General features: G+C 40.6%; 6 protein-coding genes and 1 long non-coding RNA gene across 9 annotated transcripts; 4 read left to right on the top strand and 3 right to left on the bottom strand.

Moving 5' to 3' along the window:
• Positions 1–1,330: 1,330 nt before the first annotated feature.
• Positions 1,331–12,772, bottom strand: lnpa (limb and neural patterns a). Of its 2 annotated transcripts, XM_040149251.1 has the most exons (13): positions 12,574–12,772; positions 11,456–11,556; positions 10,937–10,978; positions 7,979–8,166; positions 7,839–7,897; positions 7,696–7,736; positions 5,834–5,917; positions 5,671–5,722; positions 5,358–5,579; positions 4,184–4,289; positions 4,001–4,071; positions 3,531–3,686; positions 1,335–3,282 (listed from the first exon to the last, which is right to left on the bottom strand). In XM_040149251.1, exons 2-13 carry the CDS (start codon positions 11,480–11,482, stop codon positions 3,110–3,112), a joined length of 1,221 nt encoding a protein of 406 aa, XP_040005185.1. In that variant the 5' UTR covers positions 11,483–11,556; positions 12,574–12,772; the 3' UTR covers positions 1,335–3,109. The 2 variants fall into 2 exon arrangements, with proteins under 2 accessions (XP_040005186.1, XP_040005185.1); XM_040149252.1 differs by lacking the exon at positions 12,574–12,772 and having other exon boundaries at positions 1,331–3,282; positions 11,456–11,485.
• A 3,175-nt stretch (positions 12,773–15,947) lies between these two features.
• LOC120801534 lies at positions 15,948–17,101 on the bottom strand. The gene is made up of 2 exons (XR_005709111.1): positions 17,010–17,101; positions 15,948–16,864 (listed from the first exon to the last, which is right to left on the bottom strand). It is a non-coding gene; the product is annotated as an uncharacterized LOC120801534 (long non-coding RNA).
• A 259-nt stretch (positions 17,102–17,360) lies between these two features.
• Positions 17,361–45,863, top strand: hoxd12a (homeobox D12a). Of its 2 annotated transcripts, none has more exons than XM_040149450.1 (4): positions 17,361–17,490; positions 18,575–18,810; positions 43,471–44,077; positions 44,647–45,863. In XM_040149450.1, the coding sequence occupies exons 2-4, from the start codon at positions 18,781–18,783 to the stop codon at positions 44,883–44,885; spliced, it is 876 nt and encodes a 291-aa protein (XP_040005384.1). In that variant the 5' UTR covers positions 17,361–17,490; positions 18,575–18,780; the 3' UTR covers positions 44,886–45,863. The 2 variants fall into 2 exon arrangements, with proteins under 2 accessions (XP_040005384.1, XP_040005386.1); XM_040149452.1 differs by lacking the exon at positions 17,361–17,490 and adding an exon at positions 17,749–17,832.
• On the bottom strand, positions 29,868–32,051 carry evx2 (even-skipped homeobox 2). Its single transcript, XM_040149449.1, has 3 exons — positions 31,658–32,051; positions 31,045–31,286; positions 29,868–30,482 (listed from the first exon to the last, which is right to left on the bottom strand). The coding sequence occupies exons 1-3, from the start codon at positions 32,049–32,051 to the stop codon at positions 29,868–29,870; spliced, it is 1,251 nt and encodes a 416-aa protein (XP_040005383.1).
• A 5,016-nt stretch (positions 45,864–50,879) lies between the features above and the next one.
• hoxd11a (homeobox D11a) lies at positions 50,880–52,732 on the top strand. The gene is made up of 2 exons (XM_040149453.1): positions 50,880–51,483; positions 52,168–52,732. Exons 1-2 carry the CDS (start codon positions 50,880–50,882, stop codon positions 52,401–52,403), a joined length of 840 nt encoding a protein of 279 aa, XP_040005387.1. The 3' UTR covers positions 52,404–52,732.
• A 3,648-nt stretch (positions 52,733–56,380) lies between these two features.
• On the top strand, positions 56,381–58,347 carry hoxd10a (homeobox D10a). Its single transcript, XM_040148963.1, has 2 exons — positions 56,381–57,230; positions 58,073–58,347. Exons 1-2 carry the CDS (start codon positions 56,459–56,461, stop codon positions 58,345–58,347), a joined length of 1,047 nt encoding a protein of 348 aa, XP_040004897.1. The 5' UTR covers positions 56,381–56,458.
• A 2,462-nt stretch (positions 58,348–60,809) lies between these two features.
• On the top strand, positions 60,810–62,215 carry hoxd9a (homeobox D9a). Its single transcript, XM_040148834.1, has 2 exons — positions 60,810–61,380; positions 61,893–62,215. Exons 1-2 carry the CDS (start codon positions 60,825–60,827, stop codon positions 62,135–62,137), a joined length of 801 nt encoding a protein of 266 aa, XP_040004768.1. The 5' UTR covers positions 60,810–60,824; the 3' UTR covers positions 62,138–62,215.
• The last annotated feature ends 8,272 nt before the right edge of the window (positions 62,216–70,487 follow it).

A 70,487-nucleotide genomic window follows, 5' to 3' on the forward strand; every position in this document is an offset into this window, starting at 1 on the left:
GTAGGTTTCAAATGACTTGAATTTTAAAAACTAATCTCTCGGAAGCTGATGACCTTTTGTGCAAAGCTGCTCAACTTTGTCAAGTGGCAATTCAAGTCCAAACAGCTGAAGAGTTTTACAGTAATAGCCAGAGATCCACTGCTCGGGAACCATCACCCCTCGCAGCTTATCAAGCCAAGCTCTTGCATAATCTAATTTGATTTTAATGCTTCTCCGAAGGAGATTGTGCTCTTATTACTGTGTAATGATGCTGTTGTCAAGAGCCAATGGTGATGTCTAATATCACAACCATGTTAACTGCTTCTGTGACACTCTTCTCAGCATTTTCCACATTGTCTCCAATGCACGGTGGCTTATGCTGTATGCTTTATGACTTTGTTGTTCTTCCTGTTGCATTGTACTTCATGATTGACAGAAACATGGTGAATCTTTAAAACCCCCTTCTTTATTACCCATGTCTGATATGGTACTTTTTTCGTATTCAGTACAGTAGATAGAGCATAACGATGAAGGTCTTCGCTGAGATGAGGAGAATTTTGAAGTGCTCACACTCGGGGGCAGCAAATGGAAAAGTGACAAGCCTGGTGCACTTGTCTATTTTACTTATTCTGTGCCTCTGTTTCATATTCTGCCTCGCACCGTGGGGTTATTTTCCTCCAGGGTTCAGGAGGGCACGCTCTTTCATTTCTTCAGAAAATTGTTTCGCAGGATTTCAATCTTTGGCTGCTAGATATGACAAAACACAATATCAAGAACACTTATGTTTCTTATCTGCCATTTTTTCTGGGTATAAATAAAAGATCAGTATAAATTTAAGTCAAGGGCCTCCAATGCACATGTGAGAGATGAGTATGAAAAGAACTATGAACCTTGGGACAGCCCCACTGTACATTTTCATCACTTGCTCAAAATTACCTTGGCACCGGGGCTTTGTATGTCATTTGTCATCCTTGAAAATCAATTAGTGTTTCCATGATAGCAATCCAAATGTAATCCTTTGAGTGTTTGGACAATGGAACACAAAAACCTGTGAGTGAGTGTATCGTTTTCACATTATGTAAACAGTACTTCTTTGGATTGTTCATGTAGTAGCAAGAGGTTGACATGATGGTCAATTAGGTGCAGACTATGATGACTACAGTATGAACATCCTGATCGGAGCTGCAGGGCCGTCTGAAATATTGTCTAAATAAGCCTTCTATTTCCAGCCAGATAAACAAAATCTCACTACACAAACGCCAGTTGTAGAGTAACTGTAATATTTTCAAAAAGAAGGCTGTTTAACTATAGCCAAGAACACAATTTTACATTTGCAAGTTTTTTCCCCCAAAATCTCCATGTCTCTGTGATCTTTCCATCTGTCTGCAATTCATCAAGCATTGTATAGAGGAAAAAAAAAGCAAACAAAAAAACAAAGTTGTTACAAAGTTGAAAATCTTGCACACAAATAATAATTCTACTGACTATAAAATACAAACTGTCAAGAAATGATTCAGTGCTGTGGAATCAAAAATATTACTCAAACATACATTTTCAAACCACATAGCAGAGATCTTTTGTGATATATTACTTATGATACACGTATGTGCAGCCTATATAGACCGAACAACCTCCCAGTGGTGTGAAAACATCCAAACACTGTCCTATTGATGTCCCATTTTTTTCCCTGTTTGGCTCTTGTCAGAGGTCAACCTCAAACAGCATGCGGTGGAATCAGGCGTTACTGTCGATGTCACATTGATGCATTACAGGGCCCGGGAGGTCATGTCTCTGTAAACATACATTATCAAGACCCATAGAAGATGGGAGGTGTTGACCTCACCAATAGTTACGGTGTATCTTCAGGGGAGAAGGGTTATGTGATGGCAGAGAGCAACGCTGTGGCCACAATGACTTTCTTGTTGCAAATGAAGAGGGTCAAGCAATCAAGACTGGTCGGGCTCTGCGTCAGTACCATTATCTTGCCCTGTCTGAAATGATCAATGAGCCAAAATAAAATGATCACAAGCTGAGACTGTCCTGCTAATGAAAATGGACTGTTTAAGCATGCTCCTTGGTGAGAAACTGGCCAGAGAAGGGGCTACAATTTAAAACACACAACAATACAGGTAACAGGAATACATGGCAGCTGTTGTTGGCGTGGCTATTTACGTCAGTCTATTCATGTTTTGATGTTAATGCAAAATGACTTAAAATCAAGCAATAATCGTGTGTTCGTATATATAACTAATATGCATCCATCTGGATGAATGTGTTGTGATCCTGAGCACACATGTAGACAGATGTTCTCAAATGTTTATTTAGTATTATTTAGAAAAAACACGACTTCAGACATTCAGCAGATACTGCCACTTAAGACTGAAAACAGATAAATGGCTTTATTGTCTGTATGTAAATAGGTTGTATCGACAACACTCTGAAGCAGACTTAACATATAAAAGGCACTTAAAGCAGGTGCACAGTATCGACATAAATCTCCTCCCTTGTAATAATAAATACATATTGTAAGTGAATTCCTATTATGATACCATGGTTGTGTAAACAGTTTGTTAGCACCACTGTGCTACAGAGTACCCCAATGAACATGGCCGCGAAAGGCACTGCATTATAGAAAAATATTAATAAATAAATTTACCATAAATAAAAATTTATTTTCCCACAAAATATTTGTTGATTTGTTTCTGCAGTTTCCTGTTAACCCAGATAGCAAAATGTTAGAATTCAGTCAAAGACAAATAAAACATGGAAGATGGAAAAAGACTTTTCCTGCACAACATCAAAAACAGCTTAATTTAGTATCAGTATTGCTCTCAATAACATGTTATGAAAATGGGCTGGACACGCAATAATTGCGAGAAAGGTGGGTTGTTTGGCAGCTGCTACCAAATGCTAGTGCTATGTGATATAATATTTAATTCATTACTATTGCTAGAACTATAAAAACAATTCTCAAAAGAAAGGGCATTGTGTACTGTAAGTTGAAAATCATATCAGCTGCTGGCTTGTTACTGTTATTCCAACTTACGGCATTTACTTAAAGTTATCACGTTTCTTCAAAGAAAAACTACAGTTCGAGCCTGACTTGTGTTGAAATCACTACTGCATTGTTTTACTCCACTTCCATGGCAGACAAATCTTGCTCTCCATCAGATTTCTCAGGGGGCAGGTCTTGTGAATCTGGGGTGCTTTGGCCGCTTGACACACAATTGGACTCTGCGGTTGTTGGTGTGCCTGGCTCTTGGGCGTCTGTTTCAGCAGATACATCAACAAGCTTGGATTTTCCTGGAAAAATTGGAGATAATATTTCAGTTTAGATTTGCGAGCATTTCAAACAAGTATAAACGACTCACAAAAGAAAGCGAGAAAAGAAGAAAACTGATACTACTGTATGTGTGTACAATAAAATTCAGAATTTTAAAATTGTATTTCTAAAAGTACTACTATTGGTTCCATTTGATTACATGCATGACCATTACATTTTAGTGGTATATGCCTTGTATGGACAAAAGCTGCTTGAGTGTCATTATTACCTAAAACAGACTGCTCGTCATCTACATTAGCAGCAGAAGAAGGTAAGGGTTCCTCAGATGACATCTTCAGTTCGCCAGTAACCTCAGGGAGTCTGGGTGCCTGAGGCCTGGTCTTTCTTGCAGGGTTCAAAAAATAACAATACGCACATCGAAAGGCTGAAAAAACACAAATAAAAACACCATACATATAGTTTATGCCACCTCACTAATATATTCTCAAACAGACATAGATTAATATACATGAATATGAACCAATGACAAAAAATGCCTGAGATGCATAAACACTTCAGATTGATGTGTAGCACTAGTTTGCATATTCAATCTTCAGCTGTTTTTGCTTACAGGGATCGGTAGTGGCAGAGGCATTTAAGAGCCATATGATATACTACACTGCCAAATGCTAGAGGGCAAATGAAGGCACAGTGTTTGATGGGGACTGACAAAGAGTGTTGTGTTTCTCAAAGTCTTACCAATGTATTCAAATTCCTCTTTTAATGCCATGCCGTTATGAGACAGACACTGCTGACATATGAGAGCATATCTATAGAGGAGGAAAGACAATCCAGTGAAAACAGCACACATAACAAAAACTGGTATTACATCACATAAAAGATACATTTCAAAAGCAGATTTTAAAAGCAGAGGATGTGTACCTGTTCTGAGGTCCATCTCCAACAAGATACTCAATGACTCTGTCCATAGCGCCTCTTTCCCTTGGGAGCACAGGTCTGGCCAGGGGCGGACCTGGGGGATGCATCCCTGTTAAAGCATAACGTCAATGCCTGTTAGACACAGTGCAGTCTTGAATACAAACTGCAATAAAATGGGTCCTGCTTAAAGAGTAAAAGCTCTTTGAAATAGTGAGCCTCAGATTCACAGTTTACTGCACAAACCATGATGAATTTTACAAAAAAACCTGCCCCTTTTTCTTAATGACTTAACACTGGATCTCACATGCAAAGCACGTCCAGAATCCCTGCTGTGTTGGTGCGTAGTAATTAATATAATCTAACATCAAGAGCAATCATAGGAAGATGACTGGTCATTTCTGTGAGACTTGGCAGAGTCTCAGTATCCTGCTGGTTATTAATTTACCAACATATGGAAACTCTGTGGTGACTCTTTGTATCAAATTGCTTTTCACTTTCAATTTTCAACAGAAGCAGGTGATAACATCAAGTCATGTAGACCATTTGTGAGGTGTTCCCAATGCCAAAGGCAATTTCGACAAGCATTAAAAGACATTTAGTGAGATTCCAACACCATTGCCCAGAGAACAAACGCAGGTCTGGCTAATTAATCACAGTTAATGTAATCCTGCTTTGTGCATACCTCACAGTTGGCATTCCACATGGCAATTACAGCATGCAGCTTCCTCCAGGAGCACATTTCCTTTACTGTTTGCACTTATTTGCATCTTCTATTGAGTGTTCATAGTCCAGAAATAATTTGTACTGAATATGCAGTACCTCTACACTCCACAGATGTCTTCTATACACAACAACTGATGTAGGGAAAGTTTTTTGTCATGTTAGCTGGCTGGCTTTCGAAATCTTTAGAAGCTACCAAAAGATGTAACGCATTATTGCCTATTTCTAATCTTAGTTTAAAATTGTACACTTTGAGAAAGGTTGAACCTTTTAGTAAGATTTTTGAAAACTACATTCATAAAGTTACCCATTACAACCACTGTATACCGTATACCACCCTTGCTGACAACACACAGCGCAGAGCCTTGAGCAACTGGGGACCCAGAGCCAGAGAAGAGTAAATCACACCTTAATCGACCACATTATGATGTAGTCCCCCTGTGTGCAGGTAACTCACCAACTCCTGGAACAGGTGTTCCAGGGGTCACAGGCTTCCTCATCAAGCTCTGCTGAGCAGCTATAGCCGACAGGCTCCTCTCTGGGGGGCCACCTGGAGCAGAGTGGGAAGATCGTCCAGGATAGGTGGGCGCAGAGGCAGAAGGAGGGCGAGCAGCAGCACTGCTTGCAGGATTTACCACCACTGGGGGGGTCTTTGGGATGACACTGCGCTGGCGGAGCTCTATCACAGGAAACATTGCAGGTTGCTTAACAGTGGTCTGAAATGCTGGAGGAGGCAAATTAGTGCTTTCGTCTTCAGAATGCATTGTTACCTTGTCCTGGTTTTGGGGTCATCTGAGGTCCAACTGGAGTAGATTCCAGCTCCTTCACACAGAAACAAGAGGGTGCAAGAGCATGTTTAAAAACAGATGGCATAAATCCCACACAATTAGACAAACTGATTTACATTACAGAAGTAAATACAAAATGACTCACAATTTTTTTCTTTGAATCAGGATCGAATCTCTCTAGAATCATTTTAGCATTTTTGTATGTCTCTGTTTCCATAACTTCTTCAAGCTGGGAAAAAAAACAAACAAAAACACACACACACAAGATATTAAAAGTAATACAGGATAGATTCTGAAATTATTTTTCCAATACATTCCCCAAAGAACATACTCCTATAATAACAGCTCTATTGCCAAGTAATTAGTTGGTGATCATCTGATGTCATTAATATGCCTTTTAGATAACACACTTTACACATAACATCACAACTAAATGTGACTGAGAAAGGGCACCAGAAACTTCACTAAAAATTGTACATCTTCATTTAACGAAAGTACCAAAAATTTCTAAATGTTTACATATAATATGAAGAATAATTACATTCACTACTTCGATAATGGAGAGTGTGAAAATCCATCAGCCCTAATTATTGAAAGTTATTAGACTTGACAGAGGATGACAAGCAATTTCTCTGATTTATTTCTTTCCTGCACTAAATGCTATTAATTAAAGTGACATTAGCAGAGTTTACTGGGTTAAATCACTGTACCAGTCAAATGCTGTCCGGATTAGCAAAATTAGATTAGAGTGTATCTTTCTGCAAAATGCTGAGAAGATCAGAAAGGGCAATACTACAAGGCTACCTACATAACTTCATAGTCTTCACTTCACTGGAGATCACTAGACATCTAATTTTAATGTGTTCTACAAAGATTATAAATTATATAACATGTTATCACTTATTTCACCACGGTGCAACGCACATATGGATGGCAACTGCTTTTTTGAAATGTTACTTTTCAGTTCTCTCAAGCTCAAGAACATTTGTGAGAATTTTTTTTTTACGGTGCTTGTGGAGCTGAAAATTAAAAGTTAAATGATACAATTGAAATATTTGTGATGGTTTTTTTTTTTTTTTTTTTTTTTTTTTAAATCACAACTACAGCTACATAGTGACATGGTGTATCTTAACAAAAAAACATAAAAAAGTGAATATGACACACTTCTTACTAACTTTGACAAGCACCCATTGTCTTCAACTGTTTTGGTGATGCATCATCTTTTCTAAAAAAAACATCCAGCAGCAGCTACAGCTGACCAACTGTTTCATATCTGCTAAATGAGGACTACTTTCACACCAAAGATAAACATGTTGTTCAAGAAAATATATTCTTTGTTTTTCTTTAAATGACAGTCACATTCAAAATTATCTATTCTTTGTTCTATGGATGGGCTCGATAAGCCTCATATTCAAGCTTTTTATTTTCCATTTTTGTTAAATGATTTGTGGCTGAGGTGGTGCAAGTTTAACACCAGTTGATTGCTCAGGTGTGGTAACAGATGGCAAAAAACCAAAAAAAAAACAAAAAAACAAAATGGGAGAAAAACCTAGTAATGAGAATATTTTTAAAAAAAAACATTAAATGTGGCACTGAAATTTAAATGAGCTGTTCTCCTTTTCTAGTGCGCCCCCTGAAACATGAAAAACGACTTGTCAAATTCGCTTTTAAAGCATTTCAGCTTTGTAGCATGGGAATTATTTTTTGAAACTGAAAAATTATATATGCTTGATCCTTACTTTTATATCACGATACATGAATATTATCATAATATAAAAGTGGTAAAAAAATGATGAAAAGTTATTTCAGTACCTTTGTCATTTTGGTGCAACTCTGTCAACATTAAAAATCTTTTGTTTTGTTAGCAACAAGATGCTAGGCTGATTTAACCTGACGTGTCACAGGTATCAGTGTTCTTTAAGAAAGCAAAGGAAAGCTACAAATCAAAACTGAGGAGTAAACCAACGATATATGTGAAACTGGGCAAACATAAGAAACATCACTTACTATTTTCCTTTTTTGTGTTTTAAGATCCTCTAATTTTTCATCTGGAAAAAAAAAAAAAAGTTTTAGAAAATTCAAAAATCAGTGGGAACATAAAAACTACCATAATGTAGTAATTTATGTATCACTAGCCAAAAGGATCTTACTATTTTTTTCAGTTCTTCGTGAAAAAATAATTATAAGGAGTTTTCGAAGAAACCACACTCTAAGAGAAAAAAGAAAATAATGGTTATTTGGTTATTTTTTCAGCATACTGAAAATGTGATTGGCTATTTGGTATACTTACAATAAGGGAAATATTATGAAGGGAAGAGCCAATATGAGCCGTCCCATTACCTGTTCAGGCAGGTACCAGAAATACACAACTATACATGTCATCAAGTAGAGAAGAGACGAGTACAGAAGTAGTCGCCCGACCCATATCTTCAACTGCCTTTGATACTTCTCACTATATTCTTCAAGAGTCTGTATATCCTGTGGAAAGAATTAAATGGGTGTTAAATTAGTACAATAATAATTGTACAGTAATTGTTCATCTGGGGCAGATGAACAATTACCGTTTTCACTAAATTAATTAAAATTTCCCTGCCACACTGACTACTGAGCACAATATAGCCTTTTTCCAATAACATATCAACAGTGATCATTACTATTACTGACACTGGACTAGTTTCCACCAAAATCACCAAGCAGGACTTCTTCTAGGATTGGGTGTTAATTCAATATTCATCTATTGACTTTAAGTAAAATCATATTGTGATGTTAACATTGTATAATTTAAATGATTTATTCCAATCAAGCAGTAATTAAATACAAAACAAGTACTTCACTTTGTTTTACACACATTAAAAGTTGTAAAAGTAGTCTGCATAACAGTGATACGCAGTTTATTGCTTTGAAAGTTAGTTCATTATTTTACATGTGACTTTGCATACATTTGTCACATCATGATATATGTAGTTTTAAAAATGTACTAATACTGTGATATTGGGGAAAGATAAATGCTGCGATGACAATTTTCCATAGGCCAACAAGTGAGACTATGGAAATTATTAGCAAAATTCCATCTGCCACTGACAATATGACTAACTGAATGTTTTCTGTATTTTATATTTTTTAATGATTACATTATGGAAAGAGATACAACAGCTCCACACCACAGCCAGGTAAGTCAAAATGACTCTTAATGGCGATGTGTTCTTGTTCCTGCTCTCAGGTCTGGATCAATAATATGAAAGTTAAGTCCCACAGCAGGCTTCTCCAATAAGGCTGGGCGATCATCCTATATTATTTTTTTTACTTAAATATATGTTAATAGAACGTAATTTAAATGAAGTACAACTTTTTGGCCAATAATAACTTATTGTTACGGCCGTAGGATATTGTAAAGTATTACAAGTTTGAAACTGATCCAAGATTATTTCAACAGTTTTATTTTTCTGACGTGCAAACCTGCAGCTCAATATTTTATACTGCAAATTCAGTGTTTTCCCCACTGCCTTAATGCCGAGTGTCTCAATAGTATGGATGGGCACCTTTACATAGATGCAAATTCTATTAGAATAAACTGTTGAACTTTTCACAATGAACACCAACTTCCTTAGCAGGAAGTGAAGGTGAGCATGCAGCATTTTAGACAAGTATAATCAAACGTAGGCTTTAACTAGTGGGAGGATACAAAGCAGTTGTTTTGGTCAAATCGTGATCAGATTCTTCTTTTGGCAGAAAAAGCAATTCATTTGTGTAATTCATTATCATTTTGCAATTAACAAATGACTCACTCATCTTCAGGTTTCTTTTTTCAAATGGATGTTACATCACCGCTTTTAAAGTGCCAAGTACCCCATCCAAAAATAGCTGGTGGACAGGATAGGCCCCACTCTTGGTCACTATGGTTCTACTGTAACATGTGTGTCTGTCACTCTAAGCCCTGGTTAAACTGATCTCCCATTAAGCGTTGCAGTGTATCATGCATGTGTTTGCGAATGTGTGGCGTAACCATGCACATGAAAAATTCGAACTGTCAAAAACAGTCTGTCATTAGAGATGACAGGATTTTTCTAGAAGAAACTAACAGGCCCAGTACCCATCCCTTCACAACTTCAATGCCATCTGACCTCTTCAGTGTATGTGTAGTATCTCTTGCTTCAAGGACAGGTGCTGAAAATAGCCTAACACTCGCTTAACCATAGAAGAGCACTAAAGCCCTATCAGCATATGAGGAGCTAGTTTGGCATTCACTGACATCTATTTGCTTATGGTCAAAAAGATGCATGCTTACTCAACAAGTCTTCCACAGCATTTTTTCAGAAACAGGCTTAAGTGGTCACTGAGCACCAATGATCTGACTGTATGATAATGGCTACCTAAACACCCATACCTTTTTCTGTATTTTGGCATGTTGTAAAAACAACATACATACTGTACCATACACAGTATTTGTTATGTCAACATGTATAATTAAAAAAGAAAGAAAGACTGCGTGAGTGGGTGTTTCTGGATCGAGTGGGCATCATTGGATATCATTACACTTACAGATGCTTTTGGTCAGTTTTACTGATAATGCTTCATTTGGTTGCACTCATTGACTGACTCTAGGTGTCTCCAGCAACTCCAAGGGATTTATTATAAAGTAAACCATTTGTTTATATCTAAACATGGCATGAAAAGAATAAAAAGGAGAAATTATTGTTGAATTTCTTGCCTGAGGCATTTTCACACCTCACAATGGTGATAAGCTGTATTGTGTTATCTGTACACTTAAAAAAAAAAAAAAAAAAAAAAAAAAAAAATCCACATATAGTGTTCTGTTTGACATGACAAAATGAATGTATATAACTAAAAAACTATATAAAGCTTGTTAAAAAAAAAAATTATATTATATTATATATAAAAAACATGTTCTCTCTATATACACCAATTGTTGTTTTTAGTAATGTTTGTGAAAATGTTTCTTGTTCATGAGGGCTTTGACTATCCATCCCTCTAATGACACACTTGCTTTATTGTACTCGTCCCACTATGCAGGTTAGGCAGTAAATGCCACAATATTTAGATCATGTTTTCTTGAGCCTTAGACATTTTATAGCATGTTATCTTACACCCCATGCAAATATAAAAAAAGGAAAAAATTCTTAAATTAAACTATACTGTTAAAATAAAATGGGTTTTAAAGAATTCTAAACAGCACTTTTGGCAATCTGACACGTCTATGTGAAAACTTTTTTTTTTAAGTTAAGCATACCTTATCGATTCCTTCCAAAATCTCTACAGTGGATGGTTTAGCCTGCAAGACAAACGTTTTGAAATCCACGTCAGAGACAATAAAACATGACATTTGCCATAGCAAGTCCTCTTTGTGCAACCAAGATCTTGAAAGGATCTGGAAACTTCCTGTTTCATCCTCCCATTTTTGCACATTTTGTTTATGTGTCATGTGTGTTATTCCGCTGCCGGTGAACTAATTTAGTTAGTCTGTGCATGCCACTATGGCAAAAAATGGTGATGCCAGGAGGAGTATTAACATGAACCTCTGAATTGTGCTCTATCTATAGCATGGTGTGGTAGAATTTTCTTCTGAAAGTCCTACATATGTTTCCAAACTGAAGGCTTATCAAATATAAACAAAAGATTTTAATTAAACTTATTCATTATTATTTCTTTGCACATTAGCTGGCAAAACTTTTGCCAACTAGTGTGCAATAACGTAACTTATAAAAGCATAAAGTACAAAAACATCATTAGTAAAGGTTTGAATACAAACCCTCCACCGTGAGACAACAGCCCCCATGTTGATGATGAGGGAGTTTAGGATATTCTTTTACTGGGACCTTCTTCTGATCTTCCCACGGTTGACCTCTCCACCTATTGACAACAGTGATCGGCTTGAATATACACTCAAATTTGTTAGGTGCATGGAGCTAAATGATACACTGAGATACAACATTCCTGCATTGGTTTACATTATAATGTTCACTTTATGATAAAACTTTTTATAGAGGTGTTGATTCAACTTTCATCCTTTTAATACATCCTAGCCTTCATAATGTGTAATCTACCCTTATTGGTATAATGATAAACGGGGTGGACTAAATAGTTTAAGCATCTTTCAGTGTAACTTACTACAATGCAACAGCACCACAAATAACACTCTCCAAAATGACCGTAATATGTAACCCTCAAACATTGTTTCAACAAAAACTAAACGGGTTTATTGCAAGGCTGTTGTATTACATTGCATTATTTGTAGCTATGTGTTTGAGTTTAGTTACATTCAAACAGCAATGTACATTAGGCAAGACTGCCATTATCTACCCAACGTTAACGACATCAACACAACTCTTTTGACAACTACACATAGTATTTCGATTAAATGAGGTTAACGCAGTCTTCATTTGTCATCTGTGAAATTTAGTTCAGACACTGGCTTTAAAACGTTAACAGTGAAGGCTGAAGTAACCACTCTTGCTAACTTCAGTTAGCAAACTTCACACAACTTCAGTCTTCTGAGGCAACTGACATTTCATAACGACTTTAGCTATAATCAGCGGTGACTTAACGGTACGGGTTGCCTCACAGGGAAGCTCTAGCATGTGGCTATTTGCAACTAACCTTTCCTAAATAACTTCTTAACCCACTTAATACATCCAGGCGGTAGACCGATAGCGCTGGCACTGCCATAATACTAGCTAACCTTGCGTAGCTAATCGCTAGCTAGCAACGCTAACACTGATGGCAGCCCACAGATCATCACAAACAGCAGTCATTGCTAACTTAGTTAACGTTCGTCTCGGCTCTCTATAAGCAAGCGAAGTCGAATAACCAGGCTGAGAAAGTGAATGAATAACACTTAAGTGTTTTGAAATTGAAGGGTGCCTTTACCTTTGCAGTTGAGTTGTCTGGTTTCCACAGCCTCTAGCAGTAGTCCTCCTCCTCCTGTCTTTAAACGGAGGCTGTGCGAGCCAAGATGGGGGAGTGTCCACTAAAACAACAGCGGGAAATAAGAGCGCTGCGGGGCCATCACGAGAATCTGGTCTGCGTGTGATGTGGCCCACAACATGTGAACGTTATCACGTTTGAACTAAACGATAAGTGTCCTGATGCACACCTAGCAGACAGGTGCATGGGAACCGAAAACCATGCAAAAGAAAAAGTCGAATTCCCCCTCTGTGTCGGCATGGCAGCTTTTTCTTTTTAATGTTATGTCCCACACGTGTCAGAACATCATTATGAATCACTGCCTCGTTGGTAATAATAATAGTTGCTTGTGGGGCTGCAGTTTTATTAGCACTACTACTGCTACTAGTAGTAGAAGTTGTGTGAGGAGTGGTTTAAAAAAAATGATGACGACTTATAGTTAGAGCTGGGCAATATGTCAAAATGCATACTTTCGTGTATGTCATCTTAAAGTGGAATTTTGAAAGAAGTCAGATTTCTCCCACAATGATTTCTTAAAAACTTCAGAGTGACTGCTGAAAGGTCCAGTTGGATATGACTGACATCATGCAGTCCAATGAGATGAACTAGCCAACCTGACATGAAAGGCAGCTTGACATGCGTGACCCGCAACAGGAGATGTTGCTATACAGTACATTAGTGATAATGAATGGAGGTCTTCCTTTATCGTGAAACTATGTTGTTTTTCACATCAGCCAGCCCTACTCGTAGTATTGGGTTGGCTTTAGCACAGATGGTTGACCGCTAATTGATCTTCAATTGCCAGGATTTCTTTTCAATCCAAAATGCAACCTCTGTCCCAATTTTGAAGGGGTGGTGTGCAAGAAGAAGTAGCCTTCATTGGATATGTATGTGAACAATGTAAGTCACTTTGGACAAAAGCATCTACCAAATGAATGTAATGTAGCAGTAGCCGACACATTTTTGAAGATTTTAGAATAAGTTCAAAGATTGGACAACACTGTCTTTGGTCTGTTACAAATACAAAGCGAGCATCGGCTTCCTGTACGCATCAGAATTAAGTTTAAGATCTTCCTGTTCACAAAGCCCTCCATGGCATGGCACAGTCCTATATTTCTTAACTTATAACACAGTACTCTGCACTAAGATTACTCAGGTCATCTGACCAGCTGCTCTTAAATGTGCCACAGTCCAGGCTCAAAACAAAGGGGGACCAAGCTTTTGCCATATTAGCCCCAACATTATGGAATGGCCTCCCCCTCACTGTCAAGTCAGCTAAGTCTATATCACTTTAAAAAAAAAACTTTCAAAACCCCACTTGTATAGGCTTGCTTTTTTATAAGTTTCTTTGCTTTGCAATTCCTATCGGTTTTTCTGTCTTTCAATCTCGTTTTTTTTTACAATATTGTTTTTATTGAGTACCTGTTTGTTTTTAAAAAATATTTTTTCCTTGCTGATTTCATGCTGTTTACTTTTATGCATTTTTATTAACTGTGAAGCACTTTGTAACTGCAGTTTTGAAAAGTGCTATATAAAGTTTATTAATATTTGATTTATGTTTGCACAAAATGCATCACATGTTCTCCAATCAAATCTCATATCTAATCAAATCTTTGGTAAAACTGAAATTACAGTAGCTAGAATTTCCTGTGTTAATGTTTTGATTTGTAGGTGTTACACAAAATTAAAAATATAACTTCATAATATAACAGTGGGAATCATTAGTTAGTATGTGAATACAGCACTGGCCTGAGGGTGCTCTTAAAAGCTAGAGCAGATCACAAAAAGCTCATTATTTCTTATAACATAGGAATAAAATTAACTAAATGGGAAAGAAAAATGTGTTCCAATCACTTCACTGAGTACAAAATAATTTGCTTAATGATGGTTAAACTCTTTTTAGGCTTTTGCTATTTAAAAAAAAAAAAAAAAACTAGAAAACTATCCAGAGGATCACACCACATCTAAAGGCAAAAATTTTTTTGATTTTCATTATTTCACTCTTGGTTTCTCTGTACAGTGGTTGTGGAAGAACATGAAAAACTGCCCTCAAAAGACAACCAATGTGGTTCAACAGGAGAGGTTTAAGACTGGTGGAGTGCAATCAAAACAAGTTTGCTTTAAAGCAAACTTGCTTTTAAGAACTGCAGTGAAACCAGCCCCTTTGAAAGATACTGTATACCAAATGATGACCACTGTCTCACGTGCAAAGGGACCTTCTTCCCTCATTTTGTAAGTAAGTATTCCAAACAGGTTCCATTTCAAAAGAGGAGAAACAAAAATGCTCCATGTGTCAGAATCTGCTCTGGTGTACAATGCCTCTAAAACATCAGTATTTCTGCATTTTCTTGGTATGTGTTGAAAATGCGACCTTTTTTCCTCCTTTTTAAACAAGTTTCTCCTGCCAATAAAACCTGAATGTCTAGTTGATACACACTGGTCCTCATTAAAATAGTCCAAATAATCCATGTGGTTCAATTGACAGACAACAGTAATTTGATGTCAAAAGGATAGGTTCACATTTGCTGTCTTAAAAATATATTTCATTAGAACTCATTCTCTGGGCATAATGGATATCTGTATAAAATTTCATAGCATTTCCTTCTGTAGTTGTTGAGCTATTTTTAATAGACAAAGATATCAACCTCAATGATGGCGTTAGAGGAACCATGAAGGAATCAAAGTAAGTAGGCTTTATCCTTTGGGAACCATAAATATCCAACAAAATTTCATGGCAGTCTCTTAAATAGGATTGGAGATATTTCACTCCGGATCAAAGTGGTGGACCGGCTGCTTGACATACTGACATACCAACACTAAAGCCAAGCCGCTAGCGTAACTAAAATGTTGCAACTGACGCTATACAGTTTAACTTTGCTCTGGTGTTGGCAGCTCGATAGATTTTTTTGGTTGTGGAAGAAGAAAAGGAAAAGAAAAGCTAGAGGCAAAAATAAGAAGCTTGGCTAAACAGAGATATCTCACTCTTACTGGCTGGGTCTACCAATGCATCAACATGCCGAGTCTTCATAGAGCTGAATAGTGCTAACAGACACATAAAAACAGTGACCAATGGCTGACCACAGAAACTTGCTGGCCAAATTGTGACCAACGGTTGACCATCAGCTGGGTGTTGTAGGGATCGTGGTTTCTTTTCTGCTGAAGCCTCATTATTTGGCAGGGCTTTCTGTAGATGTCCTGTCCTTTTCACCATTTAGATCTCTGGTCAAGAAAAAAAGGAAAAAAAACCCACCCCAAAAAAACCACATGTGCTTTGATGAATATCATGATATTGGGGGGTGCATGCGACAAAGATCTCACATCAAAGCAGAGACATTGCAGTTATGTTATTAAGCTACAAGGAAGATACCCTTTAATTATGTAATCTCATTGAGATCAAGATTTCTCACAAGAGACATGAGTAAGCAAGGGACATTGTTAGAGAACTCAAACAACATAAGTCACAAACCACAAAAAGATATTAAAGGCTTCCTTAAATGAAAACTCCAGTGTTCAATGTGATACTTTAGACATAGTAGCTTACTGCCACTTCCTGTTACATGATTCAACTCCAGAACCCCCTAAAAAATAGCAAGGGGTGGGTTGTCAGGTTACCCCTGGTCTAAGAGGAAGATTACAGTGAAAACTGATTACTAGGTCAGATCAGAAATTCTTAAAAAAAAAACTTTTGAAGTTCACTAATTACAGTTCTTGTTGAAGCCACATGGTATAGCCGTTCCCCCGATGTGTCGTTTGAGTCAAGTCAGGTCTGGCAGTGCCTTGACTGAGCTACAGTATATAAGCATGCACATGGTCTCAGCAACACCCTGGCATGAAAATACAAGTCCAGCTTGTGGCAACTTGATGACCCAAAAAAATAAAAATAAAAAATAAAGATGTTGTATACAATGCATGGCTAACAGGTAAAAACACAGTGAAGCACTGAAGGCCAGTGACAGTCAGGTGGCATAAACTTGGGGTGCATCCTTGGGCAGGCATGGTGGGGATTTAGTTCTATGTAAGATGTTTTCTTCTGGTAAGTCTTGAATTGTGGAGCAAACCCCAAATGCTAACATGAATGATGGCTAGCAAAATGGAGCTCACTCTTCACTTCCTGTGAAGCTATTAAATGCTGGCCTCCAGTTGTGATGGAAATTCTCCTCCATATCATGCTGTTTTTTTAATCTCGTCTTTTCATCTTTGTGCTTGTAAAATATAAGATTCACGTTGTAGTTCTTGGCAGCCATGTAAGTCATTCCTACAAAAAGTATAAAAAAGCATGAGCAGTTGGACTAGTAACCACAATAAGGCATGCAGGGTGCTTATTATTTGATGGTAAGATGAGCACTATTAAGGTAATTGCAAATATCAAAGTCAAAACAACAAAAGCCCAGTTGTCTTACCTTGTTACCTACTTGTTCTCTAGGCCTCAGGCAAAAGGGTGTGTAATGGCTCTGATGTGTATTTATACCTCCTGGTTGTACCAAGATTGAGGAGCGGGGGGAGAGTGTGTCTGTTTTTGACAAAAAGGGTTTTCATTAAGCTAGCGATTATATAGATTTTTGTCTCCTCTGTAATTGCTTTGCAATTTGTAAACACAGTTGTGTAAACTGTAAATCTACGTGGCTAAATCTTCTGTTTTTATGTATATACATATAGTGAGTTTCCCCCCTGGTGGTATGGTCCCAATTAGTTACTGGGAGGGTATATAAGGAGTGGTTGCGGGGCTATTTGAGTTTGCTGTTCCTCTGTTCTGCTCCACTACAATAATACAATAAATTTATAGACAAAAGAGAAATTGTTCCTTGAATGTGATGCTTATCCTCAAGTATATGCCAACATGCCATCACTGTGCTGTGATGTCACACTGGCCGAATGCTTTAGGTGAGCAAAAACAAGCAAAACAAGCTACAAATGTAATTTAATGTCAACTTAACATGTCAAGTTAAAGCTTTTGAACAATACTCTGTGGATACATTGTATTCTTTAAAAAGAAACATTCAAACATTTTTGTTTTCTCAATCTTTCTAATGTTTTATTGACATTGTTGCAGTAGGGCCAAGCTCTAACAGTAGCTACAACCACATGCTGTGACCTCTGTGTGCAGTCTCACTCTTCAGTGTGGTTGGCTGGGCCTGGCTGTGGGTTGACCACTGTCTAGCTGACTTCATAACATTTGGCATATATTAGTTTAAGAGTTCAGCTGTAATGTCAACCTTACCAATGGTAAACATATTTCGCATTTATTCTGTGTACAGATAAAGTGCCTTAGCATTTATTTGATTTGCTGATCTGTGTGCCACTTATACATTTAGCTTGATGCTCATGCGCTGTCATGCTATAGGTATTGGTCATCTTGCAATATATTGTTTTTCTGATGTGGTGACTGAAAACATAACATGGTCATGGTAGGTAACTCAAACAAGTGCATCATTGCAGCTAATCCTAACCTAACTAATGTAGATTGTGTGTTGTATTGTCACTATAATTGACTGTTACAGTTGTTGCCATGCCTGTGTTACTATGACCATTGCTGTATATTTGGGTGTTACTGTGATTATGGCTATAGCTACTGCTCTAGCTTTGTCTATGGCTGTAGCTGTAACGTTTGACTTACCATAGCTGTGTCCGGCTGTGGCTGTTGTGATTACCAAAGCTGTGACAGATACGTGTAATGGATGTAACATTAAGTATATGCAGGAGATGTGTACTTAATTTTAATGGTTTGGTTGTCTGATTATTTCTTGCCAGTGTTACTATCTTAGCTAATGTATGGAGTGACCAGCCAGCCAGCCAGGCAGTCAGTCATATTCTATATCCATAGCAGTAGCCAAAGCCACAGCTAGAAGCAAAACTACAAGTGAAGCCATAGCAAGAAATGCTGTTTCTGTGCCTTACCAACAGCTGCTACCGCTGCTAATGCTACTATGTCAGTCCTTTTAAAGCCCTTTTCTGTGTTCACTTTCAGGAATCCATGCTTTCATCTGCACAAACCAAACTTAGGGGAGATTCTTCCTTTTATTGGCTGGGTTGATTTCATCTTCAGCAGAGCCCTTGCCCTGGTTTCCCTGCTGAGGACAAGGGAGGGCTCATCACTTTTACATCAGGTTCATCACTGGAGGGCTCACTGAAGATTAAACATCAAGGAAGGACGATGTGCTGATGTGGAACTGAATGCACCCAAGTCTGAAATGCCAGCACAATGTGAGTACTCAAAAAGAAACAACAGTTTAGGTGTTGCATCCTTCAAACTCCGCATTTCAAGTTGGACCATAACTAGTCAACAAAAGTTTCTCATTTCAAAGTCTCCCCGGAGTGCCTAAGTTGCATATTCTGTGCAGCTCTTTGTAGCCTACAATAGAGATGTTTAATGTTTATTATTGCTTTTACATAGTCCTAATCAATTAGTGAATTCAGAAATATTATGCAACCACATATTTGCTGGGTATTTGTGTAGTACGTGAATCAAGTAAACATGTCCAATGAAGAAGTCACTGCGGTAAATAATGGAAGCTAGACATTAACTTTTTCTTGTTAGCATCATTAACCACCATTGTTGTCCATTGTGTGTTGTTTTTTATTTTAACAGTGGAACTTAACATAGTTTAGATACAACCAACCAGTACACACCCAGAAACACCCATCTACATATATAAGCACATATATAAACATACATACATAAGCAAATAGAATTAAGTGCGTCCCTGTGTTCTGTGTGGTATTCTTTTTAAGGCTGCTAGGACAAGGACAAAACCTTTATGAAAATGTGAACTTCTTCACAGAAGTACTGTTAAATATGCTATGGTGGGAGCACTGATGGCTCTTCTGTCTTTGTGTATTCCACAAGATGTTAGAAACACTCCTTTGAGATTCTGGTCAATGTTCATATGACTGCATCACATCATTTATGCAGATTTTATCATCTGCACATTCATGCTGCCAATCTCCTGTTCTACCACATCCCAAAGGTGTTCTACTGGATTCAGATCTGGTGACTGGGGAGGCCACTGAAGTACACTGAATTCATTGTTAATTAAACCAGTTTGAGATGACTCTTGCTTTGTGACATGGAGCATTATCATGCTGGAAGTAGCCATTAGAAGATGGTAAATTGTGGTCATAGAGGAATGCACATGGTCAGCAACAATAGTCAGACTGTGGCATTCAAACCATGATTGATTGGTATTAAGTGTGCCAAGAAAACATTCTCCACACCATCACACCACCAGCAGCCTGGACTGTTGACGCGAGGCACGTTGGGTCCACGGATTCATGCTGTTGATGCCAAATTCTGACTCCACCATCTGTGTGCCTCAATAGAAAACTGAGATTCATCAGTCCAGGCTATATTTTTCCAGTCTTCAGTTGTCCAGTTTTGGTGAGCCTGTGCCCACTGCAGCCTCAGATTTATGTTCTTGGTTGACAGGAGTGGAACCAGACGTGGTCTTCTGCTGTTGTAGCCCGTCTGCCCCAAGGCTAGACATGTTGTGCATTCTGGGATGCTTCTCTGCTCACCACAGTTGTAAAGAGTGGTTATCTGAGTTACCGTAACCTTTCTGTCAGCTAGAACCTATCTGGCCATTGTCCTCTGACGTCTCTCATCAACAAGTTGTTGAGTAAACTCTAAAGACTGTTGTGTGTGTAAATCCCAGCAGATCAGCAGTTTCAGAAATAATAAAAAAGCCAGTCTGACACCAACAATCATGCCACGGTCAAAGTCACTGCAATCAAATTATTTACCCATTCTGATGTTTGATGTGAACATTAACTGAAGGTCCCGAGCTGTATCTGCATGATTTTTTCTGCATTGCACTGCTTCCAAATGACTGGCTGACTGGGTAAATGCATGTGCTTGGTGAGCATATGTACCATCAAGCAGTTTGTTCTTTATGAAGACAGGTAACATGTTAAGGGAACAGGGGGAAAAACTGAGTAATATGGACTGAACTGCGGTTGTGTAGAGCAGCAACATAAGCTGGGAAGCTACAAAGTGCGCTTTGAATTTGCAAAGGAAAAAGCCCAGGCTGGGAGTATTTGTGAATATCTGAAAAAAGTACTTATGGGGCATCTGGTAGTGATTATGATGCATACCATATAGCTTCAATGCCCCCGGTTTGGATCTGGCTTTGGACCTTTGATGCATGTTGGACCCCTTTTTCTCTCCCCATATATCCTGTCTATCTGTACAGTGAACTGTCCAATAATACAGTTTATACTGAGTTAGTTATCCTATAAAGTCATTTCTATATACGCAGTATATCCCAAAATCAGCATTTCTGTTTGTATTAGCCATTGTCGGCAGTGTTTCAAATCTATCATTATGACTTCTTTATGGCCGTGTTGGAATTGTGCAGTAGTGTGATGAAATACCTTGATTTCCCAATTATTCAGACATTTAATATCATACTTATGGTGATTTTATCTATAAACTCTTTCTCTAGTGAATTTCACAAAGTCACAGTATACAGTATGTTTACCGCAGTATATAAAACTACATATACCATGATTGCCAACCCCTAGGGTCATGGCAGTGCAGTGTGTGTTGGAGGTATGAGTTACATGTTCCTCTTTGGTTCTGTTAGGTAAACACAGAGGTATTGTCAGTGTTGGGAAAGCAAGATGGGCCTCTTGATGGAATCTCATCTAAGCTTTTATTCTGAACTGAGATACACCGTAAATAGGGCAGCGGTGTATCCATGATCCATCCTAAACCATCTTTTACCGAAAAGGCTAAAATATGATGCTTACATAATATTGTTAAGCATTATGTATTCTTAAACCGTACTTGTGATGCGTTTCTGTCTGTTTGATTGTGATGGACGTCAAATGTGTAAGCTGTTTAGCTATTCATTTCGACAAGACTAAGAGTCTACAGTCATGATACTGGCTCTGAGAGCTTGTACTTAGGCACAGTGGTGCTTTGTGCTAAATGCAAACACCAGTGTGCTAACATACTCACAATGACAATGTTAACATGGGGGATGTTTAACAGGTAAAATATTTAGCATGTTCACTAACTTAGTCTAGTGTGTTAACATGATAACGTTTGCCATTTTGCACAAAACACAAAGTACAGCTTATGCCGATGGGAATGTCATTAGTTTTGTAGGTTTCTGGTCATAAACCAAATTATTAGACACAGTACAATTTTTAATGACCGCGCTAGAGAAAAAGTTTAGGGATCAACAAAGTCATTATCTTAAGTTGATGATTCATTTCATTCTGGACCAAAGTGGTGGACCAACTAACAGACTGACATTGCTATACCTAGAGCAATGCCATTAGCAGTGTAAGAATAAAACAAAAATTCAGAGTTTGTCAAAATATGACTAAATACACTCCTTATGTGGCAAGCCATAACCCTCCTTGAAGATCTGACAGACAATGTGTTTAGTCATTTTGCAGCAGAAAAGTTTTTACACTCTGTGAAAAGTCACCATCGAAATCCAATTGCAGCAACTGGCATGAATTTAAGCTGAACACAGCAACTGTTCATTATGAAGGTGAGAACAACCCTTTTTTTTTTCTTCCTTTTTTATTTTTTACAGCTACCTTTCAAAAGTAGGAGTGAAGATATGATACTTAAAAAAAAAAAAAATTGTCACTGTTTGCACTATCTCTGGTCTCCATCCACCCCAATTGGCTTCTATTACTCACTCTAGCATCATACGAATGTCACTTTTTAGCTTTCTGCTTTGCTATTGAACAGTGTAGGGGGTGACACTGTGTACATATTGTAGTGATGAATGTTACTATGTGACTGGTTTTCGGAAACTCTTGAATCCCTTCTGCTCCCACCTCAAAGCACTTTTATAATGCCATTATTATTAGGCCTACATTATTATTATTAATTTTTTTTACCTCTCTGCTTCTTATTTCTGCACTCATGAACATATTCAAGGACAGGTAAGGTGCATCTGAAAGAACATAATCAGGTCAAAAGGTAAGAATTGATCAATGCATATATGCATAAGTAGTTGTCATTTTTTAAGCACCTGCCCCATTTTGATGTTTAAAAGAAGTCCCAACATTGAAGTGGTCACTGGGGAGAAGTATTCTCAAGGCATCTTGTAGATTTAAAAAAAAAAGGAAAAAAAGCACTTGCACACTTGTTTGAGTCCATCCACCTCTATAAATGTGCAGTTTGTTGAGGACATTGATGTAAATGCACATTTTCAGGACCTTTTCTTGTTTTTAGTCTTACAAGCCCATGGACAGTGCAGATACAGTCTATGCGTAATGGTGCAGACACTGTGACTTGAGCTTTCAATTCCACTGACTCTGGTCATGGGCTCATTGCAGTGAAGTCAGTGAAGAGACATTTGGTTATTTACAGCAAATACAGGAGAAACAAGTCATAAGAGAAATCATTACTGTGTTGGAATTTCTTTTTGTAATTAATTTTTTTATTTACAGTGCATTCAGAAATTATTCAGACCCCTTCACTTTTATTCACATTTTGTTTTTTGCAGCCCTATACTAAAATAGTTTAAAATCATTTTTTCCCTCATCAATCTCTTTAGAAATTGCAAATTTATTAAATTTGCATGGAGTGTGTGGAGGTCAGTGGGAGTTCTTCCGAGTGAAGTATGTTTACACATACAGGAAATTTGACCTCTGCATTTAACCCATCTGTGATTATAGAGTACACACACCCAGGAACAGTTAGTAGGGCTCAGTAGCCATCTTTCATCTTACTGACGGATGGGAAAGAGCTGTTCATTCACTCCCTCCACCTATCTTTCTTCCTGCCGGTCCAGGATTTAGAACTGGCGACCTTTCAGTACCAAGCCCACTTCTCTAATCACTAGGCCACAGTGGAGTGGAATAGAAATTGGGTAAGTGTAGAAAATTTTACCCGTACGTTTATCCAGGGGCTGACCCAGAACTTGGCTAATGACTGGGCTTGGAAAACTCTGGATGGACCGTGTTTTTTTTTTATTTTTTATTTTTTATTTTAAGCTTTGATATGTATAAAAACAATATTAGGTGAAGAAACTGTTGGACCGTTAGTGAATTTGAGTTTGCCTAGTGCTCGTGTCAGACTACCATATACGCATATTAATGAGCCAGTAGCTGTGTTTCCATCAGTGTAAGTGCGACTGATCGTCTGTTTCCGCTGTCACACTGCTTTTCGTTTGCTTTTCTCAGTATCACATCTGTATGAGTGTGATTGTGATGGTTTCTTTTGATACCGTGTGTGTTGACAGTTTGAAATAAAGATGAAAAATTATTTTTCTGGAGAGATGAAAAATAATGGCAAATGAAAACAGTACATCAGTCTAACACTCAAACAAATATATTTCCGACATGTTTTCTACGCTGTTATTCTGTTTAGTTTGTCTGGCACTTGTTTATCCTTTGCCCTTAAAGACTCACTATAGGCAGACTTGAAAACACTATTACTGTCTCTCAAATTTGACACTTCAGTCAGTGCAATGACCTGTAGTACACTTTGTACACAGTATACTCACTGGCGTAGTGCATGAATTTTGACCGAGTAGTGTTATCTCAAATCAAACACAGCCATTGTGCACTTACCGGAAATGACGATCTCAACATGTCACTGCATTTGTCGCCCGCCAAAAAATCTACCGGCCGCTTTTCTCACTTGACTTAAAGATGAAGGTTTTACTTTCTTGTGTGTTCCCCGTTTCACACGACATTGAAATTACGCTGCCATCAGTGCCAAAAACGTGTCCTCCTTCCTCAGCTGCCATTTTCACAAGTTTGACAATAGGTTGGTGGTCCTTAACCTTCCGCTACGTAGCCAAGATTGCGACCATTGAGAGTGAGAAGTGTTCAACATTTCACACTCAACTTTTCGACCGTTTTGAGTGCACCATCAGGGTACTTATAGTGAACTGCATGTTGCCATACTTGTCAGTGTGAATGCACTTATGCACTCATTATAGCAAATGTGAGTATGGAAGTACACGAATTGAGACCTAAGCTTCAGTAAAAAAAAATATCGTCCTATGTTAGGGCCGATACAGTATCCTTTCTCTCCCCAATGTGATTGAGAACTCTCAGCATAGTTTGTTCCTTTCATTCAGTTAAGGCACTGCACAAAAATCTTATAATGGTAGGGAAAACCTTGTATACACTATTGTTACATTACATTAGAAACCAAAAGTAGGACTGTTTTATATGCATAATGGGAAATGTACAATTTCTTGGAGTAAATTACAAAACTCCAAGAAATTGGAGTTGTTTTTTTTTTTTTAAATTAAAAACCCTACAGCAGCTGGCCCTGGCCTGGTTCCAGTGTCGGCTGATGCCGAAGGCCTGTCTGTTGTGGAGTTTGATGGCACTAATTCGGTGCCCACTCTTCCCCAGGACGGTGGTGGCATCACGCCCTTGCTCCTCCAGTCTTGTTTTTTTGAAAAAAACCTCGCAGTGGACATTTGTTTTGCCATTGCTGGGCTAACTGTTGGTCACCAGGCTGCTCATTTTTTAGCTAATAACAATAGCTAGCACCAACTTGCTGCTGCTCTTTCTGGAAAGAAACCAGTTTGGCGCGCTCTCGCTTCACTGTGTTAGATTTTGGTTGGCGGCGCTATCCAAACAGCCAATCGCAGCACATGTCGCATATGATTTAGAGCACATAGAATTTTTATTGGTATATAAATGATAAATAGATTGTTGCCTCCAGTCAGTACCAAAATGATACCCCCAGCCTCCGGTATGTTTTACAGTATGAACTGAAAACTGAAATCAGTATGAATATCACATAAATAGACAGAGATAAAGAGACAAGAAATGCAAACCACATATTAAAGCAATGTTACTAATTGCAGATTTATTGCAAAAAAACAAAAACAAAACCTAAAACAAAACAGCTATTTCATTGGCTGGGCCCAGGCCCACCCATAGCCATGCCCCACTGCATTTACCCTTAAAATCATATTCTATTATTTAAAAAAATAATAATAATTAAGCACACATACTTTATGTGCTTGCTTTCATAAACTGGCTTGGGGATCTTGATGACACACTCAATGATTATATTTTGAGGTAATGTTCAGTAATTCTAATTTATTTTAATGTTAAAAAAAAATGTTCAAAAAGACTGAAATTTGTTTGTTGTTGTTGTGACCGGATGTAACTAGAAAGACAGTGGCAGGAAAAAATTAGTAAAAAAAAAAATTTCAAATGCATTTCTTTTGAAACGACTCACTCTGAAATTTCCCCCAACACAATTTGAAACAAATATTATATCAAAGAAAAACTACTGTTTATAATATAGGTGTCCCAGGCTGTGTTTCAAGAAGTGAACAAACGAATAACAATTTATAGTACCACCTTAACCGTATCCACAGCCGAGGACCACTGGAAGAATGAGGCTGTAAGCCAATAAAAGCAATTTCCAAAGATAATTGAGAACATGTTTCAATACATATGCATGAAAAAAGGATTTTCCATGCGACCGACTCATATGCTCATATAATTGATTGAGGGGATGACCCGTTATATTAAATGTTATTTGAGAACCATCAAAACGCGCAAAATTGCAAATTGCCCAGCTTGTATATGAATTAATACCCCATTCATCATCATTATGAATTGATCAGTTAATTTAACCATTTCATTCTGTCTTAATGAGCTATAGTTGAATTAATGTCATGTAATATATGAAAGTAACATTTGAACAGAGGCAATGATTTGAGACAAACAGAGCAGAGACTACTTTAGAAGCATAATGGTGGCATAAATCTCATCAGGCTGCAGTTGATGTCGCTTGCTTTCCTTACTCTTTGGAAAAATGTTTTAGCTCAATGATATTCTAACTCCTGACCCGGAGATGATTTTAGGTGTGAATGTTGGTATGTTTACGTTTTTGGTTGTGTGTGTGTGTGTGTGTGTGTGTGTGTGTGTGTTTGGCAGTGTTGGGTGAGTGTCTTGATAGGTTTAGTCAATGTTTTGGATGTAACAGCTGGTATGTCAGTTGTGAATACTGTACTGCAATCAGATTCAAATGTGAGGGCAATGTGTGTTGAGACGTCGACTGAGCCGTGTCGGGGTGCGATCTCACAGCTGTAGAACCGAGGTTGTGCTTCTAAACCATTTCTGGTAACAGAGGAACTGCGTGTAGGGATTTTTTGGTCACATTAAAGCCTGTTTTGTAGTCCTCGGTTGGCTCACTGGGCGGCCGGTCCCGCGTCTGGCGTGGAGTGACTCCATCTGACCATTGGGCTCTCCGCTGTCTCCTAGTTCCACCTTAAATGCATTTTGGCCCGGCTTGCTCCCTGTAGTTTAGGTTTTTTTTTTTGTCCTCCCGCAGCAGCTGTCACCCTGCATTACTCGCAGTCAGCTAAATGAAACATTATTCTAAACATATGCATCGTAATCAGTCCGGTCACACTTACAAGAACACGCGTTAATAAGGCAATCAATCACTCTGGAACAAGCAAGTTGTTCTGTAACAGCTCATAAACAGTGTGTAATGAAGAATTGGAGGTTAGCGTGACACGGCGCTGATCAGATAATCAATGTCAAAGATGCGATGAATGTCAGTAAATGTAGTTTTCATGTCGTTTCTATAAAATCTTCAATTTACAACAAGCAGTTCAATTACCCTGAAAATACAGTCAATTAAATAGGGGTGATTGGACAGTAGGGGCAGGATCATCGATCTTTGCATTTCTATCTCGCTGGTGGACATTTAATTTGGTTTTTCTATTAGCACCGAAATAAAGAAAATATAAACTATATTAAACAACCCAAAGATTTATTTTCTTGTCAAAAACCATCCAGCGAAGGTGACAGACAGTCTTCTGCATTATGATGAATTCTTTTTTCAGTCTTGCACATTGGATACAAAACTAATCGTGTTATTGTGGGCAGTGTTTTTCTGGCCTCTGTCTTTTCCTTTTCACACCTCCATCTATCTCCGTGCCTTTGTTGTACGGGTTGCAACCCTCGCTTTGGTAAAGAGCAAGGAAACACGGTGATATATCACGCCCATATTTGCTGCCCTAATCCTATTTCTTTAATGGGGACGTTCAAAAAAGCAACTTATCTTAAAGTCCCGGGGGGGCATTCTGGTGCAGGCTATATTTTAACCAAGTGCAATTAACGACAGTATCAGCTTGTATCATTTAGAGGTAATGTAAAAATAATGGTAAATTATTGGGCCGGAATGACCCGTGATGGCAGGTCTCATATTCCCAGTAGCTTTCCACGTATTTTTTAATTAATGGTAGACGCGGTGTTTTCCATAGCAATGATGGCACAGCGTCTAAATAAGCCCATGATGTCTCCATTGTCGTTGAGAAAAAATAGTTTGATAAGTAAGACAGACAGACAGACTTAAAGTTGGGTTTGTTAGCCTGACGTAACGTGATACGAAATCCAGCTTTGGCGTCAAAGTCCATGTGTTTGTTTTACAGAAACGTCTGTGTCATCAATGTAAAGAAGCGGAAATGTGTAAACATTTTTTATTTATTTTCCAAGAACAAACACGATCAATAAATAACATGATTTACATTTCATATTGCACTTTTTTTTTTCAAGTTAAAATATTTAAATTCATACAGTCATTGACATTTTAAATACAGAGATATAGAGTTATAACAGAGACTCTAGGGACAAAGGCCAATACTATGTTCATCCTTTAATTTCAGTGTTCGTTTTTCAGCCCTTTCATGCCTCTTTTGGGTGGACCGTAAAGAAATGTTCCCCATCTCCCTAATTCAGTCTTCATTTTGCACGAAATACAGATCACGAATTTAGACTGATTTGGTGAGTTTAAAGGCCAATTTGTTGTGGCGGGCCTATTGGCGTGTACTTTCAGTGTTTTAACATTAAAAAACAAAACAAAACATTCAGCAAGTCACACAAAATAATTAAAAAAAAAAAAAAAGAAAGTGTTTTTAAGAATAGCCTACCATCCACAGTTCATGAGGCTTTTTCCAGGGCCATCAATAATTCAGTTTTCAGCTATCAGTAGGACTATCCTTGATATTTGCAAAATATTTCACGATTTACAGTTCACATGTTTTATAATTAACACATTGGTGATGTCCCAACAGGAACGAATAAAATAGCACATAGCCATTTTTACAGGCGCAGACGGATCGTAAAAGCCGGGCTATTTTGTCCGAACTTTCGCCTTGCTCAGTCCCGTCACTGTGTATGCTGGGCGAGGAGGTCCTGTGGGGATTGCACACCTATGAAAATACTGGATTTGATGTGATTGAGGTTCACCGACGTGGATCGGAAGTGTATGTATCGAGGTCTCTCCCATTATCAGCAGGCAGGTTTTCGGGGGCTCTTTATAGGCTACCTGCTACGCAATATTTTAAAACTCTCCATGTGTCAAATCTTCTCTCTACACGGTATATTCTGTGTACCAGGACTGTCGCTTTGTCCCCGGTCTTTTGTATGTCTAATGACTTCCCTCCGCGGGTTGTTAGCACTTGACAGCGGGTCTCAAAACGAGGACCCTTCTTACAGTCGTGTATTCAAAGGAGCTCCGTCTAGGTGCGTGATTGGCAAATTTTTGTCATGATCCTCTCGTTATTAACATCCAACCTGACGCGAAAAGACGCGGTGCAAAAATCGTATGCACCTTCTAGCTGATTAGGGGTGTCCCTGTAGGGCAGGGGCTGGGTGTTTGGAGAAGCCATTGCTGCCAAAAAAAAAAATCTCGGTCTATTAGGCCTCGCGAAGGAAGATGTGCTGCTGGGCAGAAAAAGCCCAGGACCTTCTGCTAAGGAAATTTGGATGGTATAATTAGCCCACGTTTGTGTCTTTATACACGCGGGAGCCAAGATGGCCAAGGCTTGGACATTTGAGCCGCAGAAATATAGAAGGTGACCCAATCTCAGTTCCTTAGTTTGATCTGTGGGAATTGTAGAAACGAATACATCCACCTGAAAATGGCGTCTTGGTTGAGGCATGGGGACAGAATGTGTACACTGCATGTTATTTTTCCCAAATATGTACGTTAATCCAGCAGAGTCCATTAAAAAAAATGGTCTACTGGCACAAACACAAGGGCACAAGCCTTTAGAAAAGTCTTTTTATGAGTTGCAAAAATTTCGGTGCTTAGCTATTCATGTCTTTTTCGTTACAAAGGGTTTTTTTGGGGACTTGAATCAGACTTTTGGAAATGAATCTTTGTGTGTGTGTGTGTTTGGGTGTGTGCGTGTGTTTACAATGCTGTCTAAGAAAGGAATGCTTTACCCAGGTGTGGTATTTAAAGTAGGCCTATCCCCTAAAGTAGGACTAGAGCAAAAATAAGAAACGGTGATGAGTTATCTGTTAAGTGAAGTTTCCTCTCGCTGGTCTGGTGACGGGACTGAGGTCTTGCTGAGAACCGCAGCAGAATACGGCAGAAATCCACTCTCGGATCTTTGCCCCGAAGCTGTGCAGGTAAAGTCAGCGCTGGTGCTCCTGGAGCCCAGCGCGCTCGCCGCCTGGCTGCTGTGGCAGCTGAGACACGAACAGGGCCCGGTGGCCGACGGGGCGCTGACCGCCGCAGCGGCCGCCGCCGCCGCCGCGGCCGCCGACGCCGCGGCCGAGCTATTCAGGCCTGCGGGTGACTGGTAGAGTCCCGGGTGCCTGAAGCTGCAGAGGAGCTCTGGCCGCGAGTAGGGGTGGGAGAGTGCCCGGAAGGTATCGAGGGGGCGGATGGAGGTGGCGAAAGGCGACGAGGCGGCACCGGTGGCGGCGGCGGCGGCCGCTGCCGCCGTGACACCGACGTGCGGGTAGTAATGTAGAGGCATGTGCGAGTGGAAGGGGTAAGGCAGACTTCCTGTAGCTGCCGCATGCGTCATCATGTAAGTGTAGAAGCTGGGGTCTGCCGGATGGGGCCAGGACATCGCCAAGCGCTGCCTTTTATCCTTCATCCGCCTGTTCTGGAACCACACCTGCACACAGAGTCAGAGCAAGGCCCATATTGAAGCTGCCATGTTGTTTCCCCAGCTCTAAATTTCGCCCTCCGAGGGGAGCGGTTCTGCGTTCCTGCACCGATATTAAATATTTCTCACAAAGGCTCTTACCGCTGAACACGAAAACTATCCGTTCCCACATGCTGCTGGAGTTCAAGTCTACCAATTAACTGAAATAAGTCATTTTAAAAGATGCATTTTGCAGTTAAATGTTGTTTATTATTATTATTATTTTAAGACGTGGGATATTAATTCATTGTAGCCGAGACATAACGGTTGAACTGATTCACATTCAATGGGGTGACCAAAATATAAAAGCGTTATTTTATGCCAGTTGAAATCAAAAAAACACCACAATGCAAGATTTTATGAGCAGAAATGATTATGTTGACTGTATTTTCACAATATCTCTATCATCAAATGCTGTTTTTTTTTCTTTTGTTTTTGTTTAGTTTAGTTTAGTTATTTTGTGGCTGCATCAGGCACATGCACGCCAGGACACACAGTGGAAGGGGAGGACGAAGAGGAATCTGTATCCTACCTTAATTGTGGTTTCGGGCAGATTTAACGCTGCGGCTAATTCACATCTTCGCGGTCTCGAAACGTAATTTTCCCTGTAAAACTCTTTTTCCAGGCGTCCGATTTGTTCCCGGGTGAAAGCAGTCCGATACCTTCTGACTTGGTCGGTATTTGAATTGTTCGATCCTCCCGTTGAATTACCGTTCATACCCGGGAGGGAGCTTGAGCTTGTGTTTGAAGATCCAGAGTTACTGTCTGAAAAACCTGAAAATAAAAAGAAACAAAATGTTTTATCAATATTGATAATATTAAAATAATATTTTTGTGTGTGTCCGCCTGCAGTATATTTGACAGCCTATTATGAATAATAATAAAACTAATGCGGCAGATGTAAAATTTCATTTGAGGCAAACATTTTTATTAAGAATTTATTTCTAGCCTATTGCATTTATTATTATTATTATTATCAGTAGTAGTAATAATTATTGTTATTATAATTCTCTTTATTTCTGTCTTTAGATAGCAAGAGGGGTAGCATAATAATAATAATAATAATAATATCAACTATATTAACATCAAAATATGACCATACAAATAAAGATACAGGGGAACCAGGGAGTCAAATCAAGTCTTACCTTTGTTGTTTTCCTTGTGCTGGCTCGGGGAGCGATGCGCAGGGCATCCCACCTCCACATCACTGTTAATGTCTGATTCTTGCGAAACTTCGGAGTAAAGGCTCATTTTTTTCCTGCTCTCTGACGATGAAATTTCCGCCGAAGAGCTATTTTCGCTGCTGTGGTGTGTACCGAATAGACTGTCAATTTCAAACTTGCCCTTCGTCGGGATGTCCCCAAGATTTCCATGGAGGGAAGCCGAAGTTATTCTCGGGCTTAGCCGTCCGCTGTGCTGAGAGTTTTCCAGGGCCTCCAGCACTGAATTTCCAGGCGTGTCTGCGAGTCTCTTCCCTGCGACGGGACTATGCAGACCTCTCTCCATCAATATCATCTCTTTTCTTATCCTCTCCATCATTAAGCTGTGCAAGACGAAGGAAGGAGGGAAAAAAAAAAAAAAAAAAAAACAGACAGACGCACGCACACACACACACACACACACACACAAAACACTTGTCCAGGGGGCTGGAGCACCAATGAGTTGTGTCGGAGCTAAATCCGCATGCAACCCGGCAACTGTCTCTAAATAACTGTCTCTAAACCTTTTTATAAGCAAGACGCCAAAAAGAGAGAATCTGAATGTAATCGACGAGCGACTGCTCAAAACGAGTCGTGCATCCTCCTCCACGGCGGCAAAATGTCATTCATCAAAAGTGGTTGCTGCTCGCTGTTAAAATGCTCGGCTGACGTTGCTCCAATGATCATTTATTGTAACAGGTTTATAAGCAAATAAATAGGAGAGGGCTGTCACTTGATGATGGAGCCGGCCTTCGGTCAGACGAATAATATCCAAGTGGAGAGGAAGAGAGAAGTGAGGAGCGAGGTGCCTGTCCCTGGCTTGATCTGAGTCTGTTTTAGATTGCTCTTGGGTTTGGCCTCTTGGGTGAAATTGACAGTCTGATTAATAAAATGAGCGGTGCAACATTTCCCTCTTCATTTAGGAATATTATTATGCTTTGATTCTCTATTGTTTCCCTCCTCTCTGTTTGCCCTCCCCCTCTCTAATCGCTCTTCTTTTAATTATTCCTCTTATTTCCTTTTTTTTTTTTACTTTTTTTTTTTTTTTTTTGCCATTTCTGCGGCTTAATGAGCACATGAAGCGACTTAACGTGCGAGGTTTTGATAAAAGATTAAACCTGTATATTTTTGGAGTTTTTGAGGCCATTTTCTCTTTTTGTTGTTGTTGTTGTTGTTGTATTTATATATATATATTTTCTTTTTTGGATTTTTGTCCCACTCGGGTCTTTTTATTCGTCAACGACACATTTTGATGTGGTGATAATGCCTGCATTATTAGACATTTCCCGACAACGGCACAGTTGTGTATTCTTTAATGCATATAGAAGTAGCCTGTTTGCATGTTAAGGTAGTCTTCTTTTAAAATAACCAAAACATGCTAGTAATCTTCGTAACAATCAATCATTACGTTGGAATTTTAAATATCATTCTCTTAGTTATTTCCTTACATGTTCCCCGTCTTTTCGAAAGGCTCTGATGTTACATTTAAACGAATAACTCAGATTTAAGAGCTTATACATGAATATTTTACGTTGTTTTGTTTTTTTTAACAGAATCGTTTGTCATTTTTTTGAAAAGATGAGGCTACTACAAAATAATTTCCCCTCAGCTTCCCTCGGTCTGTATGTCAAACGCTCTGTTAGCCGCATGGCTATTTGGGTATTTATAGGAAATAACTGGTACATGTATGTATCAGATTAATTCTAACGGAGACTCGATGTGTAAAGACATAACACCCATGCATGGACCCCTGGTTTCTCCATGTGAAATGACTATAAAGGCGCCATCAGATTATCCTCTGGGCGTCCTCTGGCGCCTCCTGCAGGTTTTACTAGTAACTGCCGTCATTGATATTGGCTGTTGAACGGGTGTGAATGGGGCTGTGGGCTTTACCAGGTGTCCTGACTTGTGCGTGACCCGAGCCCTCTGGGGACATCGCCACGGTAAATGAGTGTACAAAGCAATGAAGAAATAGGCGGAAAAAATGGATATTTTAATTGGGCTAAGGCAAAACGGTTTTAGAGGAGCTGGAAGCTGCTGTAGAACTAAAGAGCCTCGTTCCCAAACCTGAACATTTTCTGTCCCCCTTTGTAATACTGGTGAGCAATACGACTGGGTTCAAATCAGAGCAAAAGTAGGAATTCAGGCCAGGATAGAAGAACATACTGAAGCCCAAATTTTAATAACCCCATACTCCATGGAGCTAATTACAATATACTTCAGCCCACTTAGTCATTTCAAAAAACTGTGTTTATGTAAACTAATGTTCTAATCTAACTAAAGAGAATCATGTTTTACGGCTTGCATGCTAAAACCAATTAATAAAAAATTCACTAAATAACACTGAAGTTAAATGCAGCCATCACTTTGTTAGTGAACACAATGTTTTCTTGTTTTTTGTTTTTGTTTTTTTGTTTTTGTTTTTTTTGAATTAAAAAAACAGTATACTCAAGTAAGACACTGGTATGCATTCTCCTCCTAAGAGCTTTGGGAATTTACATTTAATATAATTAGGTAATTTGCATACATGCACTGGATTAATTGTGCAAGCATTTATGAGTTGTATAATCTTAGACTTCTGGAAATCTGTCTTTGACTTCTGAATCATGATAGGCCAGATCTTGCTTTTCTGCTCAGCTCTTTTCTTGGCCAGCTATAGGCAGAAAAAAAAACCATCAAAAGTATTAATCTCTTCTTTGCTCGGCAGCTTTGTTTCATGAAATATATCAAGTGGTATTCTTAAATGCATGTGCTCATTTGTCACTCCTTTCCCACCATTAGAGTACAATATAAGCATTGTTGTCTTTTCTGTTTGATTATAAGGTTTCTAAAATTATAGCCTGTATATTGACCTACCTTTGTGGTTTCCATTTTCAAAAACTGAAGCTGAATTACAGGCCTTTTTCACAGAAGACGTTTTGATAAGTCGCAGTAGGCAAAGCACAGGTGTAAAACATGAAATTAATGATGACTGAATTTTATTTAGCTGCTTCAGTTGCAGGGTCCTGGTACAGCTCATGCTGACTCACTGTCACAGTTTATTGGGACACTTGAGTAGAACAGAGCCATCTTTTTATGTTATTGGTAACACCTGTGGTTGTATGACAAGTCAAGATGTCTGCTGTGGGGAAGGCCTGTTTTTGTCAGGGGAAGAATACTTTTTTGAGTAATTGTAATCCCCGTGGCGCAACCATCACGCACCATTCCAGTGCAGGAGTCTCTCCCTCTCGCCTCTGCTACATTTATACTTGGACATGAAGTGTTTCAGGTGGGTGACTTGAAGTGGCTCTTGAGCTGTTCTTCAGAGGCTGATTCACGGCACAGATGCGTTACTTATGCTCTTCAGTTGACGTGTGCACTTGCACTGGCCAACAACAGTAGCACACTCTGAATGGACCTCTACCTATACATGTTTTACGAGCAGTTGGGGTCTGCAAATATTAACCTGACGTGCGGTCGGGCGAATAGTTTCTGGAGGTTATTTTCAAATTACTTGTCTCTTCACTCATAGATAATTAAGGCTACAGATTGAGATTGCTACATTGGGGGGGGTGGACGTCAGAGTTGTGAGCATAATTTATTACATTTGACTATTCACATTGGGCATTTCTCTGTGCTACTAAAGTTTTAATTTGTTCCTATGTGTAATGAAACACAACAGGCTGTAAAACTGGCTAGATATCACAATAAATGTGCAGGTCCAGAGGATAGTCATACATGTTATTTCATTTCATTTCATTCATTCATTTGTAAGTACAACACACGTAATCAACATTTCTGCAAATTTGTGTTTGCCAGCCAGCTCATTTTTCTACATTTGTCCTTTGGCAAGATGGTCTAAAACCAACGAAGTAACGGGTTAAGAATCACAAACACAGGACAGGACATGCCAGAGTGACAACTATAGCACAAAAAATCTGTATTCTCAGGATTGTTCACAAGCCATGCAAATCACCAGAAAGCAGCAAAACATTGGTGTAATAACGTCATAATAACATCCATTGTTGGGTCCAGTTATGGAAATCCAATTACAGGCAAAGAACGGCGCATGGCTGGAGCTGAGAGTGGGGCAAAAAGCAACGTCCATCATGGCTGACATGCAAATGTGCCCCAACACACAATTCTCTGCAAGCTCTGACATCTTTTTGTGGCACAATAGCTTTCAAATTCACAAATAAGTACACAGAAGGTGTGAGGCTGTATTTCTGGTTTTCCCCAGGCACCTTAATACAGTCAGTTTTGTTGGACTCAGTATTCCTCTAGGGGCCATTAGAGGAACAGCATTTTAAGGCACTTGCTTCTGGTGGAGTTCACCTCTCTGGCTACCTTTCAGACTACCAGCTCTGGTCCCTGCTATTTCTTGCATTCAGCAAAGCAAATTGTTGCTGATGTTCTTTGACTTTATTTATAGATATTTAATGAAAAATTTAATGAAAAGTTCATGAAGGAAGGAGGAAGGAGAAAGAATGTTAAATGCTGCACAATAAGTTTGTTATCAAAACAAGTATTAGTTTGTTAAACAGAAATCTATAATCTACTGAGAATTCTCAGAACTCTAGCCCTGCATTTTAATTGCTCAACAGTGGGAAATGAGCCATTAGATAATACCCAAAATATCCAGTAAAGTCTACAACAACCCAGATCAGTTAATCCAGTTTAAAGTTAGGTGAAAATTATTCAGATATCCTACCGACAAACTACAGATAATGTTGTTGAAACCATAGTAAAACATTGTCTAGCTATGTTTTGATGAGCCAGAAGATGTAAATGAGTAATCTGACTTTAGAATCAACTCAATTCCAGTACTTACACTTTCTTACGGGGAAATGTTTAAGCAACTAATTGCAGTCATTTACTTGTATTGTGTTTTCATGCACTGGTACAAATCGTATGTATTTCTGTCAAGTTCCATTCCTGACACTGTTAGGGAGATGGGACGGACACAAATCAAAGCAGGATAGAGCAGCGGACAAACTGCAAAATCCAGTGTTTGTTTGGACTAATCTGCAGCAGCGCTCAGGCAACATGTAAGTGCAGTGCAGGACGACTGTAAGAAGTTGCACATACACCAAGCACTTTATTAGGAAAACCACACTAATACTTGGTACTTCCTGCCTTTGCTCTCAAAACATTCTCAGTTTTTTTTTTTTTTGGCATGGATTCCACAAGATGCTTGAATCACTTGAGATTGTGGTCCATGTTGACATGATGGCATCACATCATTTATGCAGATTTGTCAGCTTCACATTGGTGCTGCCTATCTCCTGTTCTCCCACATCCCAAAGGTGTTCTTCTGGATTTTTGTGACTGTAAAGGCCATTGAAGTACACTGAACTCACTGTTCGTGAAACCAGTTTGAGACATCTTTTGCTTTGTGACATGGAGCATTATCATGCTGGAAGTAGCCGTTAGAAGATGGTGAATTGTGGTCATAGAGGAATGCACATGGTCAGCAACAATAGTCAGACTGTGGCATTCAAACCATGATTGATTGGTATTAAGTGTGCCAAGAAAACATTCTCCACACCATCACACCACCAGCAGCCTGGACTGTTGACACGAGGCACGTTGGGTCCACGGATTCATGCTGTTGACTCCAAATTCTGACTCCACCATCTGTGTGCCTCAATAGAAAACTGAGATTCATCAGACCAGGCTACATTTTTCCAGTCTTCAGTTGTCCAGTTTTGGTGAGCCTGTGCCCACTGCAGCCTCAGATTTATGTTCTTGGTTGACAGGAGTGGAACCAGACGTGGTCTTCTGCTGTTGTAGCCCGTCTGCCCCAAGGCTAGACATGTTGTGCATTCTGGGATGCTTCTCTGCTCACCACAGTTGTAAAGAGTGGTTATCTGAGTTACCAAAACCTTTCCGTCAGCTTGAACCAATCTGGCCATTGTCCTCTGACGTCTCTTATCAACAAGTTGTTGAGTAAACTCTAAAGACTGTTGTGTGTGTAAATCCCAGTAGATCAGCAGTTTCAGAAATAATCAAACAAGCCAGTCTGACACCAACAATCATGCCACGGTCAAAGTCAGTGAGATCACATTTTTCCCCATTCTGATGTTTGATGTGAACATTAACTGAAGGTCCCGAGCTGTATCTGCATGATTTTTTCTGCATTGCACTTCTGCAGTGTTTGAGTGGGTAAACAAATGATAAGCAGGTGTATAGGTGTTCCTAATAAAGTGCTTGGTGAATGTAGATCCCACTATTACCTGATGTATATGGTCTAAGCGGCCATGAACACTATGCAGGAGTGAATTGACCCAGTGCTGCAGTGATAATCTCTGTTGTGTTGTTGTGATTCATTCAATCTGGAAAATAACAACAGATAAGAGATGACAAAGAGAAATTAGAGGCACATGAAGGACAGAAAAGTAGAGAAAGAAAAGTTCTTTTTTGTTTGTTTGCATGTTTTATCCTCTTTAGTAAACCATAAATACTTAGTGTGCTTCTAATGTTTTAGATCTAATGTTTTCCGATGTTCAACGGAGCTACCAGTCTCCATTCATAAATTAACTTGCAGAGACTTGAGACATGCTTGAGTTAGGTGCAGAAATCCATCGCAATGATCATCTGCTTTTACTTTTGTCCAACAGCATTATTGCTTTGGGCTCATGCAGTTGAAGGTGCAGATTGACGCCTTGACTCTTGGTCACAGCGGAGTAAGGCTCCACCCTCCTCAAACCTCCAACCGAGTTGAGTTATCTTGGAAAAATTACATGTGATCAGTTCCTTTACAATTAACAACAGCAGCCGGCGGCGAGAAAGAAATGTGTACTGTAAATTATTTACAAACATACCCAAAGGAGGACACGCCACCTGTAGCCAGATTGAAGAAATTGTTCCCTGGAGTAACACTGGCGGGGTTTCAGCTGTGTCATGGAGCAGGTCCTAAGAAGAGTCATTATGCTTTGAAAACAGTTCACATGCCAAAGGGGTTTGTAACACTACATTCAAATAACAATGTGGTGCTTTTCTTCCTTCTGCTTATGGTAGTTTACATATAAATCCAGTGTGCTGATGGATTATGTAGTGGAGCCTAGGTGCCAGGTGAGAGTCCTTACCTCTGATCCACATCTCAACCCCATTAGGGCTGAACCAACTCACTAATCAAATGTCTGAGTGTTCACTGCTGAATTGAACTCATGCTTAATGCCAGTTTCATGCTGGTACACGACTTGGCCTTGGGTTGTCTGCAGACTTCTTACCTTAACTGAGAGGGCCATCTAGTGGCGACTTCTTGTGAATGCAAACAACTGAACAACGGACAGGGAGCAGCATAATTGGGTACCTGACCTACCTTGTTTTCTCTCTCTTAATAAAAAGGGAACACGCCGTTCGCACAGAGTTACATCGGATGATTGCAACACTTACCAAGATTCACAAACATCTCAAAGACCTAGTAACGAACTAGGGAAAGAGCAGGACAGTTTAAACCCTTTTCTTTTTTATTTGTAGTTGTAACTTTTAGGTTGACACGGTGGGCGGTTGCGGAGGTTTGAGGGTATAAAATGCATTTCCTGTCCACCATGGTAAAAGTTCCAGAGACATTATTCGTAGTTTGAATTTATGCTCAGAAGATGCTGCTCTTTATAAACGAGTCGCTAGCCTACATTTGTAAAAGGCGAAGTAAAGTGTCTGTTTTTCGCATCTTTCTAAAATTCAGCAGTCATCCCTGATGTTTCTGTAACGCTGATCGACTGTATTCGTAACTTGAACTGACTTTTTGTCATTTTTTTCCGATCTGTCATTGTAGACCCCCCCCCCCCCAAAAAAAACAAAAACAAAAACCAAACAAACAAAAAAAAACAAAATACTACTAATAATACTGATGACGATAATAATAATAATTATAACAATAATAATTATAACGTGAACATGTAGGTAATGAGAAATGACTGACTAGTTTTCATAGTTTTGTGCCACTCGGCAGCTGATTCAGAGCTCAACATGTAAAAGTAACAAGATTAAAAAAAGTAACTCTGATATACACCAAAAATAATCATGTTACTTTTTCATGTTGAGCTCTGAATCAACTCGATTCCGACTCTAAGTTCCACCTGTTTATTGGCGCTTACATTAAAAAAAAAAATCTACCATATTTTAAAATGTTAACGTTGCATGGGGATCATTTTGTTCAGCAGCAGCGTGGTGATCACATTTTCAGCCGATGTTTATCCAAACTCCGAGCTGCATTAAAAAGGGATTAGCCCAAGAAAACACGTCGGGACTGTGTTGCGCGTGTTTCCTGAAAAATGTGAATCTTAACAAAGTACTTTTATTGTTCAGCTACTGGCATTAGACGTTGTAGCTTGTTCTGTAAAAGTGAAATTTGTTTTCTGTCTGCAACCTCCAGTTTCGGCCGATTTTGACTTTAAAAAATACCCATTAAAAGCCGTGTGAAGAGCGAGGCCCTGCGCTTTAATTTACATGTCCGAGGCTGTTCTCTCAGGTAAAATCTCGCTATTTGTGTCTACACACCTGATTTGGGTTTAAAGGGAGTCCGCTTCGATGCCGCCGCTGACTTGTCCGGCTCTTTCAGACACACGAAGCTCCGGTCTCGCGGTCTCAGGAATTAAACTTCACGGGGAACGGTAGCCGGTCCAAGCGCAGAAGGAAACCTGCTCTGGAAAATCCTCCGAAGGTCGGTTCTCGCCTGTTACTTGTGAATAGATCTGCTACACCCTGTGTGGAAAAGCACACTTTGACTTCCACTGACTCCACAATCTGTTGAGATTTCAACACTGGGAAGATTCAAGGGGGGGGGGGGCACATTGCTCAGCCCAGAGAACTTGAACGAGGGGAGACGGCAAGTTTATTACCAAGGACAATGGACGGCGGAGAGCTTCCCTTCAAAGGGCCTGGGAAAACGACCAGACTGAAGCTCCCCACTTGGGCTCCTGACACCCAAAGCATGAAGGACGAAGGAGCAGTAAATGACACCCAAACTGAACGGTAAAACTTCTTCTAACAGGGAGCCTGTCTGCTTTTGGGGCACAAGGCTGTGGACCATCCAAACTTTAGGCCTGCATGTCCAAAAATAGGACCTTCTGCATTTTGATCTATTTCTAAGAGAAAATGTTTCGTCTTTAGAGAAAATTTGACGTTTTTATATCGCGGTAGTTGGGCCTGAATATTGAAAACACATTATACAAACTTTTGAATATAACCTAAAGATGTTTAAATTAAAACAAAAAAAACAAACAAAAAATAAAAACTGCTTTCTAAACAAAATGATCCAAATGAAATAAAACTATAAAACGGCTTTCATTAGCTTTCACTCTACAGAAAATGTTAGTTGTGTAATGTAGTTCTCTTCGTTTTTATTTTGCATCTGCAATATTTAATTTTAATCCCAAAATTAAACAACTATTGTTTCGGTATTGGTTTGTAAAGTGTCTACATTAAAAATGTTCAGTCTTTTTCGCCTCTAAAACAAGTGTCGCCGTTGCTTTGTTTTGTTTTTCTTCCTTTTAAACCTTCTTGGAAGTGTGATTTGCAAACAAATGCATGTTCTTGTCATTTTCGTACTTGTCTTACCCTTGACTGCTGATGTTGTTATAGGCCACTGCGTACGCTATCATATGGTCCCTCATTCTGCCACACACACACACTTTTACCCCCACTTTTACCCCCCCCCCACGCTGCCGTTGCTCTCTGTGGTGGGAGGGAGGCCATATATGAACTTGTGCTGCCACCTATTGGATTACAGCCGCAACAACTCAAATGGTTACCTAATCCTATTATATAGTGATTTTTTTTATTTATTTATTTTTTTAAGAAACATGTCAAGTTTAAACCTTGAACCCGTCCAATTTAAATCTCAGTGTATTTTATGTCAGACGTCCTCAGACTTTTTTCTATTTTTTATTTTATTTTTTCATTCTCATCATAAATAAACAAAATAACCCTGTTTGGACCTGGATAAGGTGAAGTCATTAGGGAAATCTGTGTTAGTTACAGAATCCCTTCAGTGTCTGCGGAGGTTACATAGAAACCAGTGTAAATACCATGTCCCCACTAAATGCTGGCGACCCAATGAAAAACACAACTGCTCCAAGTCTTCAATGTCAGTATATTTTTGAACTCCCTGCCCCCCAACACACACACACACACACACACACGCGACTCTTACTTAATCCTTGTCTGTGAGGTGGGACAGTGTGCAGAAAAATCTCCAATCTCCCATGGTACCACAAAAATAGTCGAATGTAAACCTAATAATCTACTTGAGTAGGTTACAAAATGTAATATTCAATATTATAGGAATATTATTATGATTGATTATAAAGCACGCAATTAAACACTTGATCAGATGTACATTGTTAAATCCCCACAGGAGCAGGGTATTTCTTTAAGATAGTACTGCCAACATCTGCTTGTAAACCAAGCCGTGTTGGTAACTTGCTCTTGGACTTGGATTACTACATTTGTGCATAGCATTTAAAGCGTTTGTCATGTGAATTTGATTGTAAAGGAGTGTAATCATTTTGCAAAAGGGGGGCGCTCTTTTTTTCCTAGTTACGGTATATTTTAAGGTGCAAGAATATGACTGGAGATTAACGGTAATGATTAAACAGTAGCGGTGCCATATGGAGGATTTCATAGAGAGATGACGGTTGTAATGGTCCCGTTCTTCACTCCGGAAAACGGTAAAGTTCCTTTTTTTTCTTTCTTTTTTTTTTCTTATCTATAGACAATATCAACCTTAACTGCACCAGGAGATTAAGTTTATATTCGATATGGATTAAATATGAGGAAAAATTAGGTCTGTAAACCTATAGAAGCCTGCAGGTGGTAAACGCAGGGCTTAAAACAATGATTTCAGGAATGATTCAAGACAGCCAATATTTGTAAGCGAGTTCATTCAAGCAGTTTCATACTGGGCGAGGTCGTTACCTTGAAAGTCGATGTGCGTCTTCGAAATGCAGGTATATTTCACTACGCGTCTCATATGTTGTCTTCAGCCCCAAGCTTCCAGGCAAACACAAACAAAGACCACGGTGTTTACAAGGGACGGACCCCAAGGAAAGGGCACACCTCCCGGGCTACTGTGTGCTGTACCTACAGTAATAAAGCACAATACAAGGGGCCTCCGATGAGTGTTATCTGTGGGAAGCTTATAATGATCCACTGTTGAGACTGCATGTGGGAAAAGAGGATTTGAATGACCGCCGTGAACATCCACCTATTTCCCGTCTACCTGGTGATGCATGCTGAAGTGGTTAGTAGCCCACATGTTGCGCTGAATTTTGTCTTGCTTTGGTGGACTGCCTGTCTGTCACTGCAAGAAAACGTTTTGAACCCCAGGTATTCTATGATTATGATTGGGCATTACAGCTCCTTCGTGGGGCCTATGGGTGCCGGCGTGCATTGCCCAGGGTCCCCCGTGGTGCATTTAAGGGGGTCAGTTTACAGAGTCACATTGTTATTCTTCATGTCACAACACCAAAATAAAATCCGCGCTCATGTACTTTCCAAATCAGAGCTCCGGTCGCTGACACAAACCAAATCCTCTTTAGATATTTCTTCTGTCTTTTTTTTTCCTTCTTCTTTTCCTTCTGTATAAATATAGCAGATCACCCACAGATGTTTAGACTTTAACTTCATCCTCCACCCACCCAATTCCAAAATATTTCCTCACGCAGTATTTCTCTCTGCACCGTTGGGAGCAAGGGTGGGGCGGAACAACATATTTTGCATATCACGTGACGCTGTATTAACAAATCAACAATTACCTACCCTTTATTCTTCAGGAGTTGCTAAAGGGCTTGCAAGAAGCGTTTGAGGGAAGCTCCATGGAAATGTGTGAGCGGAATCCCTTAAATCCCGGCTATGTTGGTTCTCTGTTCAATTTTGCTCCACCTGAGTCGCTGTATTTCTCCAACTTGCGGGGTAATGGAGCCCACATACCTCGGCTGCATCAGATCCCTTACAATAGGAGGGAGGTGTGCACGCTCCCGTGGACTTCGGGTTCGTGCACGTCTAGACCAGCAGCACCACCACCGCCACAAAGCCGCGCCTTTGGAGGCTACTGTCCGCCGTTTCTGTCCAACTCGGTGTCTATAAATACTAACTCCTCCGGCGGCCACGTCAAAGCGCACGTGGAGGAGTCGGCTCGATACTTCCAGGACACAAGCCACAAGACAGAGGAGCCTGGCAGACAAGATGAAGTTTACGCCGGGGAGCATGGGGCAATCACTGACCGCTGCTACTCGGATCTGCACGGCCGGTCTCACACTTCCGCGGCCCAGATAGATGCGGATTCAGCAGGTCCGCTGAATGTGAACGGCACCAAACGGGAGCAAAATCCCCTTCAGCCACCATCGAGTAACACATGCTCCAGGACGGCTTTTGCTGAAGGTGAGGTAGCCTATATAATTATTCCGTTATCTTAACTCATTTTACAATTAATAATATAGAAGTACAAAAAACACACCGTGATGCCTCAATGGGGACTGGATCTGTGCATCTGAGTTGTCACTCTGTCTTGTTTTTATGGCAATAACTGTTTATCTCTTATCACCATCATTATAATAGACCAGCCAATCTCCATTCGCGGATATTGTTGAATAGGAATTGTACTCACACCTGTGATATTATATAATGACTCCATCTGACTGTCCACGACTGTTTTAAGGGTGTGTTTACATCTCCTATGGCATCACTTTATTTCAATATTGCTATAAGGTCCTGATAGAGGCTACTGTTCGTGGTAGTAACAGCCCTTTTTTTCCTATTCACACAGTAAGCATGCCTTCTTATATTTACTATAATAATATTAAACCATATTTCTGTAAGATAGAAAATATGATCAGCGCTATAAGCAGTGCCACCGGGATCGGTTACCTCCCCCCAGAGGGAATACAACTGTTGCTGAAGCTAGTTTTAATTTAAAGTATAAAACTTGTTTCCACCTCTGCTCCCTCCAGGTGCCCCGTGGTGCTCGACGCAAGTGAGAACCAGAAAGAAGAGAAAGCCCTACTCGAAGCCACAGCTGGCTGAACTTGAGAATGAATTCATGATGAATGAATTCATCAACAGACAGAAACGAAAAGAGCTTTCAGACAGACTGGACCTGAGCGACCAGCAAGTGAAAATATGGTTTCAGAACCGGAGGATGAAGAAGAAACGACTCATGATGCGCGAACAAGCTTTCACCGCGTACTGATGACCTTTGGACTTGATCGTGACCAGCAGAGCCCAGAATATGTTATGTTGTACGTGCCTGCAGCACAAATCTCGAGCCCCTTTCGGACTGTGGCATTGACTTGTATTTATAAATAAGTGTAAAATGTTTATATTCCACTCACACGATATTCTCCAAAAGCGCAGTGGGCCCTGACTCCTGGTGGGCCTTGGCGCCAATAGAGATAAGCCTGTAAGCCTAACACTTTCTCATCCAGCACAAAAATGTTAGGCCTATTTAAACAAGGCTATGGTTCTGTATGTTTTTGTGTATTTTGTAAGATGGCCTGCGCATGTAGCGTGGGCCTAACCTTGAAGCAAACAGTCAAGTTCACGTTTACGGACGGATAAAACATGAACTCAAGTCATATTGCAAAAATATATTATAACTGCATGTCTATTTCCTAATTGCTATTATTCAGTTAAATGTCAGGACCCACCCCTCCCCCAGTTATCGCAAGTCTGTTGAGATAAGCATCGTTACATATTGTTGTATATGGCCTCGTCCACATTCAAGGTCGGTCTGCGGAGAGGATTTGCGCCGCATTCAGTGGCCGAAGGTGTTTACTTCAAATGCCTGTAAAGCATGTGAAAGGTTCCTGTCGTGTTTAGTTAAAGCCGCCAACACAGCCGGAGCCTTAATTCAGTACAACTGTGCTGAATCGAGTCTGGATTCTCATTGTCAGACCTGGTTTTGTGATTGCTAGAAAGAAACGTGATTGTACTTGTCACACAGATGGTGGTTGTATTGGAATCAGTCTTGCTTTGAAAATCTATCCTTTATAACCAGATACATACCCGATTGGTGTATATTTAACTTCGGATTAGACTTATTAAAAAAAAAAAAAAAAAAAAAAAAAAAAACAGATTCCAGAGAGCATGTTACAGGTGAACATAAAAATGTGAATGAGACCAGCCATGTCTTATTCACGGACCAGAGGTCTTGTAAAGTAGACGCACCCTGAGGATTAATACATTTGTAAATAAAGAAAATCTTAAATGACCTGTACCCAAGTTATTGTGCATAATGTGAGTCGTTTCGTATTTGAAGAGCGAGTTTAACCTATAGCCTTCACTTTCACATATTTGGATTCCAGGTCATTCAGTCACTAGTTGGTCATAAAATTTAGCGGTCGAAATACACAAAAACTCACACACAGTCTGCACCGACTTATACTAATGATTTTTAAAAGGAGGTCAAGGGGATTTATTATTATTATTATTTTTTTTTTTAAGGAAACCTCGATTGTTAGGCCGGCGGGGATGGAGGGACCAGCGTATGCGAGTGTCCCAACCTGTCCCTTAAAATAAGATGATTACAGTTATTCAGTTTATAAGTTGATATCTGCATTCGTTCGTGTATGCATAAAAGCAGAGTATCTGTTGCCTTTTTATACCCACACACTCCAGTGTCATCTTTCTGAGAGACCCCCCCCCCATTTTAAAATGAAAAGCCACGTCATCTGCATTCAGCTGTCCCTTTAGCAAATATTTGTCTTCGCCTTTATCGAGCACCTTCAAAAATATAAGAAAAAACATTTTCATAGTAACAAATCACCGACTGCTTTAGCAATATTATCACAATTATCCACTTTTACTCTTGATTCTCAATTCAGTAGCAAATACTTCAAATAGTACTTTTACTATACTTTTACTACTTTTTTTTTTTTTTTTTTTTTTTAAACTTCGTATAGTTAAAGTTTGGTCATATGAGCCCGTCTAATGTTAGCTTCCCTCCCCTGCGCAGATGCCAAATTCCCCCTCACAGTAGACGCATAACACGGCGGCAGCTCACACCCACAGCCCCGGACCTCCACGTGCCAGCTGGAGGTCACTGTGGCCGTGACCAAACGGATCTGGTGTAACTCAGAAGTCAGACGTGCAGCTTGTAATTTCACTGTTTTACACATCGCGCACATATTGGAGTGCTTTTTTATTTTCCAAATTAGGCTCCTGTACGCGCATTGGAAGGGATTTCGGTGACGCCACCGTATGTGGTATGGACACATCGAAGTGTTTATATTTACCCAAACACTTAACTGTTTTGATAAGTGGTTACCAAAACACTTTTTTTTTTTTTTTTTTCCACGTTGTGGTTGAGAATTGACGAAGTTTAAGCCCGCGGGTCTCACGTGGTCAGTCCGGTTCCAAAAGCAGAGATTGAAGCGGCAGCTATCAAAGAATCACCAGCCACCACCAACAATAGGCATGAAGCGTTACAGGAGACCGGATCTATTGATGGTCCCTCCCACTGCATCATCAACGCGTCATCGCCTCATTACTGCAGCTGTTATGTTGCTGCAACGCTGCTCTCATATCAAAAGTTCATGAAAGTCAGAGTAACATTTCCAACCTAGAATATGTGGCGAGACGAGAGATTGTTCTGTCCTTCAGTGACTGTGACAGATCTCAGTTTTATTCCATTTTGAGGCTTTTATTTTGTAGAGCCGTTGGGGCTAAATGTGCCCTTTTTTTACTGTCCCAGTCTTGTTATTTATTTTATTTTTTTTCAACATATAATTGTAAACCTAATCTGCACCCACAAGGTGCAGGCCGGTTATATTCCAGCTCCTGTGTTTGTCTGCTTTTTATTTCCAGGCTTATAATTACCACAGGCCGCCTTTCACCTTCTATTCTCATTTTATTGCTCAGATTATTTTTGAGCAACTTCACTGAGTTTTCTCTGCGTGCGATGCGCAACGTCTTCCCTCATTATGACTTGCTTTACTGCTTTACTGCCCAACGCAGTGGACACTGCGCTATGTTGCTCGGGCTCCTAAAGATAGTGGGGGGCGCCAAAACAAAGTTAAGGTCAAGTTAGTAATAGGCTGTGCATTGCTAAGCTACTTCCCGCAATATTACCACAAAGTTACTTCTTGGTGAGGATATAGAAGGTCATTTCCATAAGTCTCTTTTTTCCTCAACAATATGAACAATTTTGAAGTAGCTTCTTATATCGATTTGGGAAAATGATAGAAATAAAGTGAATATTACGCACATAACACTTTAGCGGCAGCTCGACATTTTAAGCTTCATCTGCCCTCAGAACCACTCTCCTGCAGTGTAATTTAAAACATGAAGAGTGAATCATCCTTTTGGGTATGAATTTCACAGTTGGCCTATACACTACCACCAAGAGCTTTAGAACGATTCTTTTTTTTCCCAGCAGTTATTTCAATTCTCAGTGTTTCTGAAACACAACATAAAAATAAACAGAGATTTTAAAAAAACAAGGAACCATGAAATCTTCTTGTTTGGACTAAATTTAGTCTAAATGGTTGACTCATTCAGCGGCTGAACGCACTCGTGATGTTCCCTCTACAATGGAAATTAAACTATTGCGCAGAAAGTTTGTCCCGACACTGTTGCAGGGGTTCCCACGAACGTGTTGCACTTGCAGGTTGCTTTGCTTTCTGTCCAGCTCGTCCCAAACCGGCTCCATGAGGATTAAGTCTGGAGACTGCGCTGGTCTTCCATCACGTGAAGCCACCGTCTGGCTCTTTTCTTCTAATGTTTTTGCCTCATTATCTTGCTGCGGAGCGAACCCCTGACCAGCCAGTCTGTCTTCCTTTTGTTGCTTGTCTTTTTCTCTCCATCCTGACAGCAATATACAGTAATGCTTCCTGCAGCACAGCATTGTGCTAATAATGCATCAGGGGCTGCAGTAACACAGCTGGTTGTAACACTGCCCTTCTTACAGACAGAGGGTTTTTTAAGTAATCCACAAAAGTTGGGGAACCTGTTGGAATAGTTAGCATTAACTTTCAAGGTTTCATTTATTTCTGTTTTCACAGGAAAGCTGGTAAATTAACCAATTATTATTATTATTATTATTATTATTTTAAAAAAGCCTGTTTTATATGAAGGATTCATGATTTTTCACTTTTGTTAAACTACATTTTTTGGGGGGCAGTTTACCTCTCTTCTGGTGGGGTGTTCTAAAACTTACACTACATGATCCCATATTTTAGTGCAGAAGTGAAAAGCACAACCCTTATCTAATATGTAATGATAATAATGATGATGTTTTAAAGTTTTAAAAAAAATCTATGTTTCACAACAAACAAGTAGACAATAGAAGCCACAGCGTAAAAGAGAGTCAGACAAGTGACAAGCAACAGGTCGCCTTAACTTTGACTATTTGTCTATTTGAGAGGTTAAGGAAAGTAATTCAGTCCTATACGATCATCACATTATTTATCATTTCACTGCGTTGCCAACGTGACAGGTAAAGATGGGCTTTTCCCCCTTGCGCCTGGGCTTGGATTAATTTTAGAATTGTTCCGTTTTCACCCTTATTTTAGTAGTTGATTACAAAATTTTGTTTTTGCATGTATTTTTGTTAACTGCCCGATGGCTTTCAGCGTGAGGTGTGGTGAACAGGCTGAAGGCAGAGAACCCGACCCACAGAGCTGAGTTTAGTCCCAATACCAATAAACCCAGTCGCCTTAAAGCTTCTTACGGATTGTGTGTGACCCTCAAGCTTAAACCGGGGAATAAGCTACTAGTTCTTGGCTACAAACTACTCGGCTACACGCCAGAACTGCCTTTCTACTGGAGGTGCACAATTTGCATGGTAAGCTTGCGCTCACTGTCCAGTATCAGGCCTGCAAAAACTATTACATGCTTGGTTTTCTTTAAATATTTTTCTTCTTTTCTGCTTGGCCTCGAAGAATGAATATAAAAATTATACTCACCTAGACGAAAAAAAAAAAAAGACTGGTCGAGGCTGGAAGATGTGAGGTCATCCGTTTACCGGTGTTGTAACTCCGTTTGGCTCACCGGGACGGAGGCCTAAACACTGCAGGCATGGCTGCTTTCGGGCGATAAAACGGTTTGGGCGCAGAGGCTTGTTGGTGAAAGCTTGGTGGGAATCACCTGGATCAAACAGGGTCAGAGCTAGCTGTTGTGGCCTTGGCGATGCTGTGCTCAGTGATTCATGCTTGCAACGGATTCAGCTTATCCTTTGTTTTTTTTTTTTTTTTTTGGTGAGATCCAAAATCAACTTTTCCGCATCTGCTATTGCACACTGTAGGCTGTTTTTATCTGGCTGTTTTTCAAAGGCGTTCATCTGCAATGAGTATTAAGGTGCAACAAATGAAAAGCACCAAATAAGGTCTTAACATTCTCATGCAAACAGCAGCATAGCAGTTTTGCGGTCTTTTATTTCTTCTGTGGCGCTTGGGCTTTTTTTTTTTTTTTTTGCACCATGCTGCAGGCCGAGGGGCTTGTGTCTGACAATGAATTCAAATATTTCCCCGCTGGCGTTTGTTTTGTGTGTATTTTACTGCCCTCCGCCCCTCGCGGTGCTCAGCGACTGTACGCAATTTAGCCCTAAAATATATTTGCATAAAAACTAACTTAACGAGTCGCTTGTCAATCACATACGATTCTGCGGTCTGCTGGCTCAACCGTGCAGCAACGGTGGCCCTGGTGCCACTCTCTTCAAAAGCTTCGCATGAGGCGCAGAGGTCAACTTCAATGTTTCCAGCCAAACTGTTGCTACGAACAAGCCCGTCGCCTCCAAAGTGCGCAAATTAATTGAGGGATGAGCCTGCCCGGCTGCCATCCCATGTCAGAATGGAGATGGGGCTGCTGTGAGGCTTTCAATTAAATATTCCAGCTGTGGTTCACAAATGTCTTTTTTCTTTTCTTGAGCTATAGGGCAAAGACGGCTGGAGAGGAGTTTCCTCTGCAGCCAGGGAGCCAATGAAGTCTCTTGCATGCGCTCACATGAGTTTCTCCGGTCAGTTTTTAATGACTGATATTGATGTATGGTAATTTCTTAGCCGGATCACATGACACAATTACCCCAAGAATCGATCAAGATGTGTTGCAGGTCTGCCTACGTTTCCAATTTTTTTCTCCCTGGCGGGGTCTTTCCACTCGCCTGTGGTGCTATAGATGGACAAAGTTTAACACAGCCAAGCGGCCAATTCCTTTCCTCTCTTGCATAGAGGGAAAGGGGAGAAGAGATATGACAGAATACGATGATCGCAGCTGTGCGTCAAATATGTATTTACCGAGCTGTACTTATTACGTTTCGACGCCGGATTTTACATCAGTCTCATCCTTTTTACCGCAGACCACTTCGTGTCAGATTAACTTCCCCTATTCCCCCAACATAGCCCAAGTCCAACCTGTTCGAGAAGTCGCTTTCAGGGAGTATGGACTGGACCATCCGAGCAAATGGCACTACAGGGGTAATTACGCGTCTTACTACTCAACGGACGAGATCATGCACCGGGACTTGATCCAGTCCTCCAGCAGCAGGGCGGATGTACTGTTCAAAAACGAGTCCCTGTACGGCCACCACGGAGGGACTAGCTCGCCGTGCAACCTCTTCGCCGGTGTCGGCCGGAACGGGGTCCTTCCCCAAGGCTTCGACCAGTTTTTTGACACTCCTAACGCGGACAAGCCCACCGCGGAGCTCCCCAAACAAAAGACAGACTCTGCCGTTCCCGGAGATGCCGCGAACAACAATCAGGCTTTAACCAAACTAGAGCAGCACAAAGCTGACCCGACCGGGAGCGTGGACGAGGACTCATCCTCCAACTGCGGCGACAAGAACAACCAACAGAGTAAGTGTTTGTCCTCTCTTTGTCGTCGCTGGAAGCTTTTGACTTTTGACAGTAAAGTGTCTGGACTGCAACTATGTCCACAGCGGTGGACGTCCAGGGCTATGCGCCGCTTTATAAGCACCCAAAAGCTTTTATATCCCAATAAGATTTACTTTACGGTTGTAAAGGTATTTACAATGGGAAACAGTCAAGTAACCGTAGTTTAAAGGTTGCCCGGTGTGTAGTAACAATAGCTGGTTGCCGAAGTTGATTTGTATTGATAGGGAATTGAAAAAAGTAAGAAGTCGTTTTATTCATTTTTTGTTTTATCGGCTTATAGGCAGTGTTGTGCAGAGGTAACAACACCTTTAATGGATATATGATATAATGCGATAGTCTACCTCCAAACACCAATATACGCACAAAATTCAGTGGAGTGTAATTTCATTTTAATGCTAATTCCTCTGTTGTTGTTATGGTGTGGCGTGGCGTGTGTGTGTGTGTTTGAGAGTGTGTGTGTGTGTGTGTGTGAGAGAGAGAGAGAGAGAGAGAGAAAGAAAGACGGAGAGGGCCTTTGTGCAGAAATGAATAAATAAATGTATGTCAACCTGTTCACTGGACTTTAGTCAAAATTTTATGACCTAATCTTCAACCTTGTCCACAATTTTTTATCGTTTTTTTTTTTTTTTTCTCTTTCTCGCACAGGTTCATCAACCAAGTCCAGGAAGAAGAGGTGTCCTTACTCCAAATACCAGATCCGAGAACTTGAACGAGAGTTTTTCTTCAACGTGTACATTAACAAAGAGAAGCGGCTCCAGCTGTCCAGGATGTTAAACCTGTCAGATCGGCAGGTGAAGATTTGGTTTCAGAATAGAAGAATGAAAGAGAAAAAGCTGAACCGCGACCGCCTACAGTATTTCACTGGGAATCCTTTATTCTGATACCTGACATAGTAGCATACACACACACACACGAATAAAATAAGAGGTATACACACACACACACACGTTTTAAAGACTGGTCGTATCTACATATCTGAACCCTGATCATCTTGTTCAAACTGTTTATTTTACAAAAATCCGGCATTTAAAAAATGCCATATTTCCGTATTTTTGCATAAAACTCTTGCATTTATTTATTTGTGTTCATATATTTTCGCGTTATTGGCAACAAATATCTCAGCAAAGTGCGAGCTGTGCTTTGAAATTATTTATATAAACTATATATGTAGGCTTTCCTCCCTGTGTATGTGCATTTATCGAGACGCATGTAATGTACATTGTGGTGTGAAATAAAGTAGACACGACAAATGTTGTATCACAGTCACGAAACCTGTCGCATGAAGTCAGCCAAGTCCTATTAAAAATGACACGATATGGGGGAATTTTTCTGAAGATTCATCAATGGAGAAATGTGGCGCTTGCAGGCTTGTATGGTGCCGTTACTTCCTTTGCTTTCAAACGCTGGATTGTTTACTAAACCTTGAACCGTCTAGACAGTATAATAAAAGTGGCTGTAAATGTCTAAATAGGGGGCTATAGGACTTTGGTGTCCCAGCCCCCAGACCACAAGAGGACCGATTCTCTTTCCTGTCTCAAAGTAGTTTCACTTCAGGCTACAAATGTTCGGAGAATTCAAGCGATTTCTGCGCCCTCCATCCATAATTAGCTCATTTTGACCCCTCGGAACACTTGAAATGTTGCCAGTGTTTAACCGTGGAACAACTGAAGATGGCCTTAACAAGGACCGCCGGCTGAAGGGATAAGTAATCATTCAAGTTTCTCTCGCTTTGCCTGGTGTCCCACATGGGCGACATGTGGCGTTGACGCCTCTATATCTGCAAGAAAAGGAGAAATATTTCTAAATATTAGCGGTAAATATTAGCGCATTTTCCTCCTTAATGAAGGCAGTTCAAAGGTTTCTATCTTTGTGCAACTCGCCTATAAGACAGGCCGGCTGTGGAGGAAGCGAGACCATCTGAATGCCGCGCTTTGCCTCAGCAGTGTCTCTATCAGTCTTCTTTTTCTAATCAATAGAGAAAGGGACAGACTAAATAAATGCATTAATTACACATTCACCCGCTTCGACTGTGACAAGTCACGCGGCGCCAGTAGATTATTTTCACTTAAAGCCTGCGCCGCAACAATCCCTGCCCTTGTTTCAGCGACCTCTATGGAGGCAGTGGAGCTGGACTGGTGCTTATTCCATTTGCGATGTATCACAGCGCCAGTGATCTTCCAAAAGGGCTGTTTCATTAAGCGTATATGGGTTGTCATCATGTCCTGCAGATAAATTGCATTACCAACTGTGTGGGGCATTTCTCTTCCATTCTCGGTGTAACCACATGAGGGCAGACTTGCTGCTCTGGCTTCGACTTGGAAACGCCGAGTCCGGCCAAATTAAACATCTACCCTGCCTGAAAATCAGTCAGTGGAGGAATAATCCGTTCGGCACAGGCTTTATTTACATTTTAATTTTAATCCGAACTGCACCCCTTGGCCTTGATTACGTTTTGCTTTTCAACAGAATTGATTTTTTTTTAACTTTAAAAGAAATGCCCCAAAGCACCTGGTTTTTATATCAAACTGTTCAAAAGTCCGCATTTTCTCTGGAGATCTGTGAACATGAACAACTTATTCTTGACACACGTTCGGTTTTCACTCGGTGCCCCGTTTAACTGATAGGAATCCTGCGTGGTGTCTCCCGGACGGGAGTTACGTTTTCAAGTCCTGTTCAAGTGCTTTGAAAGGACAAGGCAAACAAAGAAATACAGCTACCGTCCGTGTCTTCGTCATCTGAACCTCGCAGACTTCGATCTTTACCTGAGGGCCGCACTGTCTAAAAGGGCGCCGAATATTCTGGCTTTGTGGGGGATTGTTGGCAGAAATAGGCTTTGGGCTTCCTTTTATTGCATTTCATTTTTGCAGTTTTATAAATGTTATTAAATGGTCGTTTGTCTGGGTCCTGTCATTTCTGTAGGCGATTTGCTTTAATAAATACAAGAGCAGAGTTACTCCACAAAATGACAGAGGCATTGTTGCAGTTTCAAGCTTTCAGTTTTGCCCGAAACTCTCAACAAATGTCAGTGTCTGACCTCTGAGTATCTCTACCCTTATACTGTATTTTTATATGCTCTATCCCGATATCTTAAACATCAATATATCTCCTGGCATTTTATTATGATTAAGTTTATTACACAGGAAGAATACACTCCCCTATTAGTTTTTTCAGTGTGTCACATGATGTGAAAAATAGCCAAAGGTTATCTCTGAGCTGTTTGCGTAATAGAAAACATGATTATTAAAACAAAAATTATTTCTCTGTTGACGGATGTCTCAGTTAAATGTTGTTTTTTCTTTCTCTAAAGTAGCTGAATGTGGTACAATGGGGATATTATTTTCTAAAGCTATTCCACGATCCACATTAAGATAGTAAACGGGCTTGTATTTTTTTTCCTCTGTGAATCCTGTGATGTTGAGATGATTTGCATACTACACATGTTTATTTAAAATCAACTGATAATATCTAAGTGCCTTAAACAACCAAGACGATGTCTACACATCGTCTATCAAACGTTTTAGGATTACTTTAAATGTGTCGCATTAATAGCAAAGAGAGAATTATTTCAAGAAGCATTTACAGTGTTTGTTTTATTTGTAAAGACCTGTAGAGTCATTGGCAACAATTAATTTTAGGTCGTTGGATATTTTCAGGCACAAGTTGTTTTTAACCCCCCCCCCCAAAAAAAAACAAAAAAAACAGGCACAGTCTTGCACACATTTGCCTTCCCAGCAGACAAAAACAATGGAGCCCTAAACAAAAAGAATCCCCAGACTGCAAACACCGAAACCTTGAGCAGACTCTTGTTTTCAACTTCGTATTTGAACGTTGAAAATACACTTGTGACAAAAATGCAAAAACAACAAAGAACAAACGAACAACAATAATAATAATAATAAAAAATAATAATCGATACTGCCCTTAATGATGTGTGGAAATAGAGGATTTTCTGTCTGGATGAGGTGGACTTTTTTTCATAGCAGTGAGGCTTGGCAAAACTATAATGCTGACCTTCATGCATACAGACCCTCGTTTAAGTGTGAGAATGGTGGACTCGTTTTTACCGCCCAGGCTCCTCAGTTTTAATGCTGAACTTCTTGCAGGAAATGTGAAAGGCCGTTGTCCTTATTTCGAATTCAACAAAACCCCGTGCAGATAAGTCAAAAATAAAACAACCTCCAAACACCGAATGATTTAAAGCAAGAGCAATCGGCTCATTTACATCATGTCATTTTTTTAACCCTTCATTTCCACATTTAAGCCGGAGATACTCGAGAAGGGTGACACACATGCAAACGCAGTTCATGTGGGCTCTGTTCGTTGTTGGGCTTGGAGTCATGTGAATGGTTAATATGAATAGGAAAAAAAAAAACCCAAAAACATGAAATTCGGTGGAGCTAGAGTTACGTTCTTTGAAATAGTCTACTGTTGTCGCCAGCATTTTACGCAAACACACACATGCATGGGCTACATCTTCAGTGTCTCACACAAAGAGACAAATGTCTTTTGGGGCATTTTACACACACACCAAAAAAAAAAACCTCTTCACAGAGCCTCGGTTGTTGAACAGGAGAGATCCAAATGAAGCTGTACCGTCTCTACGCTTGATTCAAACCTTCTTTTTAAATGCCTTTGCTTCAGTTTTATTGAACAGCCCCTGTCAAGTCCCGCGAAGCCCCCCCCCGTTGTTGTCCGCACGAGTCTGTAAACCAATTTCAAGTCCGTGTTGTAGGTGTCGCTGTTGACCACGTCTGCATCCGCAGTGCGAGCGTGTGTCCGCGGAGAGGAGGCTGCGTCTCAAGGCCATTTTCAAATCTCATTGGTGGGCTTGTCATGTGGTCGGGAAGGCATCCTGACTTACACGGAGATTGTTTTTTCCTAGATATGTCAGCTTACAAAGGACACCTCTCCCCTCTAAAGAACTTAATCCCCCAAAATGTCCTTCCCCACTAGCTCTCCTGCGGCAAACACATTTTTAGTGGACTCTCTAATTGGTGCTTGCAGGACGGACAGCTTTTACTCCAACGGCAACATGTACATGCCGTCTGCCTCCGACATGGGAACTTACGGAATGCAAACCTGTGGACTCCTGCCGTCTTTCGGCAAAAGAGGGGAGGTCAACCACCAACACATGGGCATGAATGTCCACTCTTTCATACCTCAAATAGATAACTGGACTGATCCGAATAGACCCTGCAGAATAGAGCCGTCCAGTCAGATGACAAACTGTTCATTTTCACAGAGCATAAAGGAGGAGAGTAACTGCTGCATGTACTCCGATAAGAGAGTGCAGAAAGTCAGCCTGACAGAGGTCCCCGCATATTCTAATGTTATGCCTGAGCCTTGTGCAGTTGACGGTCCTGAGATCCCGGTGCCGGGCTATTTCAGACTGAGCCAAACTTATGCGGACGGGAAGCATCAGGAAAACTACTGCCATGAGCCGCCGAGTCCAAACCCGACGCTGATGCAGCTCAGCCGGCTCACCCCGAAACCGCAGTCCTCCTCCTCCTCCTCTTCATCCTCCTCCTCGTCGTCTTCTAATTTCGCGGAGGCGGAAAAGAAAAGCGAGGACGTCCAGCAAGACCCCGAGACCTCAAGGACTCCGCTCCCCGCAGGGAGCCCGGACCCCAAGTCCGGCTCGGAGGAGCGAAAGTGCTCCGCGGAAGCTGCTGTGTCCAGTCCCGAGCTGCGACAGAAGGAAGGGAAAGGTGGGTTGGAATGAAAGCTTTTATCTTGTGGCGCTGCGCTGAGAAGGCTCCAGCATCATAAAACCCAGTATAAAACACAAACAACCCTAAAGTCGTAATGTTTAATGAGAGTCTTTCTCAGGTTTCAATGATAGGCAGCAGAGAGTGGTTTTACCATGCAGCATGCAGACTGTGCCCCCCCTCCTCTCCCTCAGATATTTAAATTCAAAAGACACGTTTCTTCTAATACCTCCATAATCCTCTGCTTTATGTTTTTGAGATGTGGCACGGTCTTCAGAGACGTACAAATTCAGCGCCAGCTGCACTGGTAACTCTACCACCTCTTTGCCATGTTTGTGGTAGAAATTCAGGATTCAGTCACCCCCAGGATCTTCAAAAACTGCTGCATTTTGGCAGCTGCATGGTTCAGTCTGTGTCTTGAGCCAGAGCCTTGCAGCATAACACAATCACTGTAACTGAAATTCAGTTTAAAGTGGATCCTTTTAACAATTGGATCAAAGATTGCATTCATTTCAAATTAATGCATTTCATATTTTGTTATATTAATGTTTTGTTTTTGATTTTTTTTTTAAAAGCATATTTCAGGCTGTATATAGATGTGTTCCTGGTGTGCGCTTTGATCAGCTGGGGTTTAATTTCCCTTTCTCTTTTATTAGTGGTGTCATGTACGTGACTAATAACACCCCCTGGATATTATTTATTCTGGGGAGGCGAATAAATAGTGTGTTATTTCCCAGAGGCGAAATGTAAAGCAGCAGGTGAGATTAAGCTCCGGGATGCAGCCCACGGCATTGACGAGCTAAAACACTGTCTCTCTCTCTCTCTGATCTGAATCTTTACAGACTCCGAGGGAGACGCGCCGACGAGCAACTGGTTGACAGCCAAGAGTGGGAGAAAGAAAAGATGCCCCTACACAAAGCACCAGACCCTGGAGTTGGAGAAGGAGTTTCTGTTCAATATGTATCTGACCCGAGAGCGCCGCCTAGAGATCAGCAGGAGCGTCAACCTGACCGACAGGCAGGTCAAGATCTGGTTTCAGAACCGCAGGATGAAACTGAAAAAAATGAACAGGGAAAACCGCATCCGTGAACTGACCTCAAATCTCACCTTTTCGTGAGCGTGCATACATCGGCGGTTTCGCTAATTTTTTATTTTTATTATTTCTCTCATATTCAGTTTGATGCTTTGGTGGCATTGGACGTTATCTTCGATTTCAACGAAACTGTGAATATATATCTATATATATGTATATAGATATATATATACATGTGTGTGTGTGTGTGTGTATATGTGTGTGTATATATATATATATATATATATATGTATGTATGTATATATGTGTACATATATGTGTGTGTATATATATATATATATATATATATATATATATATATATATATATATATATGCCATTTTTAGTACTTTGCGTGGAGTTGTGTGTTTTTGGTTTATTTTTATTATTTTATTTTATCACAGGGTAACACTTTTTGGTCTTAAATTATTGGAGAAGTAGATTTTTTTCCCACTGCCAGTAGACAGATATTCTATTGTGTCGGGATGGCGAGCTGTGTGTCTAAAGATGTTACTTTATTTCAGTCGTGAAAGCACATTTACTGTCGTATAGTGCAACATTTGTTACACTAAGTGCAAGCCATTTGCTCAAAAGTGAAATATTTCTATGGGCCTTTTAAAGTGGCGGAAAAACAATGTTAATCTGTGAATTTACTGCATGTTTGTGGCATGTCTCTTGCAATAAATAGTCAAATAAACTTGTTTTCTCTTTGTTTGTGCTGTCAAAGTCTCTGGTCTACAATAGTCTCGTTTATCATTAATTGTTGCACCAGTGTCGAGAACTGCGGTGTTACTGGCTCTAATGCAACAACAATCGTGCTTAAAACGGTTATGAGGAGGAGGAAAAATCAAGGAAAATATACAAAAATACAAACGAGCCTATTGCTCTTTAGTGAAAGAAAAATAGTATTCCAAAAATGTTTCGAACATGTGTTTTTAATTTCACTGAATGTTTACAGTTGTGCTATAACTTCATGTGACGATGAGCCCCAATGGTTACATTTTCTGTCTCCGGGCTGCCAGCAGTCTCAACACATGCGGTTTATGAATAAACGGGTAAAATAATTTCTCATCACATATTTCCAAAGATATTCCAGCTCCCTGAAGACAAGTTGAAAAACTAAAGGCTATTTGTGACATGAAATGCAAAAGAAAAAAACCCCCCCCCAAAAAAAACAAAAAAAAAAACAACCAAAAAAAAAAAAAAAAAAAACAACCAAAAAACCCACACAAACAAAACCAAACTGATCAAACTAATGTAAATGAGTCAACAGAAATCATCCAGCCTTTTTCTCGTCTTTTCCTGTGTGTGTGAGAAGTGTGCAGCGGGGAGAGACAAAGGGGCGCGGGGGTCGTGCTTTTTATTTTCAGTCTGGAACTAAAGCAATAGTCTATGAGGACTCACCAGTCCGGGGTTAAGGTATGTTCAAGCACAAATTCACAGGCAAAGAATCCGCTCTTCCTTCCTTACGAGCGACGCAGGCCCCGAGAGCCACGTTGCATTTCCTCTGGTTGTACAGGAAAAGCTTGATTATTGTATCGTTATGTGTGATAAAGTAACATGTACCAGCAGATCCGACCTAGATCTTGACCGTTGATCTGGAAAAGTTTCTTTTTTTTTGTCTGGACTGAAGGTCAACAAATTCATCCTAACAATCCTCCATAACAAAAAAATAAATAAATAAAAATAACTTCCCTTTGAATAAAAAAAGGCTGAGATTTATATAACTTTTGAGTGACACCTTTCAGACAGCAATACACGTCTATTTTTATTGACGCCAAGTATAATCACACGCACCTCATAAAACCTTTATTGATACATAAAGACATTATTGCTCTCCTTTGAATGAAGACAATAACTTCACAACTGCCTTTTCCTGCTTAACTTTAGAAAATTAAACCAACCCAGAAAATATGTTTCCTCGCCGAATATTAACAATGGATTCACCGCATTGTGAACGGAAATGGCGTCTGTTATTTTACAACATGTTATTACATCTACTTTACGAGGACTCCGTAAGTCTATAAACCATTTTACTAGCATTGAGGGTATCAGGACGATATTATAAGAGTTTTCTCAAACATTAAGATGCGGGGAATCCGTCTTGGTGACCAGTGTCTGTGTGTGTGTTTGGGGGGGGGGGAAGTGTCTTATTCCTTTTTTGTATTGTTGCAACATCCTGCAGCCACAAGCTCGTGAGAAACAGAAAAGAAAAGAGAAAAAAAAAATTAGCATTTAATTGAGCGATTGTTTTCACCCTCCAGTCACATCTGGCGGGACTTCTTTTTTTTTTTTAAATTCATTATTATTTGTGAAATGAAAAAGCTAAATTAAACCTGACGGGGAAAAAAAAGGGAGAGCAAGGGCAGGATTGATTTACTCGCTGTATTGGTAAATATGACCACGTGATCCATGTAACCAATCCCTGTAGATGCAGGCCAGCAAAAATACTATGATTGTTCATAGAGAGAAGCTTCTCGTAACAGTGCAACCCTTATTATATCAGTAGGAAGAGATCAAAAATGTCTTCCAGTGGTACTCTCAGTAACTGCTATGTGGACGCTATTATGGGGCAGGAGCCGGAGGATGTGTACGGCGCTCGCTTTATTCAGGCGCCACACACGGTGACCCCGAGGCCGTCAGGTGCCGGGGACAACGCAGACTTCTCCTCTTGCAATTTTGCACCAAAGTCCGCCGTTTTCTCGTCGTCGTGGTCCTCGGTCCACCCGCAGGGGATTTACCATCCGTACGTGCACCACCACCACCACCACCAGTCCCATCTGCCCGCCACGGACGGCAGATATGTGGGCGTCCGCTCCTGGATGGACCCCATCTCGAACCACGTTTCGTTTGCCGGATTCCACCCCAGTAGCGGTCGGCCGTACGGGACAAAGCCCGAGGTCTTGCCGCCGAAAGCGGCAGAGTGCGACCCGCTGGAGGCAGAAGCTCGGCCGCTCGCCGGCGAATTCGCGTGCGGAGTATCGGAGTGTCCAGAAAAGGCGACCAAGGAGCACAGTGGAAGTGAGCTCTCGATCCACAGCGAGCCCAAAGAGGAGAAACAACAACAACTTGACCCAAGTAAGTAAACGAAATAGCCCGTCCTGATTTACAACCCCGAAGAACCGTATGAGCTGGGTGTGTAAAACTGGAGGTTTTACTAACCTATAAAAGTGTCTCGTACTATACCGCGGCTCGGGAAGGGGAAAAAACCCGCCCTACAGGGATTATTACAGGGGATCCTAAACTTCTTCATGGCACAGGACACCCAAAATAGACACACGTTGCTCCATTTCGATAAGGCTTTACCTGCGGGCTAGATCTAGGCCCCTTTCCCTTCGGTTTGTAGGGACCCACCAGTAAAGACGGGGAAACGTGTACCCGCGTTGTCTGTTAAAATAAACTCACATTTCCCATTCTGCCCTTGATTCCCTGCAGCCAACCCAAGTGCCCGTTCAGGTCCCCGAACCCCGCATTGGAAGCCGTTCACTAAAGTACCCACTTCACATGTGTCTCTTCCCCCTGTTTTTCGTTTTTTTGTTTTTTGTTTTTTTGTTTTTTTTTTTTTTTTTTGTTTTGTTTTTTCTTTTCAGACAACCCTGCAGCAAACTGGATTCACGCACGCTCGACGAGAAAGAAGCGATGCCCCTACACAAAATATCAGACTTTAGAGCTGGAGAAGGAGTTCCTCTACAACATGTATTTGACAAGAGACCGACGATATGAAGTCGCCCGCATACTCAGTCTAACGGAGAGGCAAGTGAAGATCTGGTTCCAGAACAGGAGGATGAAAATGAAGAAGATGAACAGAGAGCGGAGCAGCAAGGAGCAGCTATGAGCTCTCTGCTGCTGCCGTTTCGCACATTTTGATGTCTGTACCAGCGAAACCATCTGAACAATTACATTTAATTTGGTAGGAGCCTCGGTAGCCAGTTTTTTTTTTCTTTTTTTTTTTTTAAAGTCATCCTAAGTAGTAAATATTGAGTGTCAGTGTGACAACGTATTGACCAAATAAGCATCACATGTGCAGGACTCTGTCTTGGTGAGACTGGTGCAGACAGGATCCGTCAGACTTTGGCCACCTGAAATTTTCTGTTTTACAATTTCAAACAATCACAAACTGGGATGTTAATGCAGTTTCTCAGAGTTGTTAAGCTAACCCCCCCCCCCCCCCAACAGTAGGAAACGTGCCTATGTGTATTGCTTTTATAGTTGTTAAGAATTTGGAGTTGTGTATATATAAAACATTTTCACAGCTAAACTACTTTGACTGCTGTCTGTGTCCGAGCACGCACGTGCAGATGCTGCGTCGGGAGGCCGTGCAGACTGTGACTTGTTGCAGTTGTTGACCATCAGGTGTGGGCTAGAAAAAACGCCTGGGTTGCCTTCTCAGAAACCCCCAATTAGGCGCTGCTGTGTTTGAGGGGGAAAGCAAATTCTCCATTCAGTCTTAAACATCAAAAACTACATTAGCACTTTCCCACTATCGACATTTTCCGCATGTTGCTGGTGTATTGTGGGCTATTTTTTTTTTATTTGATCTCTTCAAATCAAAATTAATTCCCTGAGGCCTTGTTTGCGCAGAGACTGCTTGACTCCAGAACAGTGTCCCGCAGGCAAATAATAGGACATAAAAAGGAACCCAGCTAGAGTCAGTTCTCAACGGTCGAATTTCGTGATTTGCAGTCAAACCAAATGCATCTTTCTAATCCTAAATGAGGTTACATACTGTGTTTTAAATTTCACTTATTTTTTTTAAAACATTGGATTTGAGAGGCAGAAGAACAAGTAATAAAGTGTTTACGACTTGGTGAGGTGTTGCGGCGGATTTTCAATTTATTGTCCAACTCGTACGAATAGGTACTTTCAAGCAGGAAGAAACGTGGTCCAATAAAGCTATAGAAATGGCTAGACGTCTGGCCTAAATGAGTTTATGGGCCTGGCCAGTAATTACACTCTCCTTTGAAACCCCCCTCTTCTTGGGCCTTTGCGTCTGTTGCTGACAAACAGAATGTAGACACTTTTCCACAGGGTGTCTGGTCGATGAATTGTTTTAGAGGAAATCACCCCCCACCTTAATGGTCACGTTTATTCATCAACTCCACTTCCCACCGATTGGGGGGGGGGGGGGGTTAACTTTGACTGGTGCCCGAAGCTTGTCTTACCTTCTGATGAATTTCTTTTATTTAAAAATGCAAAACCAGGCGATGTGTCCCAGTTCTACCTCTCACAGCCTGAATCTGGCAAAGGAAAACAGGCTTAACGCGAAATAGACCTTGAAAGTGATCTTTGTTCTTAAACTTGTGCAAATAAATTAGTGATAACATGTTCAACGGCAGTATTAAAATAATAATAATAAAAAAAAGTAGTAGCTTAAATAGTTTATGATCTGTTCATGGTAGCACTGGTCTTTATTGGAAATGGGAGCGCTAGAGGGCGATATTGTTCTATTAGTCTCAGTTACAGCAGGTTATTCACAGCTGGAACACGCAGACAACACATGGACCATAGCATATCCATGTATTCACGGATTCATTGATTTACATGAAAAAAAGATCGTGTAGTTTCAAGAAGAACGGGACTGCACATCTCTGAAAAAGCCCTTCTAAAACGGGAGCTTTTCAGATTGTGATCCTGTCTCCCAAGTCCGGAGTTAGTATGGGGGTCAGTTTTAAGGCAACAGCAATAAATATTTTCCGACTAGAATCGAAAGCTGCGGGTTATTGAGGAAAACAAAACTGCGATGGCACCTTCAGGCTTCCTGAAGGGCTGAAAACCCGAAACTCCAAATTCGCCTATTTTTGTAAAGGCCTACTGCAGTTGTTGGCTCACAGTTCTGTTTTGTTTTTGGTTTTATTTTGTTTCTGTTTTATGTCGTGATCATTTTCAGAGCCCACGTTTCAGCACTATGTCAGACAAAAGTCCATGTCAATCTATACAGGGGAGGGTCTATTCACAATTTACAGTAGAACACAGCCGAAGTGAGCTCTCAGAAATGTGTTCCTCTGAACTGCCCCTGCGAAGGCCACGTCCTCCTCTGAATTGATCTGGCGTTTTGGATGTCTGCGCGCCGACTAGTAAAGTCCTTGTGTAGTGATATAGGAAAATGGAAATACCGATGACAGCCTAATATTTCATGTGAGCTCACTGGTGGTTCTGGAGCTACCGAACCGCATTTTGCTCTACCCAGGCCCCACAACGCTGAAATTTAAGCAGTGTTGCAATGTGGATCCTTTTTTGCTGAGATGGTGAACACGGAGGTGGTGCTACATTGCACCTTGGGAAGGAAATGGCCCGTGTACTTTTTTTTTTTTTCCCCCTGTTTACAAATGGTACAGCCTACACCATCTTACAAAAAACAAACAATGCACGTAAGCACTACACAGAATCATTAATAAAATTGTTAAAGCAATTACACACTATATACACTGATAACGAATGATTAAAAGTAGGCGTTGTGAAGGTTTCTGTGACCCCAAAGCTGAATAACACAAACACACTTGAAGCCTCTAAAGAGTCCTCTGATTTCCAGAACCCACTGACTATCAGGCTTCGCTGCAGAGGCATTTGATGCCTATTTATTGTTGCTTACTTGCAGCTGAAGAACAGACTATAAAAGCTTTTTAAACACTGCGCTACCCCTACATGACATAAATTGGCGCAAACGCCGCAGTTTAGCGTTTCTGCTTTTCTTTCTCCTGGCCCGTGTGTTTCAATCCAGTCTGCAGAGCAATGATTAGCAGCCCCCAGCCAAGTGTGTTTGTGTGTGTGTGTGTGTCTGTGTGTGTACATGCTCTGCGTCCCGAGGAGTCAACGGGAACATTACTCCAGCCTGCGCCGCCGAAAGCGATGCTTGTCTAGTTGATGAAAGTATCCAAACACTGACAGCCAATGGCAGCGCTCAGAAGGGCTCAAGATGGACGCGGAATATTGAAGCAGTTAGAGAAAATGTGGAATTGGTTATTTGGGTCTTGATCTGACATCTTGATGCAGGGGGCTGCTCGTGTGATAAGTACACTGGCCTATAATCAAGTCGACTGGTGACTATTAGGTGACTGTCATTGCCGGAGACTCGACCCCAGGGTGACGATGTTCTGGTTCTTTATTTGCAAATATATGACTACACGACAACACACTGTCTACACGCACCAAGTAGGTGGGGGTTTCTGTCAATATCTCCATTTCCGGGCAGTCATCCCCGCTGTACCGTTATACTGTAGATGGTCATGCGCCTCTTTCCTCACAGGCCACGAGTGCTATTTCAATCTTGCTATTTAGCTGCAGTCATGTTACACCCGTAAGATGCCTTGTTGCTCCACATCCACACACTTTGTCCAGTGTTATTTCCGTCATGGTTGCATGTAGGGCCAAGATATAATGGCTGTGAAAAGGGGCTGCGCGTTACGGGTTGGGAACACAATTCCAGTCCCCCTAATGCTGGAGCTTTTCTAGGGCATTGTGTACTAACATTTAAAGTAACTCGGGGGAAAAAAAAAAAAAAAAAAAAAATGCGTGTGGGGGACCATATGTCTGCCAACCGAAAGAAAACCACGTGAGCACATGAAAAACGGTTTCTTCTGGATACTCCTAAGAATATCCAGAAGAAACTGTGTGTGTGTGTGTGTGAGAGAGAGAGAGAGCGAGAGAGAGAGAGAGAGAGAGAATAGAAAAAAACCCCACCAGATGCCATAGGGTTTTTGTTTGGCTCGTTATTAAGATGCATATTTTGGGTTCAAATATTGTTCCATTCTGTCAGCACCATTTAATTGCTTGGTATGTTTCCCCCCTAATGTTAGTTTACCATTTTAAACTTTAAAAGCCCAAATATATATATCAATATATATAGAGAGAGATATCTCTATATATCTATAGATAGATATATAGAGATATATAGATATCTATCTATAGATATATAGATAGATATATAGATATCTATCTATAGATATATAGATAGATAGATAGATAGATATAGCGAGATAGAGATTATAGATATATACAGATGTAGATATTTGTTACTGCTCTTCTTTTTCAGTATCAAATCAAGCTTAACCGACTGCTGCTGCGATCATAAAATCCAGCAGATTGGCTACTGTGTCTGTGATGCAACCATTTTAGTGGAAGACAATGAACTAAGACGATCATTGGCGTTTCGACTCTTCCATTAGTCTGATCTCCGTTTCGATTCACAACGAAAGCAACAATAACTCTGAACCAGCTCGCGTCTGTGACGCGCTTTGACAGGCGGGCATCCCGGATTCCGGGGTGAACCGTGGCGCAGCACATTCCACAGATCTACGGTGTGTTTCTACGGGAGAACGAGAACGAGATGGAACACGGGATGTTTGAGCTGTTAAGCGTGAATGCAACAACGTAGCCCAAATGTGAAACGTGTGTGGAATCGGGGAGTAGAGGTGCACAGCCTACGGTGGAACAGGGGCGGTGTAGTAACGAATTTATGGTTCAGGATCGGCCATTAAAGCTGATACGATCACCAGTAGTCTGCTTGGCTATAACGATACAAGTTTGAATAATGCATTTGACCAGATGTCCCCTTTTGCTTTCCTCCCTTTCTAGTTCTATACCGAACTGGAAAGAACGGGAGGCAGCAAGCAAAGAAATCACAATCGAGATATAAGGGCCTCAGAACGCTCGGGTTAACTGCCGAGGAATCAAGGCCGCGCAGAGAAGTACAGTTAAAGCTCTGTGACGAGACCAAACCATAACAATTTGAGCCTAAGTGGATAATGTCACATTAACACAACCTATAGGTACTTTCCTGTTAGGCACCTCGCTTTTTAAGCACATGTCGAGGTTCTTAGCTCATTTTAATTTGCTTTAGTAAAAAATGATTTAAACATTTTTTTTTATTGTCAATAATTTTTGAGAAGTCTTTGGAACTCAAAACAACCCTGAGGATATGATCATTTAAACGCGCCTACAAAAGCCAATTTACCGAGTTGGACGATTTACTTGGATGGTTGGCTTTATTCATTTAACTGGTATGAAAGGAAATTAACTTGGCTTTACAATCTCAAACTGCATGAACTGGACTACTGTGAGGGAACAGAAAGAAAGAATTCCAAAAAATAAAATAATAAATATGGAGACCTGCTGCCCTGTGAGACGTGCTAATCTGGTGGAGGCCACATCTTTATTAGTGGTGCTGGGTGTCTATCAGTGTTGCAGCTGTTTGCAATGGCCTACCACAACCATTTCTTGTGTGAGATTAAACCTCACCCCACCGAACACAAAACCCACCCAGCCACCCAACGACCCCACACTGGAAACGTCTCGTTTCCTTTGTTATCCCACCAGGAACATTTACGTATTTCAATATTAAACACTGGATCAGTTTTGGTTTTTTAAAAGCTCCATAAGTACCCACTGTTTATATACGTGCTCGTATCTTCTTGCGGACCTGTAGCAGACGCTGTGTATTTTCTAAGGCCGTTGTGAGTGCGACAGATCGGTCTTTGGCTCTCCAGCATTCATTTACTGTGAACCGGTCCAAAGGCATATCACACACTGGAGCTAGCGCCGTTCTTCCAGTGCAACATGGCGACTCTTTTTTCCAGCCGTGACCTCAAATAAAAGGCGGTCGCATCATGTTGGAAGAATGAACAGACAAATTGTCCCGTATCCCTGCACCGAGACTAAAGCGATGTTAATCCTGACCTTTTTTTTTTTTTTTCCTGCCATAGTACGAGCTTAACCCGGCAGACTTTACTGGACTATAGAGTTACAATAATGTCATAGTTGTATAATGCAACAAATCCTGATCGCTTGCATTTCACACACACACACGCACACACGCACACATGCACACATGCACAAGCTTTGAGACTATAAGACAGGAAACCAGAGACAGAGCCGTAGCCTGGATATAAATCGCACACTATTGACTCTGGCATGCCACCAGAAGAACGAGAATGAAGTGAAAGAAACTTTTTTTTTTTTTTTTTTTTTTCCCCTGCAGAAATATGCACACGGACGGGACTGCACTTACAGACAGTATTTAGATTTAAATCTCAAAGGGGTCAAAGGCACGGACGGGGGTCATTTGAAATAATTGATCTCCCTCTAGTTTTGTCTCCGTATTTCTGAATAACAGCAGGCCTGTAAGAGCGCGGAGAGGAGATGGTCGGCGAAATGTTCGCACACAGCTGCAAGAGACTCGCATGTCAATTTGAAACACATTCTGCAGCCTGGAACCATCGTGGTGCATCAACACGGAGAAGGCCGATATCACCATATTAGACCGGTTTTGTTGAGGAGAGGCTGTATTTATTTTTTTCCTTTATTTACACAGCAGTGTCAGTCGTCATTAAGCATAATAAGATAACTGGTTTTATCATGTGACATAGACTGTGTGGTACCAGTTGTGGTGCACAGGCCGCTTACTGAAAAATAAAAAGCAACGAAAATCATCGAATCTCGTGGTTTCTCATTGGTGCAAAAAGCCTCCATTCGACGCAAAAATAAATTTCTAATAACCTCTTTTTTTTTGGGGGTTAAACTCTAAACAGAAATGGGTTGCCTAACATTCTGAGAAAAGCAAACATTGCATCATCATGATTTTGCCATTATGTTCGTTCAGTCTGCCGTTCAAATGTTCAAGTGTTCTGCCTTATTCTACAAAATGTGCATATTATGTTGGAGATAAAACATTTCAAGGCTACAGTCAAACGTCTGTTTTTCAATTTAAGATATTGCATTTGGTGGCTGAGTGACAGAAACAGAAAACAGGGGTTGGGGTGGGGTGGGGTGGGAGTGGGCCCCCCCCCCAGAGGACATGGAGGAGCTTCTGCTATTATGCGCAAAGATGGAGAGAATTGCTGCAGTCGAAATTCCTTTTTGTGAGAGGACAATTTACAACTTGGTAGTAGACCTTTTTATGTGCCTCCATGGCCTGTCATTGGATGCCACTGGTCATGTGTGAGAGGCAAACGTCTTCATGGCTCTTTTTTTCCTGATTTCCCAGGCGATTTTTTTCCCCTCACTGCATTCTGCGTCTATGGTGTTCAAACCGATGCGCCACGGTCGGCTTTCCTTAAAAAAAAAAAAAAAAAAAAAAAAAAAAATTGCCAGTCCTTCACTTCATAGACGTCGGCCCTTGTGTTGCGGCACGGTGCCGCTCGTCCTCCCGGATGACAAGAGAGGAACGGTTTTCAACTTTGTCGGCGTCTGACCTCTTCATACACTGAGCGGCGCTGGCTCTTCATGGCGTTGTCAAGATGCGCAGCCTAGGTGAGCCGCGAGGAACGAACATGGATTACCTCCCGGCTATAGGTAAGCCCTTCTGCGTGATCTTAGCCTCTACCTGCGCTTGTGTGTCTGCATGCGAAGTTTTGACAGCTTCCTGTTCCATTGGTCGTGTAAAATTGGCCGAAGGGCAACAGCTCCCGGGCAATTTGGTGATATCACGTGTTTCTGGGTGTGTTGAAATAAATAGTTTGAATACTTCACAGGCAGAAAAGGATGCTTTTTATTCTAGCGATTATAACAAAAAAAAAAAAAAGAAAAAAGAAAAGGCGTTTTACTGCAATAGTGCTGCGAGAATCAAAGAGGACTTTTTTTTTTTTTTACCAAGTATTCAGCTGGATTGTCAAATTGTTTTTAAATGTTTAATGTTTCAATGTTGGAAATGTATTCATCGTGGCTCGTTCCTTCGATTTGAAGGTTATTCTGCAGAAATATAGCTTGTGTTTGATGCCACCGTTGGTGGTGGCCGAGGAGTCTGAGCAGTATTTTTGCTGCAGATAAATGAGTGCATTAATTTCCCCGAAAGAGCCTCGGTTGTTTAACTAACATTTGCCTTTTAGTTTTCAATTTGAAGCAGCATTTTTGCATGTCGACAAGCCTTTTCGTTTCCCCTCAGCTGTCCGTAGTCTGCACTGAACCCCAAACTTACGTGCTGTTGCATTTCCCTAACTACCGGAAAATCCCGCATTGATCCGATGAAGCCACTATCACTTGCTCACGCACTGTAATCGACACAGAACGAATCTGCTTTGCTGTCTTCCACACATGCAAGCCTGGCAGGGGAAGCTGAGTTTTCGTAGCTGTGTTCAGCTGCCTGGAGATGGGGCCAACTGAACAAAGACAGTATTTCACTGTTGGCTGACAGGCAGCTGCGAAAGTATTTACAGCCTCACTGCAATGCGGCAAAATGGACCCCTGGAAAACAG

The sequence above is a fragment of the Xiphias gladius genome, chromosome 16 (assembly GCF_016859285.1).
Source record: "Xiphias gladius isolate SHS-SW01 ecotype Sanya breed wild chromosome 16, ASM1685928v1, whole genome shotgun sequence".
NCBI classification, from domain to species: Eukaryota; Metazoa; Chordata; class Actinopteri; order Istiophoriformes; family Xiphiidae; genus Xiphias; species Xiphias gladius.

Bases quoted from the DNA above. Each gene is read 5' to 3' on its own strand.
- evx2 (XM_040149449.1), bottom strand. From the start codon at position 32,051: ATGATGGAGAGGATAAGAAAAGAGATGATATTGATGGAGAGAGGTCTG. The intron at 31,287-31,657 runs GTAAGACTTGAT...TTTTATTTTCAG, and splicing joins GCACAAGGAAAACAACAAAG to GTTTTTCAGACAGTAACTCT. The intron at 30,483-31,044 runs GTAGGATACAGA...CTCTGTGTGCAG, and splicing joins TGCCCGAAACCACAATTAAG to GTGTGGTTCCAGAACAGGCG.
- hoxd11a (XM_040149453.1), top strand. From the start codon at position 50,880: ATGACAGAATACGATGATCGCAGCTGTGCGTCAAATATGTATTTACCG. The intron at 51,484-52,167 runs GTAAGTGTTTGT...TTTCTCGCACAG, and splicing joins CGACAAGAACAACCAACAGA to GTTCATCAACCAAGTCCAGG.
- hoxd9a (XM_040148834.1), top strand. From the start codon at position 60,825: ATGTCTTCCAGTGGTACTCTCAGTAACTGCTATGTGGACGCTATTATG. The intron at 61,381-61,892 runs GTAAGTAAACGA...TTTTCTTTTCAG, and splicing joins ACAACAACAACTTGACCCAA to ACAACCCTGCAGCAAACTGG.
- lnpa (XM_040149252.1), bottom strand. From the start codon at position 11,482: ATGGGGGCTGTTGTCTCACGGTGGAGG. The intron at 5,723-5,833 runs GTGAGTCATTTT...TTCTGTGTGAAG, and splicing joins CTGATTCAAAGAAAAAAATT to GAGCTGGAATCTACTCCAGT. The intron at 5,580-5,670 runs GTAACAATGCAT...TTCCTGTGATAG, and splicing joins GACCCCAAAACCAGGACAAG to AGCTCCGCCAGCGCAGTGTC.
- hoxd12a (XM_040149450.1), top strand. From the start codon at position 18,781: ATGCACCCAAGTCTGAAATGCCAGCACAAT. The intron at 18,811-43,470 runs GTGAGTACTCAA...TTTATTCTTCAG, and splicing joins GTCTGAAATGCCAGCACAAT to GAGTTGCTAAAGGGCTTGCA. The intron at 44,078-44,646 runs GTGAGGTAGCCT...TGCTCCCTCCAG, and splicing joins CAGGACGGCTTTTGCTGAAG to GTGCCCCGTGGTGCTCGACG.
- hoxd10a (XM_040148963.1), top strand. From the start codon at position 56,459: ATGTCCTTCCCCACTAGCTCTCCTGCGGCAAACACATTTTTAGTGGAC. The intron at 57,231-58,072 runs GTGGGTTGGAAT...GAATCTTTACAG, and splicing joins GCGACAGAAGGAAGGGAAAG to ACTCCGAGGGAGACGCGCCG.